This window comes from Chiloscyllium plagiosum, unplaced genomic scaffold (genome assembly GCF_037043375.1).
Source record: "Chiloscyllium plagiosum isolate Xiang-an unplaced genomic scaffold, Cpla_swu_hap1 HiC_scaffold_29, whole genome shotgun sequence".
In the NCBI taxonomy this organism is placed as follows: Eukaryota; Metazoa; Chordata; class Chondrichthyes; order Orectolobiformes; family Hemiscylliidae; genus Chiloscyllium; species Chiloscyllium plagiosum.
In genome coordinates, this window is record NW_028270167.1 from 16837179 (window position 1) to 16909267 (window position 72089).

At 38.6% G+C, this 72089-nt stretch overlaps 2 protein-coding genes across 6 annotated transcripts in view; both read left to right on the forward strand.

Annotated features, from left to right (window-relative positions):
- Positions 1-15992: 15992 nt before the first annotated feature.
- On the forward strand, positions 15993-58354 carry crtam (cytotoxic and regulatory T cell molecule). 5 transcript variants are annotated; one of them, XM_043676692.2, is made up of 15 exons: positions 15993-16069; positions 24817-24963; positions 27937-28089; positions 28255-28395; positions 29193-29354; positions 29733-29777; positions 35385-35483; positions 39189-39233; positions 42728-42823; positions 48860-48964; positions 49047-49097; positions 51415-51516; positions 53844-53993; positions 54416-54505; positions 57956-58354. In XM_043676692.2, exons 1-15 carry the CDS (start codon positions 16021-16023, stop codon positions 58072-58074), a joined length of 1554 nt encoding a protein of 517 aa, XP_043532627.2. In that variant the 5' UTR covers positions 15993-16020; the 3' UTR covers positions 58075-58354. The 5 variants fall into 5 exon arrangements, with proteins under 5 accessions (XP_043532627.2, XP_043532629.2, XP_087832519.1 ...); XM_043676694.2 differs by having other exon boundaries at positions 48863-48964; XM_087976393.1 differs by lacking the exon at positions 57956-58354 and adding an exon at positions 54702-55828.
- An 8779-nt stretch (positions 58355-67133) lies between these two features.
- The window catches only part of LOC122540664 (heat shock cognate 71 kDa protein), a 12543-nt gene continuing 7587 nt past the window's right edge, over positions 67134-72089 (forward strand). The window contains exons 1-4 of the mRNA XM_043676697.2: positions 67134-67257; positions 68814-69023; positions 70131-70336; positions 71604-71756. Of these exons, the coding sequence (XP_043532632.1) occupies positions 68819-69023; positions 70131-70336; positions 71604-71756 (564 nt within the window). The 5' untranslated portion in view covers positions 67134-67257; positions 68814-68818. The remainder of the gene's footprint in view (positions 67258-68813; positions 69024-70130; positions 70337-71603; positions 71757-72089) is intronic.

The window sequence follows — 72089 nt, forward strand, 5'->3', positions numbered from 1 at the left end:
TGAAGTGTTTTGACACCACAATGTACATTACACTTCAAGCATTGCAAGGATTGTCATGGATATGCTGTTAACTCCCAGTTCAGGTAATTATAATAAGGTACTGATAGGTTCTACCTGTTTGAAAGCAGAATCTACATCTAATCTGAAAATCAGTCACTACTTACTTGTGCTCAACAATAAACATGCAAAATGAACATTGTATAATTGTACAAATCACAGTAGAACTTTAGCAAATGATAAAGCAAATTTACACTGAGGTTAATTTGATCATTCAGGCAAGGAGAAACGTTCACCCTACCTGCACAATGAAAACCAATTAAAATCAGACTGCCAACACAAAAACCTGCTGTTTTCTCCTGTCGTACCTGTTATCCTGAAAAATGAATCCAGAAGGATTCTTTATTAAATGTGCAGATCAGTGCAATAATATCATTCAGTTTCTACAGCTGATGTTAACTGCTTATGGTATCATGGTTCTCCCACCAAGTAAAGAGGGCAGGATGAGGATATCTGACTAGAAGACATCAAGCAGGTCAATGGGGTCTCCACTGAGATTCCATGTGCACTCAGATTCCATCTACCTGACTGTATCTGTGGTTTTTCTCCCATCCATCACACTCCCTTCCTCCTGTAAATTCCTTATTGCCTCTAACTGCCACTCTAATCTCCCATATCAGCCAGGAAAAGCATATCATTTCACCTAAAGGCTATCTTTGCACCTTAACAATCCACAGAAAATAGCACAGTCTTACTGCTCTAAAAAACACTGCTCCAGGCTAACTTAGTACCTATGTTCTATATTTTTAAATTTCAATCAAGCGACAGATCTCATTAAAACATATAACCAAAAAGAACCCACTCTACTCATGTTTCAAAAAGTCAGCAAGGTTACACTTATCTCTCCTGTACTGTGAGCTCAGATACAAATACTCTAATGGAGGCAAAGTCCATAACACAGTGACAGTTCACTTAAGGAAAACTTAGGATCATACTGTCTGAAACTCACCTACCTTTATTTGTTCAACATTGACTGCTCCTTTCAGGTCAATGATGTTCCAAATTTGACCAAACCCACTTACCAGCTGCCTGCCCTATCCATTTTGGCCAGGAACCTGCACATAAATGAGGTTTACAACTTTATATCACTGGAGTTCCCTCTGCCAAGCTGAGTAGGTTTGCCTGTTATCTGGTCTCTGCAGTAACCCCCACACCTCATTTTCAGGATTGCCCACATAGTTCCCACACCTGACTAAAACTGGCCCTGAAGACTTCTACCATGGTGAAGCTTTATGATAAATAGTCAGAGTACAGCTGAACTGCTTCAGGCCACCATCAGCACTTACCAGGAGAAAGAAAAACCTGAGATTATAGACCAAACATTTTGGATTGATTTCAACTTGAGATTAGTGGGCGGCACGGTGGCACAGTGGTTAGCACTGCTGCCTCACTGCGCCAAAGATCCAGGTTCAATTCCCACCTCAGGCGACTGACTGTGTGCAGTTTGCATATTCTCCCCGTGTCTGCGTGGGTTTCCTCCGGGTGCTCCGGTTTCCTCCCACAGTCCAAAGATGTGCAGGTCAAGTGAATTGGCCATGCTAAATTCCCCGTAGTGTTAGGTAAGGGGTAAATGTAGGGGTATGGGTGGGTTGCGCTTCGGCGGGTTGGTGTGGACTTGTTGGGCCGAAGGGCCTGTTTCCACACTGTAAGTAAGTAATCTAATTATCCTTATCAAACCATGAACTGTAATGAAAGAAGCACTTACTTTTGTTGAAGAAAGAATTTTAACTTCTTCCATCAGGGGAGTTAAAATACCCCCTTCATTAATTATTACCTGAAATTTAAGCATTTCATTCAGACATGTAGGGTGCTGCAGTGATTGGAATGAGGTCAGCCAGATGGTCCTCATAGAATATACATTCCCTGATTGGGGCTGTTAACCTAATCCAATCAGGGAGTCTTGGCTCACAGATATAAACAGGAATGTCAAGGGTTCTGATCCCTCTAAGAACTGGCTCTGTGCTAACTGGGTCAGTGTCATGTACTATGCACATGTAAATAAAGGGTGAGTTGATGACAGCACACCAGCTTTTATGGAGTTATTTCAGATGCCAGGCAAATGCCATGGTGTTGAGGAAAAGTGGGTTCTTATCAGGAAGTCACATACTCCTCTGAGAAAGATACATCATTATGTGGAATCACAGAGTATTGGAAAAGATAGTACTGGAAAAATCCATTTGGTTCATTGGTCCAATGAAGATGCTTCCTCTTCCATTATCATTGAATCAGAGAATGGGTAGAATACAAAAGGAAGCCATTCAGCCCTTTGTGTCAATGCTGGTTCTCTGCAAGAGTAACCCCACAAATCTAATCACCCACTTCTTCTTAATTCTAAACATATTTTCATACACTTTCCTTATTCATCTTACACCCTTTGCAAATGTATATATTTACTTACATTTTAAACTATGTTATAGTTTATGTCCTAAGAGCTAGTTGGGATGAAGTATTCTATGGTCCAACAACTCAGAAAATATCCAATTACCTCCTTTGTATTTTTGATGATGATACTAGACTGATGCTGCTTGTTATTGATTTGTCCCAGTGGAAGCAATCTTTCATTATTTGTCTTTTCATAACTTTGAAACCTCTATAAAATCTTTATTAAAGTTTGTAAATTTGACAGAAAGTTCCAACAAACTTTAGTTTTTGTTCATGCATAAAGTCTCTAATTGTATGATTACAATTTCTCACAAGTAGAGCCTTCGTGAATTAATGATCTCCAGCTTTCGGAGAGCAGTGTAATTAATTGTCTCTATTTCGACACTCTTCTTAAAAAAATTTCTTCCGCAGCGGTAAACATCAAAATAATTAACACTCAAGTCCAGGATACGTTTCTAACTCGACAGCTATCTACAAGGTAATGAAATCAGCTAAATCATTTTTAATTGCTACACATCTACATATTTCTCTTTAGCTACAAGTTAGTATCTACACTTCCCTTTTCCGTGTTTCTAGTTGAATTTCACATCACAAGGCTCAACATTTCCCCAAAGCATACACCCAAGTCAAAGTTTTCTGAACAGATTTCCCAGAACTGTACTGAGTTCTCCCAAGTTTATAATGGGCTGGAATTTTTTGATTTTCAAGGGCTGAGAGAGACAGAATGAAAACTGAGGGCTGAATTTTCCCATCTTTGATTATAAGATATCGGAGAAGAATTAGGTCATTCGATTCTACAGGTCTCCTTCCTCATTCGATCATGGCTGCAATACTTCTCAACCCCATTCTCCTGCCTTCTCCCTGTAACCTTAGTTCCCCTTCCTAAACAAGAACCTATCTATCTCTGTCCTAAATACACTCAGTGACTTGGCCTCCAGAGCTTTCTGTGGCAATGAATTCCACTTGAGTTTTGTTGAGTGAGATTGATAGAGTCCAGTCCACCAGGCACGGAGCAAGTTTTCTCAAATAATCGCCCATTCTTCCCCATATTAGTGATGCATCCAGGCTGTGTGACAGCCTTCTCATGGAATCACATGGCAGTACTGATGGTAGAGTTTGCCATTTCCAAATCATTCTAGCATTCATGCTGCTTCTTCCATATTGAAGGCGCCAGCTGCACTTCACTTCAGACACAGCAAGCCAGGACCCAGTCTTTGAAGCAGAATGATCAACAATTCCAATTGAGAACATGGCCCAGAAAGGGAAGCTGGCACCCCTCTTCAGCTGGAGGTGCTGTGGATGGGGTGGTGTGGATGGGGTGGTGGAGAGGAGAGCAGTGCTTTATCCTGCTGACCACCAAAGGGGGCTATGCTACCAGACACATCCAGACCGGACCAAGATAACAACCCAGGGTGACACTGTGTTGTGGGTGATTGGAGAAACTACAAGCAAAATATCTTCTGTGCTCTGCAGGAGAAAATGTCTCTTCTCTCTGCTACCTCACACTCACAGTACAACCACTCACCAACTCTGCCAGTGCACACCCTTGTCACTAAGGCTAATGGGTAACAACTCAACTCTTATTCTTCATGCATCATATCGACTGATTAGTTTTCAACAAACTTCCCAAGCCATTGGTGCTCTCTGCCCTCTGTAAGTCCTAGTCATTTACTGGGTACACTTCACCACCTCCCCTGCACCTCTATCAGAACTAACAGCTCTCCCTACGACTTCCATTGAATTCATTCCCTCCCTTCTACACATTACTGGAAAAATCTGACCACGATTGGGCTAAGAGTGAAAGGGAAGAAGGGGGATTAAGGGGGTAGGGGGATTAAACAAAAGGTCCCTCACTCCATATGAAAAGAAAATTCTCGAGTTGGCTGGAGAAGAGCACAACTGCTAATGTGGAGATTGGTGAGTCTCAATGTCCAACCACTCCAGGTAGCTTCATTGTGCTGTGCTACTCTCCCATTCACAAGGTACTATCTCAATCTTAATCTGTGCAAGATTTTATTCAATTTACACAATTAATTCCTCTTCTGGTCAGATGTAGAGATTAGCAGCTACTGAATGAATAAACAAAAATTCCTTCAATTGTGAAATGGATAACTGCATCAAAGGTGTTGCGCTTTAATGTGGACAACATGGAGGCTACACATATTGTGCAGAGCGTAGCCTGCATGTATTTTTCACACTTACACCCACGTGAGTAAGAGTACAGAATCACTGATTCCCCACTTCATCTATAGAGCAGATTTTCAAAGGGATGCAAGGCTGGGAGATTTACAATTCTCCCTCATTGAGCCTGGCTTGCTGAGAAACCCTGCACAAAAAGTTGCCTTTCATACATTCAAAACTGTCCTGGAGCATAAAGAAGAAATTCAGGGCAGTTTAGCAGCTTTTGCATGTTCTGAAACATTGAAGACTAACCAATGATAGAAGAGTCAAAAGGAGATGCCCCTGAATTCCCAATAACCTGTTGCTTATCATGAGAGACTTTACTACAAATCATTTGGATATTATATGCTGTCTAATGTCTTACCAGCTGCCTAACCTCATAATGTGCAGTGTTAATGCACTGTTTCATTGACTGCTGTTTCTTCCCTGACAGTCAGTAGAATTCGTAATGTGTAGATGCTTGAAAGTGGGATCACCCAAAGAAATAATGTGTCCAATCAGATCTGAAAGGAAACATTTTTTTCTGCAGCAGAAAGGTAATGGACTGCAACAATAACCAGGTCCATGTGTGCTTTGCACTAAGAGGGGCTGCTTACCATACTATCAACAGAATGTTAAACAATTATAGGAAGTCAATTATAGGAACTCAGTTCATTCCTTGTGGAAGTGGGCTGTGATGAGCTTTTCTCTGGCAATATCTGTTTCCTTGTTCTCGTCTTCATTCTCAGAAGATTGCTGTTGATCTCCCTTTCTTCTGTGACAAGAACCAACCGCCCCACCCCAAAAATCCCTCAACTTTGTTGGCCCCAGTACTGATGGAGGACGCCTTGTCTGGGCTAAACTGCAAGGCCCCACCGCAGAGGTCCAGGCTTGGCCTGTAACAAAACACATTTACTTTTACTGACAAATTCTCCCACCAGGTAAAAACTGGAATGAGCGCAATTTAAAATGAAATAACCTCTTCATTAATTCTGCAGTTTAAACATTTTATTCAGACTAACAGGGCTGTGGGTAAGAGCAGGATTGTATCATCATTTGACTTACTCCTGCGGTTAATCCTCATGGTTTTATGGCTTTAGTCTGAGAATTCATAGGTCTTCAGCTATGTTTGGAAGAACAGCCCTTGGCTCCCAGTAATTATGAATGGAGCTGAGAACGTTGGAAGGAGGTAGGAATCTGTGAATTCTCCAGTCTGTGCACATCGTACCATTTCCCCGGATATCTAACACAGACCTCCAAAACCTGGCATTGATGGCTACATGCAATTTGAATATGTTTGTAGCAGAAGCCTTTCCGTTGACAAACCCTGAAGGTTTGCTCTCAATAGAACATAGTGGCAGCCTAGAGCACCCTGCACCTAGGGGAAGCCAGTGATAGTGTAGAACCCTACTGCCCAAGCGGTTTGACTCTCTTCGTCACAGGGTAGGACATGAAGAGCTGTGATCTGGCAAAAATGTCTGGCAAAAATGGCATCAGCAGCATCCCAGATGTAATTGTAGGCAAGGTTTGGGAGATACCACACAAGGTTTCCAGTTGTTCATTGAAACAAGCTGCTGGCTTGAAAATTCATTGCAGCTGAGATGTTAACAGCCACCAGGATGAAATAGCCACTCAGTCTGCCTCCAGTAGATGACACAGTTCGGTGATGATGTCCCTAAATCTGTGTCTGCACTGGCATGCTGAGAATTATAGAAAATGATAGTGAAGCCTTTATAATTAGTCATTCACTTTTATAGTCAAAGTTGTAATTGCTATCTTCTTTTATATTTTCTTTAAATTTAAAGCTATTCAGCAAATGTCCACATCAAATATGAGAGTGGATTATCTGCAGGGAATGTCAGAAAGAGAATACCATTTCATCACGGATTCCGAGGTCCCTCACATTTAACGCAAAGAAGCCTCGCATTACGCCCTGACACTGCGGCACCGAAGTTTCCCAGCTGGTCAATATCATTCCTCCATAATGAGCTCTGAGAGATGTAAACTTATTTTTTAAAAAAAGTTGCATTACTGAAGCTTTCATACTACCTTACAGGTGTAGAATTCTGGCAGTAAGCCACTGAGACAGCCTTCCCCAGTACCAACCCCACTGCCAAAGAAAAGGTACCTTTGCACGTCACAGACCATGTCATTGCACACTTTTATAGGGTCACAGAACAGAAACATAGCACAGAAATAGGCCCTTCAGCCCAACCGATCCATACCATGCAAGTTTCCTAAACTGCACTAGTCCCACTGGCTAGCACTTAGCACATGTCTAAACTTTTTCTGTCCATGTACCAATCCAAATGTGTTTTAATTGTACTTGCCTCTATTACTTCCTCTGGCAGCTCATTCCATATATGCACTTCCATCTGTACGAAAAAGTTGCCCGTCAGGTTCTTTTAAATTTTTCCCCTCTCATCTTAAAGCTATGCCCTCTAGTTTTGGACTCCCCTACCCTCGGAAAAGACCTTGATAATTCGCCTTATCTATGCCTCTCATTATTTTATAAACCTCTATAAGTTTAAAAGACCCATCCTTTTCAGCTTCTCCTTATAACTCAAACCTTCCAGTTTCAGTAGCATCCTTTTAATTTTTTTTAATATCCTTTCCAGTTTAGTAATATCTTTTTATAGCAGGGTGACTGGAATTGAACACAGTATCCCAAATGTGGCCTTACCAATATCTTATACAGCTGTAACATGACATCCCAACTCTTGTATTCAGTGCTCCAATTGATGAAGGCAAGCACGCCAAATGCCTTCTTCACCACCTGGACCACTTATAATACCACTTTCAAGGAGCTATGTATCTAAACCCATAGGTTTTAAACTCCATCTGCTATTCCTTGGTCTACTCATTGTATTCTCGGATAACCTTTCTTCATTGCCCACAGTACCACCAATTTTGGTGTCATCAGCAAACCTACTAACCTCCTATATTCTCATCAAAATTGTTAATATAAATGATGAACAACAGTAGACCTAGCACTGACCTTGTGGCACACTGCTGGACATAGGCCTCCAGACTAAACAAAACCATCTACCACCACACTCTGTCTTCATCCATCAAGTCAATTTTGTATCCAATTGGCTAGCTCTCTCTGAGAGGGTCAATCTCAGAGATAAAAGCTTGATGTCCAAGTGCATCAGCTCCAATAATGGGACAGGCCATTTTCCAAGTCTCGAAGATATCCACCAAAATTATGTGTTGGACCTTACAAATGCCATTGAGGACATCAAAATTTGTTTTAGGATCCCATACACAAATTGAACATCTCTGTAAAAGAGACATAAAACATCCTCCCCTCAGATTTTCTGGGAATGAAAACCAAAGACTTGGGATCTGTTATGGACCAGGCCAGACCCCTTAAAACATTTCAAGAAAGTAGCCCAGACCCTAACTTTGCTAGTTGTTTTAAGCAGGTGTAAAGTGGATATTCCAGGAGAGATGCAACTGGTCAATTAGTTTTAAATAAAACAGAATTTATTTAAAAGATTATAGAATGAAGCACAACAAAGGAGAACACAATACACAATAACATAACCTATGCGAAAACCCAACAGATTATCTGAATTTTTTGACGCTGTTTTAAATACTTTCAACAATCCCCATAAACACCCCTTGGCACAGCAGGTAAAATCAAACACAGGGTCTAACAGGAGAGAAGTCAGAGAGAGAGGATCAGCCTGGACCTGTTTCTTTGGGTCCAGCAGCTTCAAAACACTCCTGCTAAAAACCTAACCAAACCAGAGAAAGCTGAGCTGGGTGAACTGGCCACTCCCATTTCATTGTACAAGCATTTTTCTTTCAAAAACTTGAAAGCCTGTTGATTGTGGTAGTATCCATTAGATATAATCAAATTAGCCCTAAAACCCTTCAACTTAGACTTTTCGGGGTCTGTGTCTTTTACAACCTCTCTCAAAAAACAAGGACACCATAACCTTGTTAAAGGAACAGCTTTTGCCAAAAAAGAATGTTTTGTGGGTTTCATATGGAGCCAGAAGTATCTGGAATACTCTTCCAGCTCAACAGCATTCCCAATGCTTGCTTCTGATCAATCTCTCAACCAAATTCCTTTTACATCCCCCCACAACTCCTGGCCAGGTCTATCTTTGGGCTACTACAAGCAAGGTAAATGGTTTAAACTGATCTGTCGAAGTGAAGTGTGGCAGGTGTTGGTGACTCCATCAGACCATATCAATATGGCCCAAGGACTAATTTCAGGCTGACTTCTTATTGGGGCTCATACTTTTCGGTCTGAAAACAGACCGAAAAAGATTTACATATCTGTCTCCCACCTTCTCAACCTTCCGCTCTTCTTGAACTTTTCATACCACATGTGAAGTAATTTTCTTTCTTTTTTATCAACAATTGTCATAATTCAGATAAATGTGAGGTGCTGCATTTTGGGAAAGCAAATCTTAGCAGAACTTATACACTTAATAGTAAGGTCCTAAGGAGTGTTGCTGAACAAAGAGACCTTGGAGTGCAGGTTCATAGCTCCTTGAAAGTGGAGTCGTAGGTAGATAGGGTAGTGAAGAAGGCATTTGGTATGCTTTCCTTTATTGGTCAGAGTATTGAGTACAGGAGGTCATGTTGCAGCTGTACAGGACATTGGTTAGGCCACTGTTGGAATATTGAGTGCAATTCTGGTCTCCTTCCTATCGGAAAGATGTTGTGAAACTTGAAAGGGTTCAGAAAAGATTTACAAGGATGTTGCCAGGGTTGGAGGATTTCAGCTACAGGGAGATGCTGAACAGACTGGGGCTGTTTTCCCTGTAGCGTCGGAGGCTGAGGGGTGACCTTATAGAGGTTTACAAAATTATGAGGGGCATGGATAGGATAAATAGACAAAGTCTTTTCCCTGGGGTCAGGGAGTTCAGAACTAGAGGTTTAGGGTGAGAGGGGAAAGATATAAAAGAGACGTAAGGGGCAACTTTTTCATGCAAAGGGTGGTACATGTATGGAATGAGCTGCCAGATGATGTGGTGGAGGCTGGTACAATTGCAACATGTAAGAGGCATTTGGATGGGTATATGAATAGGAAGGGTTTGGAGGGATATGGGCCAAGTGCTGTCAGGTGGGACTAGATTGGGTTGGGATATCTGGTCGGCATGGACAGGTTGGACCGAAGGGTCTGTTTCCATGCTGTACATCTCTATGACTCTATGACTCTATTTGTTAAAGTGTTTTAGTCAAGCAAATCTACCATCTGGCCTACTCTACAGCCACAAGTTCATTGCCCTCTGACATGACCTCATAAGCCACTCAACTTGAGAGGAAGTTATGGATGGGCAGCAAATGTTGGCCTTGTCAACAATGTCCAGAAAGAAGAAGTAGTATTTCCCATTGATTTCTGCTCCTAAATATCATTCAGAATTCTGTGAAAAAGTGATGACTTTGTCTTGCCCTGCCAGTTCATTTACAACCAAAACTCTGAGGTGTAAAAGTAAAGTGTCAGGTAGATAGGGTAGTGAGGAAGGCATTTGGTGAATGACGAATGCCTTTATTGGTCAATGCTTTGAGTATAGGAATTGGGGTGTCATGTTTTGGCTGTATAAGACACTGGTTAGTCTACTTTTGGAACATTGCTTTCAATTCTGGTCTCCCTGCTATAGGAAGGATATTGTGAGACTTGAAAGGTTCAGAAAAGATTTACAGGGATGTTGCCAGGGTTGGAGGGTTAGAGCTATAGGGGGAGCTGAATAACATGGGACTATTTTCCTCAGAGCATTGGAGGCTGACAGTTGACCTTATAGAAGTTTATAAAATCATGAGGGACATAGTTAGGGTGAATAGCCGAGGTCTTTTCCCCAGGGTAGCAGAGTCCAAAACTAGAGGGCATAAGTTTAAGGTGAAAGGGAAACATTTAAAAGGGACCTGAGTGGCAACTTTTTCATGCAGAAGGTGGTGCATGTATGGAATGAGCAGCCAAAGGAAGTGGTGGAGGGTGGTACAATAACAACATCTAAAAGGCATCTAGATGGGTATATGAGTAGGAAGGGTTTGGAGGGATATGGGCCAAATGCTGGCAAATGGGGAAAGACTAGGTTAGACTAGGTCAGCTGGACGAGTTAGACAGAAGAAACTGTTTCCATACTCAACAGTCCTATGACTCTATGACTCGATGGTGAAAGACAAATGTTCCAATCATGGTCCATAAAAATGAATAAAGACTCAGATAAAAGAAGCCAGTCGAATTTATACTCAAGCATTACCTACCAACTAAATTCAAGCATTCATTAATCAAATTAAGTTTTGTTTGGAAAGTGCTTTTTTTTGAAAACCATAGGTACATTCAATGCATTACAATCAAATGGTAGAAAAGAAAATACTCTGCTATGGAGAGGTTCCCCCCACTTATGAGTAACCCTGTGGCTATTTGACTGCGTCTTTTTTCCCTTGTGGGTTAGCAGATCTTACAGTGAGAATCAGTGGGGGAGTGTGAAGGTTTATTCCATTCTTGATTATGAACTGCAATAGCTCAACTCTGAACCGCTTGCTTGTGGGCACAAATTAAGGTCTTCAATGGACAGTAGTTCTCACCACCAACATGTAGGGTAGTTTCAAAATCATTCTGCATGGGCTGTCACTTTTTCTGTTGTTTCCAGACCACAGGTACACTATAAGTAACAGTGTGGGCAGTTTACCTTGCTCCAGTTTCCATATGTGGGAAATTCAGCAAACAGGAGACAGTGAGGACTGCAGATGCTGGAGATCAGAGCTGAAAATGTGTTGCTGGAAAAGCGCAGCAGGTCAGGCAGCATCCAAGGAGCAGGAGAATTGACATTTTGGGCATGAGCCCTTCTTCAGGAATGATTCCTGAAGAAGGGCTCATGCCCGAAACGTCGATTCTCCTGCTCCTTGGATGCTGCCTGACCTGCTGCGCTTTTCCAGCAACACATTTTCAGCTCCAAATTCAGCAAACAGTCAACACCCATATTGAGTAACCTCTGATTTTACTTCCTCTGAAAAATGATTTTGCTGCCTGCTTTTTTTAAAGTAATGAACGTAATGGCCATACATTTAGTGGAGCCCACTGTTCCACCAGCAAGTCAAGGATGAAGCACTGAAATAATATTCTCAGCAAAGAGTCCACCAAGGAAGCAGTTTACTAATTGTGGTCAAAGCAAAATCCTGCCATTCCTTTCAGCCAAAATTGAAGCAGAACAAACACTCTCTGAGGTGACATAGCAAAATAGAGTCATACAGCATAGAAACAGACCCTTCGGCCCAACTAGTCCATGCCAACCATGTTTCCAAACTAAACTCGCCCCACCTGCCTACATTTGGTCCATATTCCCTCAAATCTTTCCTATTCATGCATTTATCCAAGTATCTTTTAAATATAGCAACTGTACTTGCATCTGCCACTTCCACTGGCAGTTCATTCCACATACAAAACACTGTGAAAAAAATGCCCCTTATGTCTTTATTAAAACTTTCTCCTCTAACCTTAAAAATATGCCCCCTAATTTTGAACTCGCCCATTTCAGGGAAAAGGCCTTTGCTATTCACCCTACCTCCACCTCATAAAATCATCCCTCAACCTCCTACACTCCAATGAAAAACATCCCAGCCTATCCAATCTCTCCTGATAACTCAAACCTTCCGTTCATGGCTACATCCTTGTATATTTTTTCTGAACCCTCTCCAATTTAATAATATGCTTCCTATAACAGGATGACAAGAACTGCACATAATACTCCAGAAGAGGCCGCACCAACAGCCTGTACAACATCAACATGAAGTCCCAATTCCTATACTCCAAGGTGTGTGCAATGAAGGCAAATGTGCTAACCACCTTCTTAATCACCCTGTCTGCCTGCAATGCAAATTTCAAAGAATTATGTACCTGAACCCTTCAGTCTCACTGTTCTACAATACTGCCCAATGCCCTAGCATTAATTGTATAAGTCTTGCATTTAAAATAAAGTGAGAACTGCAGATGTTGGAGATCAGAGTTGAAAAGTGGCGCTCTGGAAAAGCACAGCAGATCAGGCAGCATCTGAGAAGCAGGAGAATCGATTTTTCAGGCATAAGCCCTTCATCCTGCCTTTGTCTGTTTTACCAACGTGAGGTGAGCTGAGTGACCCTGGCGGAATCCAAATTGAAAATCAGTGAGCGGGTTCTGGTTGAGTAAGTGCAACTTCATAGCACTGTTGATGACACCTTCCATCATTTTACTGATGATTGAAAGTTGGCTGATGTGGTTGTAATTGGCCAGGCTTGATTTGTCCTGTTTTTGTATACAGGACTCACCTGGGCAACTTTTCACATTGTCAGGTAGATAACAGTGCTGTCGCTATACAGGAACAGCTTGGTTGGAGCACAGTACGTTTTGCAGCACTTGTCTTCAGTAAAATTGTAAATATGTTGACATGAGAGATGGAGAATCAACTGCTGTCAACCATTTCTTGATATCATGTAGAATGAATCAAATTGGCTAAAAATTGACATTGGTGCTTCTGAGAACCTGGGGGGAAAGACTTGCCTTAAGGTCATTACAGAAAATAGTAAAGAGACAACCATAATATTGTGAGCCTGGAGTCACAGGTAGTCAGACCATGTTTCTTTACCTAAAGGATGTTTGTGAACAAGATGGGTCTTTACAACAATTGACAATTATTGTTATGGTTATCAAATGCTTTTAATTTCAAATTTTTAAAAATAGAATTCAATTTCCATCCTCTGCTGTGGTAGGATTCAAACCATGACCCCAGAATGTGAATGAGGTCTCTGGGTTACTAGACTGGTGACAATGGCGTAGAACCATAGAAATGATAAAGCATAGAAGGGGACAATTCAGTCCATCTTATCCATACTGACCCAAAGACACCCAGATGCCCTTTCTAATCCCATCTTCCTCCATATGGCCCATATCCCTGCAGATTACAGTGCATAAGGTAAAGATCCAGGTTCTTGTTGAAAGTGTTTAGTGCATCTGCCTCCACTATCAATTTCAGCAGCAAATTTCAGACACTCACCACCCTCTGTGTAAAAATAAATTTCTTCCCGTCCCCTCTAATCTGTCTGCCACTTCATTTGAACCAATGACCCCTGGTTTTTGAACCCACCGCTCAGAAAAACAGGTTCCTCCTGTCTACTCTATCTCTACCCCTCATAATATTGTATACAGCAATCGTGCCACCACTCAGCTTTCTCAGTTCCAAGGAAAACAACCACATACTCTCCAATCTCTCTCACGGCTACAATTCTCCAGCCCTGGCAATAGTCTAGTAAATCTTCTGTGCACTCTCTCCAGAGCAATTATATCCTTCCCATAATGTGGTGACCAGAGCTGTACACAATACACCAGTTGCAGCTTCACCAGTGTCCTTTACATTATATCCCTACTTTTATGTTTTCAATTCTGCCAATGAAGGGAAGCATTCCATTTGTTTTCTTTACGACCATATCCACCTGTATTAGGAACCTGTGCACCTGCATGCCAAAATCTCATATTTCAACTACCCCTCTCAATATATTCCTATTTATTGTTTATTCACATTTACTGTTTGACCTCCAAAAATGCCTTACCTCACACATATCAAAGTTGAACTCCATCTGCCATTTTCATGCCCATTCCATCAACCCATCAATTAGATTAGATTACATTACATTACAGTGTGGAAACAGGCCCTTTGGCCCAATAAGTCCACACCGACCCGTTGAAGCGCAAACCACCCATACCCCTACATTTACCCCTTACCTAACACTACGGACAATTTAGCATGGCCAATTCACCTGCACATCTTTTGGACTGTGGGAGGAAACCGGAGCACCCGGAGGAAACCCACGCAGACATAGGGAGAATGTGCAAACTCCACACAGTCAGTCGCCTGAGGCGGGAATTGAACCCGGGTCTCTGGCGCTGTGAGGCAGCAGTGCTAACCACTGTGCCACCGTGCCGCAATGACAGACAACTTTTGTGTCATCTGCAAATTTCCCAATTGTACCCCTCCATGCTCAACTCCAAATCATTAATGTATAAAACAAACAGCAGGGGGTCACAACATTGAGCCCTGTGGAAGACCACTTGAAACAGCTTTCTATTTCAAGGATAGCCATCAACCATTATTCTTTGTTTCCTGTCACGAAGCCAACTTTGGATCACATTCAACACATTCCCATGTGGATTTTTTATTCACATGTGGATTTTGGCATCAGTGGCTAGGTCCAGCATTTATTGCCCATCCTTAGTTGACTCTTTGAGAAGGTGTTGGTGATCTGCCTTCTGAGCTTTTACATTTTGACGCGTCTGTCATGCGGGATCTGGTCAAATGCCTTACTAAAATCCATTTGGACAACATCCACTGCACTACCCTCACCAACAGGCGATCACTTCCCATTCAATCCCTCTTTATGAATGAAAAACAAAGTATCAAGGCAATTGCACGAACTAAGCATGTTTTCTTTTTAAGAGAACATCTGAAAGCTTTTCCAGTTGTTAATGTAATTCATTCTGAAATCAAATTTAGGTTAGATATTAGATTACCTACAGTGTGGAAACAGGCCCTTCAGCCCAACAAGTCCACACCGACCCTCCGAAGAGCAACCTACCCAGACCTATTCCCCCACATTCACCCCTGACTAATGCACCTAACAGTATGGGCAATTTAGCATGACCTAACCTGAACATCTTTGGACTGTGGGAGGAAACCGGATCAGACACGGGGAGAATGTGCAAACTCCACACAGACAGTTACCCGAGGTGGGAATTGAGCCCAGGTCCCTGGCCATGGGAAGCAGCAGTGCTAACCACTGAGCCACCGTGCTGCCCCAAACAGAATTTCACAAACAGAAATATGGCAAGTGTCAGGTTCACTGAGACAAAATTTAAAGTCCTTTAGAAAGATCATCTTAAAACATTAAAAACATGATTTAGACTGCACCTATAATTTTAGCTATACATTTAATTCCTAATCAAAACAAGTACAGGTCAAAGAAAATTCATTCTCTGCTCTATTGCCTTGGGGCATACCTGTGGCAGTAAGAGCAGAGAGAGGTGCATTCAAGGTTTTAGCAAAGATGGAGGAAGCTGAGGTATAGTGTAAGAAGGGATTTAAATTACATACACCCAAATTTCCTGGATGTTTGAATTGGTTTACTTTGCTGAGCTTGCTCCATGAATTTAAGGAATTTTAAGGAATTTTAAAAGCTTTTTCTATCAGATTTGGGTAATGAAAAATGCCACATTCTTTTCAAATAAACAATTGCTTTCAAAACTCAATGTTTATTCAGACAGATCTCTGCACTATACATGCACTTGACCCTGGGTGGAAAGTCCATTACCACATATGGTTTTGTGATGTCACAGGAACCCACGTCGTGTTTTGTACGGGGCGGAGGTATTTTACTAAATACAGTAGCAGAGGACGAGACCAGTCAGTGTACATTTGGTGAAAGAGTACCATGGACGTTCCTGCAGTGTTATATTTACTAGCCTTCTTAGGTCTGCAAGGTAAGTCAAAAGATTTATTTTACTTCTCAAAAGTAAAATGAAAATAATTTTATTTTTAGCTATGCTGGAAAACCACAACATAACACGCATAACGAAGCTGAGGAGTGAATGTAGTTAACCAGCATCCTGTTTGTAGAAAGCTTACGCTTTTTGCAATAAAAACAATATTTCATTTTAGTCATAAAAGAAGGTTAAATTCAGTGCTAGATGGCTAATATTAATAATTTATGTGTTGCATACTTATATCTATGGTAGTTACTGATAATTGAAAATCGTGTTTCACTCTGATTAACAATGGGCTAAGTGTTCACATAATCTTATGTGTCAAAAAAATTCTCCAGAGAAGAAAAAATATAAACTACTTACGTATATTCTCAGAGAGTATGGTAAGCTTGCAATGACTGACCCTTCTGCACAAGCAAGTTCAGTATTTATTCTGTGCTGAGCCGGTTAGTATCAGCTGGAGCAGCATTAATGGTGTTGCAATTGTTGGTGATGCGCAAGTTGGGGCTGAGAAAAATCAGCAAACAATGATTGCTGGTCCCAATTACTAGTCCATGAAATAAAAAAACAAAAGAACTGTGGATTCTGTAAATCCCAGAAACAAAAACAGAAATTACTGGGAAAGCTCAGCATGTCTGAGGAAGGGTCACTCGACCCGAAGATGCTAATTCTGATTTCTCGCCACAGATACTGCCAGACCTGCTGAGCTTTTCCAGAAATTCTTGTTTTTGTTGCTAGTCTATGAAAACCTATTGCACATATGCACATCAGGTGAGCACAGAATCAAACTCAGGTTCAGATATGGCCCTCCCATGAAAAAGATTTCCACCGTCCCTCAGGATCAGGGATCACCTTGCAATATTGGTTTCTTGAGTGAGGTTTCCAAACTAGCCAACTATCCATGGAATAGCATCTCAGGAAGAATGGACATCTTTGGGAAAAAACTAGAAAGAATAGTTGAGTTTAAAATCTTATTACTACTCATCACATAGCATTTAATAGGGCCTTAATTTGTGGGTATTTTTATTAACCACAGAGACATTCTTTCCAACTAGTATTTTCATAAAACAAATCTTTAATGATAGATAGCAATCTGAAATGTACTCTGTGTGTGTATTGTGAAAATATTGTTATTATTGCCAACCAGTTCAGAAAACTGAGAGGGTGAGGGAGAATCATTCAGTTTACTACAACTTTTTCTAAATTGCGGTAATAATTCATGGTCCACCTCAATTATTTTAATTGTTGTACTTTTAAAGATAATGTAAGAGAAATCCACATTAAACACCTAGTATATTTTACAATTCCTGCTCATACCACAGTATCTTTCTCATATTTTCCCCAACATATTCTTCCAACTGAGTTTCGGTGAGAGATCAACAGTACATTGAAAACATTAATGCAGCTATCTCTCATAAGTTTTTCCTGTGTATACTTGGGTCCTACTAGAGAATTTGTCTTTAAAAAAACAATCTGGTTAGAATTATTATGACACACTTCATTGGTAATTGCGACTTGGACTTGAACCCTGATTTTCTGACCTCAAGGTAGGAACATGCAATACAAATGCCTTCTCTTGTCTGTGTTAAATTAGCTTAATTGGTAGATATACTATAATTGTGCTCAATAATTTTGAATCCTGTTGAAAAGAACCAAATAGAATTTTTATGCATAATTAATGTTCTGCAATGGCTAAGGAAATATGGGAATTGTGGGTGAACTGTCAGGCCCCCTCACATTTAACCAGCCTGTTGCACTCATTGTCAAAGCTCATGCAAGAGAAAGAGTCACGGTCCTGATATCTGAATGGAACCAGTGGTTGTGAAGCTGTGACTCAATAAAACTTCTCAAAACATTTTATATCCAATAAAGTACTTGTTGTCACTTTTGTACTGTTAACCAATTTGTACACAGCAAGATTCCAGAAACAGTAGATTAGATTACTTACAGTGTGGAAATAATGAGATAAATAACTGGGTAATCTGTTTTGGTGAATGTAGACTGAAGGATAAATATTTATCAGAACAGCAGAAAGAATTCCACTACTCTTCTTCAAATTGTGGCTTCAGATCTTATATGTACACCTGAGAATATTCAGTACAGCATTGAAGTCACAGATTAGGTACCCATTATCTCTGAAGTTTTTGAATTCAGAATGTTCTGAGAGTGCTACACACCACCTCTGTTGATCCAGAGGGTCAAGAAATACAACAAAGGAATAAAGTCTTCTCTCTCCAAAGCAGAAATGGATTCCACAACTGGGTTTACTAGCAGATTAAAACGCTTATCAGGTGAAATCCAACTTCAGGGGATAGCAAAATGGAAGGTAGCAAATTGAGAAAATAAACAATCAGTCAGACTGTATAACAGATGTTCAAATTGCTTTCTCCTGTTAATGCACAGTTGAAGGTGAACTTCACTGCAAAGACCTCTACATAAGGAACTAATATTAATCTGCTGAACTATTGCTATAAATACAAGAACTTAAGGTGCATAAATAATAAAGAAGTATCAGTGCAGTGTGTTTATATACACAATTGTGGCAATTTTTATAAACAGTACAATTTACATGAATATAATTATAATTACCAAAAATATAAATTGAAGAATCTACTTGAATCAACAATGATTTATTTAATTAAACATGTTCGTCAGGCCAAAGTATATAAATAAATCATGTCTGGTTTCCATGAAGCAACAATGTGTACCACCACTCCCTGGACATTCAACTGACAGTGTCCAAAGTGAAATGCATAGACAGGTCATACTGAACTCCTAACTTTGATTTCCGTCACTGAATTAACTAAAAACATTTGGATGTGAAGCCTCCCAGGTCAGAAAAGCTTTTTAACACTCATTTTCCCTTGCTATTTTACTTTGCAAATGGTAAACTTAAAATTAAATTTGAAGATTTTGTGGAAATGACTGATGGTTATAAATCATTTAAAATGCATTATTCATAATTTATGCACTAGCATATAGCAATCTAAAGAACTCTTTAATATGTCCCACGTATTCTTATAAACATAAGTATTTACAATGCCATTGATACTGTGCTAAATGCTATAGTTTTAATGTAAGAACAGCATAAAATGTGAACATATTTATGACAGTACATCATTTCTCTGCTGATTTACTATAGTTATAGTGGGCATAAAGCTTTTAAAATGATTAAACAGTATAGATGCTGAAATGAATTGCAATAATTTACTAATGTAATTTAAATCTTAGACATTTACTGCAATTTTGAATCAAACTGTGACAAACTAGATATTATCTATTACAGTAAAAATTGTCAATTCAAGTTTTCATATTGTAGAATTTCTCCTATCTAGATTTTGATCCTTATCTTGTCTCAATTCATGTTTTTCTATGTCTATTCACATTAATGCAGCAAAGCACAACAGGAAGAGAGAACACAGCATGCGTTTTTACTTCCCTTCCAGTAACAGAAAGTAATCTCACCACACCTGTTAAATTGCTGCCTCTCACCTATTCAATTATCAATCTTGATAGAGCCTTCCTTACAAAAACAACATATCTCCAAATATTTTGAACAGCCCCTGCCTTAAGGTTAACATATCATACTCAAGCGCATTCTAATGCAACAATCTATTAATGTGTGTAGGAGTAAAATCCTTGCCTCACGGGAAGTTAGTGTTGAATTTGAAAGTGAATCAGTCAGTTTTTGAAAAGAAAATATGATCAGTTTTGTGATGATCACACTTACATCCAGCTCTCTACATTCTCTCATGCATTTCCCAAATATAATTTCTGTTCAGGCAAACAAATTGCACACACGTTCCTACAGCAGAAATAGATGATATTGCTGGTTAATGTGTATTTGATGGTGTTAGTTTTAAATCTAGTTCAAAATATGCAGTTATAATTTGCACAGTATTAAAATCAAATGAGTTTAAGTCTGCCTTCCAGTAGACCAAAATGGAAAAATAACTATACCCTAAACATTCCGTAATCAATTGATAGAAATATTCTACAGCAGCAATTTCATTTGCGTTAATGGACCTCAACTGTAATCCACAAACACCAAATATATACTCCAAACAGTTGTATCATGTAGATTAATAAAACTGAACTGAAAAGTAGGAGGCAACGTTGGTGGCAGTCCTCAGTTCGTTAGCAGAAAAGGCTTCAGATTTCCATCCAAAACCATCTATATTTTCTTCACAATGTCAAGGTTTTGCTGTGAATTTTTAGCACCTGGTCCAAATTCAAGTATGAGCCTCGATTCTATTTCCCTACAGTTGAATTCGTTCAGAAAATTTGGACAAACTCAACAACTCAAATCCCCCAGCATGCATCTGGCTTTGAGGGATTTGAGAAATGGGGTCATGTTGAGAAGTCATAATGTTGGATAACATTTTCAACTAATTAGTGGCAAGCCAATGAACTCAGGATGTGTTTGGGAACATGGGGTTGGGACGTCATAGCTATTACAGAAACTTGGCTGAGGGAGGGACAGGACTGGTAGCTCAATGTTCCGGGTTTCAGATGCTATAGGAAGAATAGAAAGGGAGGCAAAAGAGGAGGGGGAGTGGTGTCTTTGATTAAGGAAAACATTACTGCTGCATCTGGAGAAGATATTTCTGAAAAATCATCCATTGAAAATATATGTGTTGTAATTAGAAATAGGAAAGGAATGATCACCGGGATGGGATTGTACTATATCCCTACAATAGTCAGAGAGAAATGAAGAAACAAATATGTAGCGAGATCACAGATACAGGGAAGAATAATAAGGTATAAGAGTAGGTTTTGAATTTTTCAAACATTGACTGGGACTGTCATAGTACTAAAGGTTTGATGGTGAAGAATTTGTCAAATGTGTTCAAGAAAATTTTCTTTGTCAATGCATAAATGTTCCTACTACAGAAGGAGCAAAATTTGACCTTCTTTAGGGTAATAAGGTCAGGAAGATGACTGAAGTGATAGTAGGGGAACACTTTGGGACTAGTGATCATAATTGTATTTGTTTTAAAATAGTTATGGAAAAGGATAAGCCTTTCATAAAAGTTAAAGTTTTTAATTGGTGTAATGCAAATTTTAATGGTATGAAACTAGAACTTTCAAAAGAAGTTGATTGGAGTAGACTTTTTGCAGGTAAAAGGATGACTTTTAAGAGGGAGGCTTTCAAAAGTATCACAACAAGAGTTCAGAGGCACTATGTTCCTGTTAAAGTGAAGAGTAAGACTGGTAGAACAATGGATGAATAAATGTATTGAGGTTCTAGTCAAGAATAAAAGAGCATCATATGTTACATATAGACAACTGGGTATTGCATTTTCGTAAAATAAACAAGGGCAGGACTTGTACAATTAAAAGTAGGGCCCTGGGTAATATTGTAGAACGGAGACACCTAGGAGTTCAAATACATAATTCTTTGAAGTATGCGTCACATGTAGACATGGTGGTTAAGAAAGCATTTAACACTCTTGCCTTCATTGGCCAGGCCTTGGAGTATAGAATTGGTACATTATGTTGAGGTTGTAGAGAACATGCGTGACACCTCTTCTGGAGTATTGTGTTCAGTTCTGGTCACCCTGTTGTAGGAAGGTTTATTAAGCTGGAGAGTGTTCAGAAAAGATTTACCAAGATGTTGCTAGGAATGGAGGGTTTGACTTCTAAGGAGAGGCTGGACAGGCTGGGACTTTTTTCACTGGAGTGTATGAGATTGAGGGGTGACCTTACAGAGGTTTATAAAATTATAAGAGGTGTAGATATGGTGAATGACAGGTGTCTTTTCCTTGAGGTGGGGGATTTCAACATTAGGGAGTATAGTTTTATGATGGGATAACATGTGGTTAGCTGATATAACCACTAATGCGTTTAGAGTAATAAATATGGCTTCAGTGAAATTGGGAATTTGTAACTTGAGTTTTGCATACCAGTTGTTCACTACATGAAGTTACAGTATGGCTTGTGGTTAAACCTACATAATTGACACAGTTGTGTGTGGAATGAACTTCCAGAGGAAGTGATGGATGCTGGTACAGTTACAATGCTTAAAAGCCATTTGGAAAAGAACATGAATAAGAAATATTTGGAGGGATATGGGCCAAGTGCAGGCAAGTAGGACTATTTAGTTTAGGACTATGGTCAGCATGGACTGGTTAGACCAAAGGGTCTGTTTCCATGCTGTATGACTCTATACTCTGTGACTCTAAGTAATTTCCTCCCATTTCTCAATTCATGAAGTTGTTCTTGGGATCATTTTCATGTGATTACACTCAGGGATATGAGCTGGCCCTCTGTGGGTTCAAAGGTTATGTCTCCTCCTGTGATAATAGCGATCATGGCTAATGTCATGTTCTGTCTCTAAGTGATTGGTAAATGTTTCCAAAGTTCCATAAAGAACAGTAACATGATTCTATAGGGTTTTATTTTTCCATTTCCCAACATTTGAGGAAGTCAACAAGAAGTTTTTATTTGACCATGTATTGGGGATACAGCTCCTGCCAATAAAACCACCATTTGGGATAACATGTGGTTAGCTGATATAACCACTAATACGTTTAGAGTAACAAATATTGCTTCAGTGAAATTGGGAATTTGTAACTTGAGCTTTGCATACCAGTTGTTCACTACATGAAGTTACAGTATGGCTTGTGGTTAAACCTACATAATTGACATAGTTGTCTTTAACTCAGCATGAATCATTGCAAAATGAAAATAGTCTGCCTCCTGATGTGTTTAAAATAGAAAAGTGAATAACCAAAGTGTTGCAGATGACATAGCTTTACAAGCTCAAAGAGTAACATCTAAATAACTTTCCAGAGGGGGCTTTTTAAGTGTTAGCAATGACTCACATCTTGTTGTAGTTGCCTTTACACGAGAAAGGCCACTGTGGTCAGCGGCGCAGGATGGTAAGGTCAGGTTGGGGGAGGGAACATTATACTAACTTTAGTTTAGAAAGTACCAAAGTTTAGATATCGGAATCTTCAAATTATTTAACATTTCTTCTTCTTTCCATGTTTTGTCATATTAATTCAGACTTTACAAGCCAAAGTTCTTCTTAATTGTCATTTTGCAAACTTTCCACACACGTGACCTCTGCTGTACTTGCATGACCATAACAGGCAACCTTTGCTCTCACTTCCTTTCATTATGCTCCACAGTTTGTATTTCAGTTGTGAAATTGTAAGTTCTGTGCTCTTCTGCTTTCACAGAATTTTAATGCTTCACAGAAACCCGGGAAAGCACAATTTGAGATCTTCAAAATATCCAATAAGAGTCTTTGACTTAATTGTTTCTCACATGGAAACAGATTGCATGGGTTTACCAAAAATATTGATTTTTCAAGCAAAATGTGCAACTCCTTTCTTTCCTGATAACAATGCAACTAATCGCAGATATAATAGTTGTGTTATTTTCCCAATGGTTTAGTTGTATTGGTAAGGAAGATTCTGAAGTTCAATTCCCTGTTTAGCTGTTTAGATAGGAAAGGGTTCTAGATTCAATTACCTGTTTCCAGGGGATTAATTCATTTTTCCTTCATTCTTTCATGGGACAAAGGCATCTTTTCTTTTTGTCGTTGGACTCAGTGGGTTGTTCAATCACATCAGAGGGCAGTGGGTCTGGAGTTACACATAGGGAGAATCAGGTAAAGTCAGTAGATAGGGTTTTTATAACAATTATGGCAACTATCAGGGTTAGCATTACTGAAAGTAACTTCTGATCCCACATTTTATTAAAATAAATTGGAGTTGATGCCCCCATTATGTCAGTCTAGATTTCTTGATTATAAGCCCAGTGACATTACCATTATACGACCATCTCCCTATGGTGAGCTTTATCTGTAAAATTAATCAATGTCACTCATGTAGAATGGCCACTTGGGAAACATGTGGCACTGTGAGTTCAAGAGAGGACAGAAAAACATTGATTAAAAGTTGAAAAACCATAGTCATGTAAATGTAGCATGTATCTGCATGTTACCCTGCAACTCCACATAGTATAAAGTTATTGAATAGGCTGCCTTGAAATTTTTGCCCGGTCCCAACCATCATTACCCTGATGGCAATGGTGTTTCCATGTTTCATTTCCAGTTAAAGAATAGTAAAGTATGTCTATCATAATCTCCTTGGAACATGGAAAGTGACCAAACATGATTTTCACAAATGTTTGGAACTTCCTCAAGTACTTCAGGGAAAAAAAAATTGAGCATATTTTGCAATCCTTCATAATGTGAGGATTCGCTGACTATTGATGGAAGTTTCATGGTTAGAATGCACAGGGGAAAATAGAGCTATTATGTTCAGTACATATGGTAAAATCAAAAACCACTTGGGACTATTGTTAAAGGGATATTACCGACTGTGATTTATGGTTGTAACCAGAAGTTCTTGAAATCACGATTAATTCGAAATAGTTTAGTGAGTCAACGACTTATACAGAGATGGAATTTCATGTTTTGGCAGAATTTATTATACAGGAATGTTATCTTTTCGCAATGTACATTAAACTATTTAAAATGCACAATACTGTATTAAATCAACTGTTCATTAAAAAACCTCACTTGATTTGCATTTTTATTGAACTCAATATTTTTGAAGAATCTTCAAAGAACATGTCTATTCACAATTACAATATTTTGATTAGTTCTCTGGCTCACAAGTCAGATAAAGGATGTTGGAATAGTAAGTTGGGATTTTAAGACATTACATTTCTAGTGAAATGCATGGATCTCAAGTACTTGTTTGAAATATAATTTATTACTCTTTCAGCAGGCTCAGCCACCCTGAAAAGAGAGAACATCACAGTACTGGAGGGGGAATCTGTAGTTCTCAATTGTACAATGGATAGAATTAAAAATTCATCTATTGAGTGGACAAATCCAAAGCGGCACGTTCTATACTTCAATAATATCCGAGGTAAATTAAAATGTAATTATTCAGAAAGACATGAGAAGACTCTTCAGTCCCTTGAGCTATTCCACTATTTATCAGCATCTATACCTATCCTTTGAATTCCTTGCCTTTCAAAAATCCATCGGCTTTTGTCTTGAAAATTTCAATAGACCAAACAATTGCAGCCTTTTGGGGATAATTTTCACAAGGCTCTATACTGTAGAGCAATCTGTTGTGAAACATCTTATCAAAGGCTTTCTCAAAGTCCAGGTTGACAATGACTGTACTGGATTATCATTATCTGTTCACTCTCAACATTCTATCAAACTTATGCGATAAAATCTTTATTTTCCAAGAAGCATGTTGGTTGTCCAGCTGATTACTTCTCTGACTAGTTTATCATGAATAGCATGTCTAGTGATCTGTCTGAGCATTTTACTCTTTATTACAGTCAAATTAGTAGTTCTGTGTTTCCCTGAGAGATTTACAAAGACTCTCCATGAAAGAAGAGAAATTGGAAAACTAGAAGCTCCTTTCAACAGAGCAGAGGTAGAAGTGTTCAAGATTGTAAAGGATTTTGATTAAGCAAATGGGGAAAAATTCCTTCGCTTGTAAATAAAAGTCAAAGGCAAAACAATGAAGGAAGTTATTTGGAGTTTGATTTTAACACAGAAGATTATTAGAACATGAAACTACTGAACAGAAACAGTCTTGGGAATGAAATATATAGAAAGTAAGAAATTTCTGGGTTCAGTCCTTGTTCTGTGTTGAATTTATTAATCAAATTACCCAACAGTAAATATCAGCATTTAAATTGCATCTTCAGCACAACCAAGCGTCACAAGACAGAAGCATTAACAGATACAAGTCAACACCAAACCATATTTGAGATGTATTAGGACTGGTGGCCATTTATTTGACAAAAGATGTAGGGTTTAAGGTCAAGATCACTTGGAAATGTTTCTCAAGTTACATTAGATTTTTTTTGGTGCAACCAAGATTTTACTTTGCATAGATACAGTGAATGCAATGGTTTGGTTAAGCTTTTTCTGTCCGACAGTCTGTGAAACAAATGCCTGAACTGTACAGACACGGTTGCGGTCTGACACAATCTAGTTTTTCTCAACATAGTTAAATGAGCATCTACTTAACCCTTTACACTCAAATCACTCATGTCTTCTCCTTTATATTACATACTAATGGCAAGGAAATTTTAGCTAGAAAGTTTGTGTTTAACAAGAGGCATGAATATAAACCTGATATTGAGTTCTTTTTATTTTTAAAACTTACAAACATTTAAATTGATAATTTTATGAATCAACACTGATGTGAACCTAGATCGTTGAGACCAACATAGGCTTCACCTGATTTCTGAATTATTCTTCTCTCAATGTTTATTTATTTATCTCAGTTTTGATCCAGTAAAATAAAGTGGCAGCTTGAATTCACATTGCTACAATAAAAAAACTGACCAAGTCAGACGATTTAGAAGTCACTTACTTACTAATATTACATAGTGCACAGTCAGTAATAAAGGTTTTTTTGTCTTTAAAGCATCATTATAGAAATGTATATCATAATTAATTACATTACATCGATTTGATTTTTTTATGAAATATAATTCATAATGTTCAAAATATTGACAAGATGTCAATATTTTGTCTAGATGTCTAGAAGATATCTAGAATAAAGATGTCTAGAATAATGTCTAGATGTCTAGATGTCTAGATGTCTATTAAGATGTCTAGAATAAATATACTATGGAAAAAACAGAAAATGCTAGAAATAACTGAACAGGTCATCCAATACTTTTCAAGGAAATGGACAAGGTTAATTTCAGCTGTTGACCCTTCATTGTTCAGAAAAAGGCTGTTGATCTGAAATGTCACAGCTTGACTTTTCCCTCTACTGATGCTGACTAAGCTGCTGAGTGTTTTCAGCATTTATGATTTTCTTCAGAATTCCAGATTTGTTTTATCATTTCAACAACAATTGTTCTTCAAGTTATACAGGAATCATGTTGCAAAAATAATAGTTGCTGGTTTTCACAAATCAAAAATACATGATTTAAATCTTTCTGTTGTTGTGTCTCATAATGTTACAGACAAACCTAAATCTAGCACCATTTCTAAGTTATCAGGCAGCTAGCTGGTAGTCATAGAATGATGAAGAAGGTGGCAGAGTGACGAGATCACCATTCAAGAGGCCCAGATGAATTCTCTGGACATAAGTTCAAATCCTGACAATGCATTTGGTAGATTTTAAACTTCAATTAAGAATTCTGGTGACTATGACAACAATCAACATTTATGGTAAAATAAAACGTCCAGTGCATTTATTCTTTCTGAGAAAAGAATTTTGCTGACCTTACCTGGTTTGGCCGACATGTGACCTCAATGTAATTGAATCTTAACTGACCTCTGAAGTGGTTGAGCAGTAACCCGCTTTGAGGAGCATTTAGGATTGCCTTGCTGGTAATGCCTAATGAAAATATCAATAATAAAACTTATACGAATTGATGTTGAAGTAAGAGCAGACTACAACTAAGATTGTATATCAATATGGTACAAAGTTACACTTTTAGAAAACTAGATTACCACCATTTATTTAAATGTGGATTTTATTTATTTATTTATGGGATGTGGGCATCAATGGCTGGGTCTGGATTTATTGTCCAGCCCTTATTGTCCTTGAACCAAGTGGCTTACTACAGCATGTTATTACTGGGACAGTTAAGAGTCAACTAATTGCTGAGAGTCTAGATTCAGGTATAGGCCAGATCACATGGCAAGATAGTGAGTTCCTGTGGATAAGGAGAAAGATGAATAGATTTCACACAAAAGCAATAAAATGTTTAACAGAAATACATTTCTTCCTCTTTACAATCTTCAAGTTTCAACTTTCAATGAGGGCAGGTTGTTCTCATTTTTGGATATATGCATGATTGTTTGAATGTTAATAACAATAATTATGATGAAGAAATTATTTTTCCAACAGGCATAAGGGACAGAAGATATAATTTAGTGCATTACTCAAAAGCAAAATTGTTTATCACACTGGTGAATACAACAGTGGAAGATGATGGAGTGTATACCTGTTTATATTATAGCCATCCGGTGATATCCAAAGAAGTGTATCTGACTGTTTTAGGTATGTACATTTTAGCAATAAGACCTTTGATAGTATTGTTTAATTATTTGATTGAAAAAAATAAAAGCCAGTGTTGAGGAAGCTAATTAGTTTTTCACTTTGCATGACGTCTAGTTTATATGGAAACATTTCACAACTAATTGTGCATGTTATTTCCCTCCCCAGCACCCCCATCTCCTCCTGTACTGAACATTACTACTCGTTTACTGAAGGGAAGAGAGGAGAAGGTGGTTAGCTGCATTACCACTGGAAGCAAGCCAAAACCTCAAATAACCTGGCTCTTAAACAACAGACTGGAGTTGCGTGGTAAGGAAGTTTTTAGTTTCCTTTCAGTGTATATTTGCTTTTATTTCCCTGATTTCCCTTTTCTTCAATCCCAACATTCTTACAGAAAGACCATCCTGTCATCAGCAGTTGTAGTGATGTGGCAGCCTCCATCACAGCTATACATTCTCTGTCTTAATCTTAACGACACGGTTTAAGTAGCAATTCAACTTATTTGAATTGAGTCAATTTTGTTTCAGAACTGCATGTACAGGAAATCTGAACTAAAAATAGAAAATAAAGAGTTAAAATATGGTCAGCATATGTAAGAAGATACATCCACAGGTTCCAGCAGACTTTTCACATCCACACCGCCCCCCACCAAATTTCACAATTTGAAAGACTCTGACTCAATTTCTTCTTATTCTTTTATTATCCACATAAGAGGGCCCTGGAGTGCTCCATATTCCCTGACAGCTCCTTCTGACTCAGAGAATTGAACGTCGTCACTGATCCCAGTGATCTCAAACCCAGTTATTAGAGTAATTCAAAAAGCATGTTTTCAAATAATTTCAGAGATATCATTTTTGTTTGGTCATGTTTTGACTGCTCACAAATGTGGTATGCACTTTAAAAGCAGCTGCTATTTTATATCCCTGCATGAAAATTTCTTTTTCCAACTGATGCAAACCACAAATTCTTGTTCATAACAGAAACAAATATATAAAAAAATACAACACCAGGTGGTGCTACAGGTCCGGCATAAATGCTACAAAAGAATCTAAAATGCAGTATTGAAATTTCTCAGAATTCACTAAACCTTTTTTTTAAATACGCAGGACACACAGAATATAATCCAGAAAATAAAGGGACAAAGTTTACAACAATAAGTATGTTGAATATAAAAGCACATGATCAAGAATCCAGAGTTGACTGTTTGGTTCGGCATGAAAGCCTAATGAACAAGATTCTTCGGGTGACCTACAGATTTGACAATCACTGTGAGCAGAATCTTCACAATCATTATATTAACAGTGCTTAGATTTATATTTATTAACACATAAAAGTAGATGATCTTACCAACTGATGCAAGTAAATGCAGCAACTAGTGAGGGAGTAGATTCACTCCTTGTACTGTTGTAGGCCATGTTTAAACCTTATCTCTGACAGCAACATATACCAATATCCTGAACTGGGAGCAATTTGCAGAAGTATTGTGAGACTCAAGAAACTGTTTTCAATAGTTAAAGAGATCAACACCAAAGAAAACATCAGCTCCATGTCGTGACTTAAATATTCACCAAATACATAATTCAAAAGATCATCGAGCCTTTGAATCTCCATAACCTATATATAATCAATATTTTGTTTTATAACAGATAATTCTCTTGGACTAACTGAAATATACAGTCAAACTACAAATGGTGAGTTTTTGCTTCAAGTTCTATAGCACAAAGACTTTCTCCACCACCATCCCCCACTCATGTCAATGTGAGCAATTTACACATCTCCTCCTCCACCACCTGTGGTAATGTGGGTGCAGATTGAAGATACATGTCTGCACACCGTCTGACTGCATCCAGCCAACTCTGAGCTCATTTGCTTAGAGGCACAGACTGCAAGGATGACGCAGGGGAAATGTTGATTGAGACAATTGCAATCCTTCCAAAACCCACATCAACTTCGAAACAAGTTCAAACACTCGCTGAAGGCTGAAGATGTTTTATTTTCAAATACTAGGTAATCCCTTGATAAAGACCAAGTGCATTTCAGGACAAACCAAAGTTATCTGGACCCAGACATGATGGGAGGGGTAAATGGAAGAGATTTGGAGAAAGTTTGAGGGGCAGGAGAATGGAGATGTGGACAGGACAGGAGACAGAGAAAAACATAAGAAGAAAAGAAAGAAGGGGAAATAATCAGAGAAGGAAGGAGATCTGCAATAAGAGCAAAAAATATGTCAGAATGGTGGATGTGGAGACAAAGAGAAAAGGGTTTTCGAAAGTTCAATGAGGAAAACTATTTTTGCTGGTCTGTGAATGAATAAGTGAAAAGTGTAAATTTAAGATTATGACCGTAAAAAGAAAAATTTGAGAATTTCTACAGCTGTGTTGTTAAATATAAAATGGCCCATTAGTCCTCAAACCAGAATCCATAACACATTTTTAAAAATAATTTGAATAACCGTTTTTGAAAAAGCCAAGATTGAAATCAGAATAAGGAAAGAATTTCAATGAAATAAGCTTCATCAGAGTCATAGAGATGTCACGTCATAGAGTCATTTGGCATGGAAGCAGACTCTTCAATCCAATTTGTCCATACTGACCAAATTTCCCAAACCAAAACTACTGCCATGTACTACCTACATTTGGCCCATATACCTCCAAACCTTTCTTATTCATGTACCTATCCAAATGTCTTTTAAATGCTGTAACTGTAACCTGCATCTAACACTTCTTCTGGCAGATCATTTCCATAAACTCACCACCCTCTTGTGAAAAGTTGCCCCTCATGTCTTTCTCCTCTCACATTAAACCTATGCCCCATAGTTTCGAACTCCCTCACCCTCAGGAAAAGACCCTTGATATTCACTTTATCTATGATCCGTTCATGATTTTATAAATGTTTATAAGGTCACCCCTCAATCTCCTACCAGTGAAAAAAACGCCCTAGCCTATCCAAACTCTCCTTATAACTCAAACCCTCTATTCCTGGCGATATCCCAATAAATCTTTTCCGAACCCTCTCCAATTTAATAATATCCTCCCCATAGCAGGGCAACTCGAACGACACACAATGCACCAAAAGTCATGTCACCAACGTCCTGTACAACCTCAACATGACATCCCAACTCCTATACCCAATGGTCTGAGTAATGAAGGCAAGCGTGCTAAATGCCTTCTTAACCACTCTGTCTACCTGTGATATGACTTCAAAGATCTATGTTCCTGAACCCCTATGTCTCTCTGTTCAACAACACTACTCATGGCCCCATTGTTAACTGTATAAGCCCTGCCCTTGTTTACCAAAATGCAATGATCCAAATTAAACTTCATCTGCTACTTCTCAGCCCATTGGCCCAATTGATCAAGATTCCTTGATAATCTTAGATAACCTTCCTCACTGGCAATCATACCAACAATTTTGGTGTCATCTGCACATTTATGAACCATTTCTCCAAAATTCTCATTCAAATAATTTATATCAATGACAAACAACAGTGGACCCCGCACTGATTCTTGCAGAATACTTCTGGTCACAGGCCTTCAGCTTGAAGAAAACCCTCCATCATTATCCTCTGACTCCTAACATCAAATCAATTTTGATTCCAGTTGAGAAACTCTCTCTGAATCCCATGGAATCTAACTTAAGTAATCAGTCTGCCATGCAGAACATTGTCAAAGGCTGAACTAAAGTCTACATAGACAATGTCTACTCCTCTCCCCACATCAATCATTTTGGTTACATCCTCAGAAAACGCAATCAAATTTGTCAGACATGATGACCCATATACATAACCATGCTGACTATCCCTAATCCTTGCTTCTACAAATGCATGTAAATCCTATCTCTCAGAATACACTCCAACAATTTACACACCACTTATGTCAGACACACTGATGGGTAGTTCCAGGTTTCTCCTTGCAGCCTTTCCTAAATAAAGGCACAACATTAGCCATGCTCCAATCCTCTGGCACCTGACCCATGGCTATAGATGATACAAATATCTCTGGTAGGGAATGTACAATTTCACCCCTAACTTCCCACAACGTCCTGGGATGCACTTGATCAGGTCCTGGAGATTTATCCACCTTTATGTTTTTTAAGACTGACAGCACATCATCTTTTGTAATGTTTGCCTTATTTCCTGAGAGAATGTCAAATTTTGCTCCTCTCTAGTAGGTATATATGCATATTGATAAAGAAAATTTTCTTGAACACATTTAAGAAATTCCTCATCATCTAAGCCCTTAATACTATGGCAGGCCCAGTCTATGTTTGGAAAGTTAAAATCTCCTATTATTAACAACCCTATTATTCTTACATGTATCTGAGATTTCTCTATATATTATCTCCTCAGTTTCCTGCTGATTATTGGGGGGGGGGAGGGGGGCCTACATGACAATCCTGTCAAGGTGATCATCCCCTTCTTATCTCTGAGTTTCACCCATATAGCTTCACTGGACAATCCCTCAACAATACCCTTTCTAAGTACAGCAATAAGGTTTTCGTAATCAAAAATGCCACTGTCCGTCCTCTTTTGCCTCCCTTTCTATTGTTCCTTTAGCATCTGAACCCCACAATATTGAGCTGCCAGACCTGTCCCTCCCTCAGCCAAATTTCTGTAATAGCTATGATGTCCCAGCCCCATGTTTTCATACATGCACTGAGTTCATTCACCTTTCCTGTAAGACCCCTTGCAATGAAATAAATGCAGTTTAATTCTTCAGTTACTTCGTTCTCTGACTTGCTCCTGCCTGCCTTTTCTAATTAAGTTGCTCTCTTTAACTTTGGGACCATTCTCATCTGTCGCTCTATTCCCACTATTTGTGGGCGGCACGGTGGCACAGTGGTTAGCACTGCTGCCTCACAGCGCCAGAGACCCGGGTTCAATTCCCGCCTGAGGCGACACTCTGTGTGGAGTTTGCACATTCTCCCTGTGTCTGCGTGGGTTTCCTCCGGGTGCTCCGGTTTCCTCCCACAATCCAAAAATGTGCAGGTTAGGTGAATTGGCCATGCTAAATTGCCCGTAGTGTTAGGTGAAGGGGTAAATGTAGGAGAATGGGGCTGGATGGGTTACGCTTCGGTGGGTTGGTGTGGACTTGTTGGGCCGAAGGGTCTGTTTCCACAATGTAAGTAATCTAATCTTAAAAAAAAGATACATCTGTTTGAGAGAGGAATAGGTGATTTTTTGTATTGTTTCTGTATTGTTAAATTTTGATTGTGCTAGCATGAAGCATATGAATATAATTCTTGGAACAGAAAATCTGACAGCAGGGAAAACTGGGACACAATTTGCAATATAACCTGAATTCTCCAGATCTTCTGGATTTAATTTGCACTGAAGAACATCTAAGCACTTAAGAAGTAAGAACAATGACTGCAGTTGCTGGAAACCAGATTCTGGATTAGTGGTGCTGGAAGAGCACAGCAGTTCAGGCAGCATCCAAGGAGCAGCGAAATCAACGTTTCGGGCAAAAGCCCTTCATCAGGAATAAAGGCAGTAAGCCTGAAGCGTGGAGAGATAAGCCACCCTCCTCTAGCTTATCTCTCCACACTTCAGGCTTACTGCCTTTATTCCTGATGAAGGGCTTTTGCCCGAAACGTTGATTTTGCTGCTCCTTGGATGCTGCCTGAACTGCTATGCTCTTCCAGCACCACGAATCTAAGCACTTAAGCCTACTTAATGACATTGCATGTGCTTCAGTTTCTGTTGTGTTCCAAGTATCTTAGTTACTTCACTCAGCTTGTCCTACCGGCACCAGTTTTCCCCCAATTTGTTCCTTGGTTATGGGCAGCACTGGCCTATTGCCAATCCCTAGTCACCCTTAGGGGTGGAAGCATGTGAAATTCGTAGCATTCCACTTCAGGAGGTTATGACTTCAAAACTATTCCCAAAAGGGAAATCAATGAAAATGAAATGCTTGATCTTTGAAAACTGTGCTGATATTCAGCAGTATAAAGGCATAGAATGGGACTGGCATGGTGATGATTCACCTCACCCCACATCCCATATAGCGAGGTTTCTTGGTTGATAAGAGTCAAGCTAATGTGTTTAAAGCAACAGAAGAAATGTGTTATCCCATGGATGAAAGAGATGAAAGAGATGAAAGATAATACAATGTAGTACAGGACTAAAGTCAAACTTGTTAGTCAAAAGTGTGGCGCTGGAAAAGCACAACTGGTCAGGCAGCATCCGAGGTGCAGGAGAGTCAACGTTTCAGGCATAAGCCCTTCATCAGGAATGTGGGGGTGGGTGCCCAAGAGGGCTGACAGATAAATGGGAGCGGGGTGGGGCTGGGACAAAGCTAGGAATGTGACAGGTAGATGAAGTTGGGGGGTGATGTTGATAGGTTGGAGTGTAGGTGGAGCAGATAGGTAGGGAGGAAGACGGACAGGTAGACAGTTCAAGAGGGTGGTATCGAGTTGGAGGGTTGGATCTGGGATAAGGTGGGGGGAGGGGAGAGAAGGTAAATGGTGAAATCAACATTGATTCCGTGTGGAGGGTCTCAAGGTGGAAGATAAGGTGCTCTTCCTCCAGTTGTTGGGTGGCTAGGATTTGGCGGTGGAGGCGGCCACCCACTTTATCCCAGATCCAACCCAGCAACAAGCATGGAGAGAGAAATAGAGTTAGCTTTTCAAGTCCAATGTGATGATTCCAAACGTCTGTTCTATTTCTGTCTGCACAGATGTTGCAGGGCCTGCTGGGTTTCTCCAACATTTTCTGTTTTTATTTCACATTTTCAGCATCTACTCTACTTTCCTTCTATCAAAGTGCAAATATGCTGCCTTTCTGTTGTGTACTTCAAAGGCCAGTGGCATATGTAGATCCATGTCCTTTTAAACTGTAGTATTTTGGACCCATCACTGGTGGTGGTAGAGGAAGGAGAAATTTAGGATAACTACTTAAGACTAACACTTAAGAGGTATCTAAGTGATTTAATGATAATGAGTATGAAATCGTAACAATGTGCTATATTTTATTCAGCTCAAAACAAACTATGCCAGACCTGACAGGAATCAAGAAATACTAAATCTAAGCACAATATATCTTCAGCATAAATTTAAAAAGTATGGTCATGTAGTTTACACTTATTTTGTTTATTCTTTTGCAATAAAGATGGCAAAATGTTTCATAAAATATATAATTCCAACAGTTTAGCTATTATGTTCATCAGTTAAGTTAAAGGAATAGAATATTATGTTGGTGTATTTTGTTCCTCCAGGTTTTACTTTCTGGTTACACTTAACTTTCGTGATGGAAATCTTTACATTAATTTCTTCTCTTTCCATTTTGCTTTTGTGATCAGAAATTAACCCAACCTCCACAACAGAATCAGCAACCACCAGTGAATTGTTTGAATCAGTCACTCTGGAAAACAGCACAGAAAATATTTCTACAGTTAACTGTGAGTTCCCAGTTTTGTAAAAGCAAATTTAGAGTGGATAGTTTGACTTGAGTTCCCAATGGATATGGCACCAGGAGAAACGTCTTCAGTCAGAGAGTGGTGAATCTATGGAATTCAGTGCCACAGAAGGTTGTACAGGCCAGGTCATTGAGTATATCTAAGACAGAGGTGGATAGTTCTTGATTGTAAAGGCGATCAAGGTTTACGGGGAGAAAGTGGGAGAATGGGGTTAAGAAACTTATCAGCCATGATAGAATGGCAGAGCAGACTCAATGGGTTGAATGGCCTAATTTCTGGTCCTGTGTCTTATGGTCTTATACCTTACTTGGCATCAATGGCAACCTCACTCAGAGACGTTTACTTCCATCTGACCTTTCTGCATATGGTGTACAAGTTTATGAGGGCCATGGGCAGGATGGATAGGAATAGCTATTCCCCTTAGTTGAAGGAACAACAAAGCAGGGACATAATTTTAAGCTGAATGGCAGGAGGTTTAGAGAGGTTTTAAGGGGAAAAAAATCACCCAGAGATGATGGAATAAATTGGCATGCAGTGCCTGGAAGGTTAGTAGAGGTGGGAAACCTTATAACCGTTTTAAAAGGGTGTAGATGAAGTATCATAAAATTCAAGACTATGGCCAAGAGCAGGAAAGCTTGATTTGTGTAGATAGGTCAGCCCTTCTATGCTGTATGACTCTATGACATGCTTAAAACTGATGCATGATAACAAAGTGGAAATTGTCCCAGGTTACTGGTGTCACTTTGAATATAAAATTCACAAAAAGTAGTAAAAGGGACAGACATTCTTCTTTTTAAAAATGTTGATGCAAGTATTACTGTCTTGCTTTTGATTTTACAATTGCCATATTATTTCATTGTCTCATTTGAAACTTGTTAATGAACATGGACTGACAGCTTTTCTGCATACTGTATTAAAATAGAAAGAGAACTAATCTGTAAATCCAGCTATCTAGCAATACAATTTAGTCCATTGCTACCAAAGCCAGTATCAGAAATAGTGCAGAAAACAATACTGTATCTCATCTTTGCAAAAATATTCTATCATGGCAGCAACCTAGTGATTATCATCCTTTCTGCTCAGAAAATGAGAGAATGGCAAAGCTTGCTCCGAGTCTCAGCATAAATAAACACACAGTTGCTTAGCTACCGTTGCCACATTTTGAGTTGAGACATTTGCCTCACATATTCCACCTCACGGCTGAGGCTTGAAAAATTTGGTACCATCTGATGCTTGCTAAAAGCAATGGGAGATCAGATTCAATCTGTTTCGATGTGCAATTTGATATCATCACCTTTTCCTTCAGACATTTGTATTTCTTTATAAACGAGCAGGTGGTTGAAATCGTCACTGGTTTAGTTGTGAATATAGTTACATGATTATCATTAAACAAAATTATGACACTTCCGCTGCGAAGTATTTCCTTGGACTGACTGAATGACTAATATCACTTTTTTTAAAAAAAAGCACATATTTTCCATTGTGTCAATGTGGCTGCATTGCAAGTCGCCCTGGCCATTCCTTGGGTACAGAGTTAATGGGTCCTGTATTCTCATTTCTATAGCACACATCCCACTCTGGACTTCTTACTGTTTGCAAGAGTGACGTAGGTAAAACAAGATGTCCTACACCCACAGGAAATGAAGTTTCGTTCTCACCCACCAAAACTACATTTACCTGAACTGAAGTCAATGCTGCTCCTAAGGTGCTCCATCTAGTGGTCAAACTGATTTAAGCACCATCATGACAGTTATGACAAGAAAGAACCATCAACTTCCTGCCCATTCATTGCCAAGCCATTGTCTAAGAATCAGCGGACTGTGTTTATCAGGCAACTGGGTGCTGCAGCGTGTTGAACGATCAGTCAATGGAGAACTGCAGACCAGCGCCTACAGGAAAGCAACAACACACAGACGAGATACTCAACTACAGGAGCAATCATCCCAACACCCAAAAACGGCGCTACATCAAAACATTATTTAAACAGGCCACAACACACTACAGCAACCAGGAACTATGAGCAGCAGAAGATAAATACATATACAGTGTATTCAAGAACAACAGGTACCTGATAAACACAGTCCACTGATTCTTAAATAACAAACCCAAACAAGAGATGCAACAAGCCCAGAGACTCCAGCCACACTACCATACATCAAAGACATCTCAGAGATGACTACCAGACTACTCTGATCCCTTGGCATCGTGGTAGCCCATAAACCTACCAACACACTGAAACAGCTACTGATGAACATAAAGGACCCTGAACCAACAACCAGCAAAATGAATGTAATTTACAAAATACCATGCAAGGACTGTAACAAACACTATATCAGACAGACAGGCAGAAAACTAGCCGCCAGGACTACATAAGCACCAAGTAGTCACCAAAAACATGACTAGCTATCCCTAGTATCCTTACATTTAGACGAAGAAGGATATCACTTTGACTGGGACAACACATCCATCCTAGGACAGGCTAAACAGAGACATGCACAGGAATTTCCAAAGGCCTGGCATTCAAACCAGAACTCCATCAATAAACACATTGATTTGGACCCCAATTACCAACCTCTGAGAAAAAGAACCAGAAATTATATCACCTATCTTAACAGACCAAGACACATAAATGGACAGCAGGACTGAACACCAGCGCTTCAATGGAGACTCACCTAGCACAGTGACAAAACATCTCAGAACAAACTACCAGCTCAGCAAGCAAAGTTACAACCTAAAGATGCTTTCTATGGTGCGTCAATAAAAATTGCTAAAAGTCTTTGTTGTCATGCCACGTAGAGGCTTTGGTATGCTTTCTTGATCATAGCATCGACATGGATGAACAATGTGTGACCACATGAAAATGCTTTTAACAGGTGTGAGATTGGTACATGAAGCAGAAGTATGATTTGCTGATGAGTTGAGAAAGAATGAAATGATGGAAGGTTGTGAGGAGCATTTTCATGGACCCAATGGACAAATGACAGTTCCAGACAATTTGATGTAATTTTATGTATTGAGCACATTAAATTATTTGGACCAATTGAAAACATACTTACTTATATTTAATAATTTGAAAAGCTCTGTTAATTTCAGGTTTAATAAGCCTCTGACCAGTATTAGCTATTTGCACCTCTTTATATTATGACTATCTTGGACATGAGATTGTAACTACTAACAACTTGGAAAGGCAGTCACTAAATGGAAATCACTTAGCAACTGGTTTACCTGTATATAGAAAAAAATGGACAAATCTGCTAACACCCGTTTTTAAGCAGTGTGCCACTGTATGTATGTATAAATAATTTTATGAATATGTTGTTTGAGTGTCGGCAAGTTCAAGAATTCTGTTCTTGAGGCTTGAACATAATTCACAAAAGCAGATTTGATTCACTGTAAATTTTTCCTTTTGTCACACAAGTGCATTTAACATTTATGTACTTTGACAAGTCAAATTATTTGAAATCAGTTCATTGATAACGGGATCATGGTCAGGGCAAGAGTAACAACAATTATACAATCCGAAAAGGAATACACACATGAATAAATGTGAAATATATAAATTTCACGACTTGCTTGTAAAAGGAAGCATAAAGTGCATGTCTAATATGTAATACAAAATTTAAGCAGAAATAGACATTTGTTGAAGAACTATGTGAGCTTATTAATTTATTTTCTTTAATTTAACAGATGATTTCCTCACATCAACAGAAGATTCAATGCTGTTTACAAATGGTAATTTTTTTAAGTTTAAGCAGTTAGTAGTCATTGTGTATGGAAAATTTTTAAAAATATTTCCAGTTAAGAATATTTCTTTCTTTCATAGAATATAAGCATCACCAGCAAGGTTTAGCTCACCCCTTACTGCCCTTCAGGAGGTGCTGATGAACTGTCTTCTTGAACCATTGCAGCTCTTGTACTGTATGTACACCACTATTAAGTTAGGAGTTTTGAGATTTTGACCCAGCAATAATTAAGTAACAGCAATACATTTCTGCGTGGGATAGTTTTGTTTGTGACTTGGATGGAAACATACGGTGTCATTCCCTTGTGTCCTCGGGCTTCTTCAAGGTGATAGAGGCCAAGGGTTTGGAGACTTTTGTCAAAGAAGCCTGGGAAAGTTACTTCAGTGCCTGTATTTATCTTGATTATTTATTCTTTCCACACTAAAGAGGGATTAGCTTGTATGGCCTCAGATCCAAACCAGCAATGTAAAATGTTGCCTGGTGGAGTGAGGTCACAGATCATCCTTGATCTCATTGAATGGTAGCCCACAACATGGCAGCTAATTGTTCATGGTGTCAGAAACTATTTTTATTCAACAAGTCTTCTAAAATCATTAGAAACATGATTCAATTTTTAGTGGGCTTATTTTTGTCTGAACTTATTCTAAATTATACAATCCTAAATTTGACTTAGAAGTGAATGTTAAGTCCAAAAGATGCTTTATAACTAACATAATTAAATAAAAACCATTTCTATCAAAACATTCATTTAATTATTTCTTATTCACCTGTGGGATGTGGGTTCGCTGGCTGTCCAGCATTTATTACTCATCCTTAGCTGTCATTGAGAAGGCAGTGGTGAGCTGCCTCCTTGAACAGGTGCAGTCTACATGCTGTAGGTTGACCCACAATGCACTTGGGGATAGAATTCCAGCATTTTGACCCAGCGACAGTGAGGGTTGGCAATATGTTTCCAAATCAGGATGGTGAGTGGCCTGAAGGGGAACCTGCAGGTAGTGGTGTCTCTAGATATCGGCTGTCCTTGTCCTTTTAAGTTGAAGTAGTCATGCGTTTGGAAGGTTTGTCTAATGAGCTTTGGAGAATTTCTACATCTCATAGATAGTACATACTACTGCTACTGAGCATCGGTGGTGGAGGGAGTAGGTACTGTGGATTGATGCCACTCAAGGGGGCTGGTTTGGCCTGGATAGTCATACTATTTGAGTGTTATTGGAGCTGCGCCCATCAGGCAAATGGGGAGTATTCAATCACACTCCTGACTTGTACCTTGTAGATTGTGGACATGCTCTGGGGAGCCAGGAGGTGAGTTACTTGCTGCAGTATTCTTAGAACTGACCTGCTCTTGTAGCAGTTGTGTTAATGTGCCAATTCTAGTTAATGGTAATCCCAAAGGTGTTGATAGTGGGGGATAGTGATGGTAACACCACTGAATGTTAAGGGGCAGTAGTTAGGTTGACTGTTTTTGGAGTTGGTCATTACCTGGCATTTGTGTGGCACAAATGTTACTCATCACTTGTCAGCCAAAGTCTGGATATTGTCCAGATCTTGTTGCATTTGAACATGGACAGTTTCAGAATTTTCACGACATTTATATCATTCTAAATATTCTGTGAAAATAACCTCTCTGTTTTAATATTATAATATGGTATTTTCTCTCTAATATCTTCAAGGGATGTGAGCATCACTGAAATTGTCCATTATTCAACCCTAATTGCCTTTGAGAAAGTGCTGGTGTGCCATCTTCCTAAAATGCTGAAATTCAGTATAAATTATATTAATTTGCTTTTGGTCTGAACTTAATATTCAGTCTAAAGTATGGTGTACATTTAAGTTAAATGCAAAAAAAATTGCAAAAAAAATCACTTATAAAAAATTGTTTCATCCTATGAGTTCTGCAAATATAATTTTACAAACCTATTTCATAAAATGGAATTATTGTAAAATGGAATTTAAATTGATCTTAATATTTCTTTGTTTATATAAACCTTATTTGATCAAAGGGATTTTTTGAAAATTAGTTTATCTTGCAAATTATTAACTATTTTCTTTTCTGTTTGATTATGGACAGTTGGCCAGATTTTCCAGTGGCCAAGTGGTTATTATTCCAGCATAGACAGGAGTTGCACTGGGGTGATTGCAGAATCCCCATTGTTGCAGGCTTGGAGGGAGTTGCACAGCAAATTAAAGATTCCATTGGACAATTCCTCCATATCATTGGAATGCTCCAAAAGTATTCATTTAAATTGGAGAATGCAGAGGAAATTTTTTTAATTAATTAATTAATTGTTCAGGAAGAGTTATACTATTAAATGCAAGTCCTCACTCCTGAGTAACTATTCAACTGACACAATCTTCAATTCACACACACTCCCAACTCCAACTCATTCAGACCACCACACGGTCCCCATAACCTGACCCAGCCAAGGGACCTGATACCCTTTTCTCGTATCACTGGACTCTGCATTTGCACTACTCAGACCCAACACCAGCTTTCCTCAACCCGCACCTAAACTCCTCCAGAACCTGATTTCAACCTTGATCTACCACAAACACTTCATCACTTACAAAGTCCATTTGTCACTTTGCACTGTACCCACTGTAGGCATCCTATCCCTACTCAACTGGCACTCCACTCACCTGATGCCCTAATTATTGGGCACCCTATCTATCTGGTACACTACCCTCCTGGAACCCCAAAATCACACTTATCATGTGTACATACCATGTGACAGCAGTTGTTTAAAGGTCCTTTGCAACCTTTACATTTCAAAATAAGGCAGCTGTGGGAAAGGAATAATGTTTGCCTTCCCGTAACAGTTCTGCATTCTGAAGAAACTGTCAGAATGCAGGTGCAATTCAGTATTTCTGAAGGTGACCTGATTCAGAAATGTGGAGCGCTCTCTCCTTTCATAACTAAGAATGACCAGGGGGTCAATCTGCATGGAAATGTCACTCCTCAGAAGGTCTGGCCCAACAACTGTATTTATATCCAATCTTATTATGTCAAATGACTCAACATACTGCATAAATTGATAAAATAACTCAGCTCTTGCAAAATTACACAAACTGGCAGAGATGAATATCCTTTCATCCTGTTTCCTAACAGTTTAGATGAAGTAACAGTTTAGACTGATTGAAATCTTTAATTAAAGGAACAAAGGTTTGCTGCTTGAAAACGCTGCTGCTTTTCAAACCATGCCAATCAGTATTTAGCATTTATCTGAACTAAAAGGCAGGACCTCACTTTCATAGTTCATTTGAAAATTAATTCCTCTGACAATGAAGGACTGACTGATTCCAGCAAAGGACTGTTAGACTAGAAACCAAGCATCAAACTGCAACTTTCAGATCAAGAGTTATGAGAGCTAGCAATTAAGCCAAGCGACTAGATAAGATGTTTGTACAAAATAAGGTTATTATTTGTTAAAAGAATGTAAGTTTCTTTTAATTGACTTCTAACACCGAATTTTTTTCCATCAACAGGAACAGAGTCCAGTCTAAATTCAACATCCAGCACAGAAATACTAATAACAACGACAGGACAAAGCACTTTCCAGATTAAAGAAGAGTCATCTACTTGTAAGTAAAAAATATTTTGTTTGGGAAGAAATACAATTGGTTCAATACTCTGATGTCACCTTATTCTGATTTTTAAAAACATCTTTGATAAAATCAATTCCCACAATTGGATTGAAAGTACCATAGAGAATGAGATGTTATGTCATTCCTTGGATCTTCATGTTAACAAAACATGCTCTCCTGTTCTTTTTAACAAGGCAAAGCATTTTTGTTTTGGAAAGGCTGCTGAATCTAACACAATCTAAGTAACATGTTCTTAGGTTTTAGCATCTTGGTAACAGAAAATTTAACATCTACTTAGTCAGTCATCTCCACTTAAATGTGTACCTGTTAAATATATTATTTATAGAAATAACCATTATGCTCACCCATTTCTATTGAGCTGTTGCTTTAGCATTTGTATTCATCTAAGACTGTTACATCTTTTTGCTTTTATTTAGCATGAGTTATTCTATCTGGAAAAAATATGGCCTCTTTGTGTTTCTCTTGTCCTCTTATTTTTAATACACAGATTTGGGTCATAATGGATTCCTCTGCAATGTAAGAGCTTACCCATTATATCAATGACAATTCAAAGAATTAGCAAGCTCACTGTAATGACACATCTCTAAACTCCCAATACTGATTGTAGGGTGCCTTTGTATGATTAAATGAAACTTGCATATCTTAAAGCACATGAACTCATTATATAAAAATCTCCTAACCGTACTATCAAGGAAAACAGAACTCCAGTTCTCCTTTGGAAAACATTAGCCCACATGTTGTCATTGCAATGATGGTGAAACTATACCTTGTCTACATTCACTATCATTAAAATTATGAAACTGACAGCAATTTCCCAAATCTGCACCTCAGTTAAATGCAGAAATCCATCAGTTGTTGTCAGTTGTTCTCTGCTTCTCTGCAAGGTGCATTTTAGAAGTCATGCAAATGGAAGCCTTCTGAAATCACATGGCTTGATGTGAACTTCATTCACTGAAAATCCTTAAAGAAGCTATGCCTTGTTGAATAAGGTGTCACTCTGATCAGTCACAGCTGTCATCTCTACTTAAAATTGATGCTGTCCATGCCAATGTAAGAGTGGCAGAGTTAATGGAAAACCAGTAGATTTAGTGCAGGTTATTTATAGTTCAAACCATTGTCTTCAATAGATGCTTTATATAACCTGCACACATTGTGTATATGTGCTTCACAATAATAACAAACACAGACTATTATTGAACATTAACAGCATATTAATAACTTTATTACTGCTGTAAATCTACCCAGGTCCTGAAAAACTAAGTTTGTATTCTATAATGTAAAAGAATGCCCTTGGTTTTCAATTTTACTTTAAAGTTTGTTTATCTGTTACCTTCTTCTTTAATTCCATGTGTTTGTTGTAATCTTTTCTTCATTGTCTGTCAAATAATTTAAAAATTGAGAGCCAATCAGCATATTTTAATGTCTTGGCTTGCTGATTGTGAGAATTCTTGACTAATATTGCCTGTTTAACATGCTTGATAGCATCACAGTTGCCAGATACAAGAAATCCCCTATATCAGAACAAAATAAACCTTGGGAAAGATTAAACACGTAGATTGCTAGATTTTTATGGGCAGTTTTCCTTGAGCTCAGAGGTGAGTGCATTGCTTCCCTGACATCTGAAAAATCTTAGTAAAACAGAAGTATCACATAAAATAGATTTTATACATGGAAAGTCATATCTTTATCCACTCTGTTCTTAGTTGGTGTTATTCAATAGTAGCTGAAAATGTGTTGCTGGAAAAGCGCAGCAGGTCAGGCAGCATCCAGGGAACAGGAGAATCGACGTTTCGGGCACAAGCCCTTCTTCAGGAATGAGGAAAGTTTGTCCAGCAGGCTAAGATAAAAGGTAGGGAGGAGGGACTTGGGGGAGGGGTGTTGGAAATGTGATAGGCGGAAAGAGGTCAAGGTGAGGGTGATAGGTCAGACTGGGGTGGGGGCGGAGAGGTCAGGAAGAAGATTGCAGGTTAGGAAGGTGGTGCTGAATTCGATGGATTTGACTGAGACAAGGTGGGGGGAGGGGAAATGAGGAAACTGGTGAAATCCGAGTTCATCCCTTGTGGTTGGAGGGTTCCTAGGCGGCAGACTACTATTCAATAGATTCTGTTATTAATGTATTTGTTATTACTGTGGAACACATATACACACTGTGTGCAGGTTATAAAAAGCAACTATAAAAGACAGTGACTTGAACTGTAAATAACCTGCACTACATCTCCCACTGGTTTTCCATTAACTCTGCTACTCCTACATTGGCATGAACTAAACCAACTGTAAGTGAACCAGTAGAGGTGACACCAGCAACTCTGTGACACTGATCAGAAATCAATAATGCAAATATCTCTGAAATGCAACACGATAAAAGAAAACACTAACTGATGTATTCAGTGGGGAGCCTACTCTTGTCCAGATAAAGACCAATACTTGAATAGACTCAAAGAAAATGGATCAATCCAAACTCAGTTGACATTGTCCAGAAATAGATACATTTGCCTGAAACTATGTAATCAAGATCTGTAGAAATATTCCAAAAACATATTTACTAAAGTTTTATTATTAGAATGTATATTCAATAAATTTATTATTCTCTTGAGTATTTGTGAGAAACATGAATCACAGATTTAAAATTGAGTAGAGGAAATGCTCACAATTGATGTTCCATTAGAGTTTAATGATTTTCTGAAACAATGCAGCAGATAGTGGCTATTCAGCTCACCTGCCTGTGCCAGTTCTTTCACGATGCAGCCCTGTAAACTTCTCATTTTCAAGCATATGTCAAATTCTTTTTGTAAGTTATAACTGAATCTGTTTCCACTACCCTTTCAGGCAGCACATTCCAGATTGTAAAATAAACTCAATGTCTTTGCACACAAAATTTAACCAGTTATTTTACAACAGTTTCTCCTTGTCTACTTTGTCAAGGCATATCAGACTTTAGAGCATCTCTTTTAAATCATCCCCCTATTTTCTGGACTCAAATAACAATCCCAAACTCCATGCTCTCCAAAACCGTTAATCTCTCATACCTAACTATTTTTCTCTCCACAAATTCCTTGTTTTTTGTACTTTGTACTGCACTGTACCTCTATTTAAAGAGCCTTTTAAAATTGCACCATCTAATTGATATTGTCTCTCCTATATTTTCACTTCCAAAGTGTATCATTTCTTGTGTTAAAGTTGTTTGTCACATGTCTGCCCATTTGACAATTTTCTATATGTCTGAGGAAGTCTACTACAATTCTCCTCATTATTTACTAAATTTCCAGGTTTGAGTTATCCACAAACTTTGAAGTTTTTTTGCTTGATAGTGTAGATCATAAATAGCAGTGGCCATAAATAGTGCCGCTAAGGGCATCTGGTCTGATAAGTACTGATAAGAAAGCTCTCTGCTTTCTCTTAGCTAATTTTGTATCATTGCTGCCAGTGTCCCTTTATTTTCTGACCCATTCCATTGGCAGAAAGAGTCAACCCGTTACAAAAGTTCTACTCAACAACTTACCACTAGGTGGTGCATGAGTAGTGACTACCCTTCCATTATTGCTATTTGCAAAGGCTACTGAATTTTTCATACTGCCTCTTCCTGACAGCAAGTGAATTACTATGTGAAAAAAGATAAGGGTATACACCATGCCTCATTGCAATGTGGCATTGTACCATCTTCTGATCATTTTAAAACAGTTCTGATAATCCGAAATTGATTCCTAAACTCTCATTAATGATAAAGTGTATGTGTGGATTGAATTATACTTAGAGTGGAAAATTCACTTAAAGTGATACAGCTATCAAATGATTCTGACTGAATCAAGAAAGCTGTGACATCAGTCATACATAAATCAAACCAATATCAATATCAGATGTGTCAGTATCAATACCAGATGTGTCATTTTATCTCGTATGTAAAACAACTAAAAGAAGAACAAGATTTATTTCTGTAGAATAATTCTCATTCAGGTTCCAGAATGAAAGTGTTTTTACATTGATTTTCGTTAAATTACCATTTAATTAGTAACAAGTTATAAAATACAGAATGAATTAAACGTTTTATTCAGTCTTGTGTGTGTCACTTAATTTCTTTCAAGAAGGTGATGGTGAGCTACCATCATGATTCATTGCAAGAAGCTTTCTTTAGCAATAGTTTGTTACGACTCAGTGACTTGCTAGACTTTTTCAAAAGGCAATTAAGAATCAGCCACATTTCTGATGGTAAGGTAGCAGGTTTCCAACTTACAAAGACAATAGCTATTCAGTACTTTCAATTTATTATTAACTATTAATGGTTTTTATTCCAGATTTAATTAACTGGATTTAAACTGCCCAGCTTGAGTGGTTTAAATTTATGTCTCTAGTTAGTTAGTCCAATCTTCCAGTTTACTAGCACTGTAACATAATCACTATGCTACAATACTCCTAGACATATTGAAATACATATGACATTCGAAGTGCAGAGACTGTAATTTATTTGTTCCTGTTTGATTACAGTCTTCATGTCTAAGCTGGAGTTCATGTCAGCCAGCATATGGTACAATTTGTATCATTTGCAAACTCTAGGAATGTCCAAGTTATAATGACCTACACAGAAAGCTTAAATCTTAAATGCAGAATAACATATTTCTTCATGTTATCTCCATGAAAGAAACACAACGACCATTTCATTCCCTGTTGTAAAAAAAACTGCTTTTTCTTTCAATTATTCCAGGAATTTACTAGTTGTGAAGTAGGAGATTTGTTTGAGGTTAGAAGGAGATGTCTAGCTGTTTATTTCTTCGGTGATAATCATCTTAGTTTGTATTTGCTTGTAGCTGTTCAGTGTTGTATTTATCCATTCAATGCACTTCTTCTGTCAAAGTAATGAATTAGTGATGTAGTGTTCCAGTTAGCAGTATCATGGAATGCCTCTTTTCATTGTATTGGATTGTCGCTGAAACAAAAACAATTTTATATTGTTACACAATAATAATGTTTACATTTCTACTTAAACACCTCAAGTCATTTTGCACATTCAAACCCTTTTGGAATATGACAACTCTTATTATGTAGGCCATTTTGCACAAGGATGGTTCATGAATATTAATGAGAAAAACTCAAATATATCTGTTTTTTTTGGTGCTGTTGGTTGAAGGATGAATGCTGTAAAAATAGTATGCATAGTTTTGAAGAGAAAATGAGATCTTAACAGCCCCCACCCAGAATTTCCAGAATAATGGTTATCTGGTCCAAAGGACAGTAGTTCCAACATTGCAATATTTCCTCAGCAATGCATTGAAGAATCAACAAAAATATGGGCAAGAAATGTTCGCATTTATATAGTATCGCATATTATGGGCGGCACGGTGGCACAGTGGTTAGCACTGCTGCCTCACAGCGCCGGAGACCCGGGTTCAATTCCCGCCTCAGGCGACTGACTGTGTGGAGTTTGCACATTCTCCCCGTGCCTGTGTGGGTTTCCTCCGGGTGCTCCGGTTTCCTCCCACAGTCCAAAAATGTGTAGGTCAGGTGAATTGGCCATGCTAAATTGCCCGTAGTGTTAGGTAAAGGGATAAATGTAGGGGAATGGGTGGGTTGTGCTTCAGCGGGTCAGTGTGGATTTGTTGGGCCGAAGGGCCTGTTTCCACACTGTAATGTAATCTAATCTTTAAGAGACCCAGAATAGTCCAATGGACAATTAATGACATTTGAAATGTAGATGCTGTTGTTTAGTCAAAATCCAGTTAACACATAATAAATTAAATGAATGGCAAACAATCTGTTCTTAGCGTTGACTTAGGGCTTAGTATTAGATGGCCTACAAGAAGGAGTCATACTCTTTTTTGGAAAAGTGCAATAGGACCTCTTAAGTCAATCTTATCAGACAAATATTAGGTTTAACACCCCAGAGGATGTTACATGAGTTATATGAGCTAAAACCTGATATCAGGTGTGAATCTACAACACTTATTCTCTGAATGATTTATTAAAAATGATATGTCCTACTTCTTTTTGAAATGAACCTTGTTTTTTCATTTCCCCCACCAGCAGTAAGTGAGATAGAATCAAGCCTGACCACAACACCCAGCATAGAATTATCTGTCACGGAGAGTGAACAGAACATCTCCCAAGATAAAGTAGACTTATTCAATTGTACGTTATCTGTTTATATTGAAAAATTGTTAGATGTATAATTCTTATGATCATAGCTTAATTGAATTTTCACATTTTTCAGCAAGTTACAGCAACCCCTACAATTCAAGTGAAAACAACACAGAGGCAAATGGTATGTTGTTAAAATATATTTTGTCTATGTTCATAGCTGTGAATAAGTACCTCAATCTAATTTTGAATGTTACATGACTCTAAACTTAATTGCCTTTTAAACATCTAACATGTGACCATGTGAATGAAGAGCCTCAGTCAGCCATTCAGCCTCTCAAAAGGTCTCCTCTGCTGTTCAATAGGATCATGGTGGATTTGGTTGTAACCTCAATTCCACATTCCCACCTAGGCATGATAACATTTCAAGCTGTTGCTTCAAACTGTGCCCTCTCTATGCTGACTTTTCAATCATCAGAATCAATGCATCCTTATCTATAGTATATAAACCCTTCATGCTTATATGCAAATCTATGAAAACTCCTTTTAGCCTTACTTCTCTGCTTGAAGGAAAGCTGTCAAACTCATTTCCAACTTTCATTTGTCTTTCAACCTTTATCCCTGGAACCACTGTAATAAATTTCTTCTGTATCCTCTCCAAAACCTTCAAATTGTTCCTAAAGTGCAATGTCAGGACTGTGCACCATAATCGAGCTTGGCTGCAGCAGATTGAGGTACTAGATGAGAACTTTGTATTCAAGGAAGAGGAGTTTGACAAATGAGGAGATTGGGGTAATAATAATATTAGATGAAAAAAAGCATTAAAACAGCTTCCAGTTCATGAGTTGGTTAAGTCACCCCAGCTGGATAGCATCTGCACTAGGTTACTGAAAGATGTGGTAGAAATTGCAGAAGCGCAGACCACAATCTTCAATCCTCCTTAGATACAAGGGTCATATCAGAGACTGAGGAGCTGCAAATTTTACATACAATGTTTTAAAAAACTGAAGAAATCTAAACTGGCAAACATAGGCCAACCCAGTTTAATGTTAATGGTCGGGAAGATTTTTAAAACAATAATCAAGGTGAAAATTAACAGCCATATGGATTAACAAAGGAAACTAAAATGTGTATATTGGTTTTGAAATTCTACAGAATTCTTCTAGTCTTATTTCAGAATTTTCACAGAAAATCAGCATCCAATCTGCTTCCTCCAGATCTTCTGGGAAAAGCCCAGATGCTCTTGTGCCCAGTGCAACACCCCCTCAGCTAGATGGATCTTTCTGTTGAAGGCAGAAGCAAATTCAATTATTTTACAGTTTTCCTTGTCAAATTTTCATTTTCCACTCTGCTGCTTTTGTTGATCTCACACAACAATCCATACATTCACCATCCCTGTCAGTGAATGACCAACATGGTTATCCATTCACTCCTTCCTCACCCTATTACAATCTAAAGCTTTATTCTATCATGTCTTGCCTCTCTTATAAATCTGCTTGTTCTCTGACTGAACCCTTGTGTACTGAATTACTCACTCTTTCAGCTCCATCACTGACAAATGTTCAATCAATTAAGTCCTATGTTCTATAATTCCCTTCCTTCAAAGGAACCAAAGAGGTAAAGGTTAAATACCTTTCAAAAACTCACTTCTTTGGCCAGCTTCTCCCAATCTTTGTTTCTGCAAACATTTTTCTCTGATTACACCATTATGAATTGCTTCGGGATCAAGATGTAATGTGCAAGTCGTCCTTGTATTCCAACTTCTGGTCCGAGATTGGTACCTTTTCTGCAAAGATTTTACTGTCTTTCTTTGAGTAGCTGATATTATCTTGCACAGATTAATAGTGTGTCAAATTTTCACGGAATCTTACACACACAAAACTTTGAAAACTATTACATAAGGTTTTATTGTATCTGGCTTTGAACAGACTGATTCCTTAAATAATCAGCGATAAAATTTTAAGAGTTTCAGTTTGTTTCAGAAAAATTCTTAACTTTATCTACTGAAATTTACTGATAATTAACTGCTAACCATCAGGAAATCGAGAGTAAGAAGTCACATTTGCAAGAATCATATATTGGCTGTTGCATGTTATATAAATATTGCCTGATAATTTCATGTAACACATTTAATTTTACTCGTAAAACTTGAATTTCTTTAATTAAAAAATCTTTTACCCAAACCAAAATTTTGCAAATGTGCCTCCTGTGCTGGTTTATAAATTCAAAATCATTCAAACTTATGGATAACTGACAAAACCAAAGAACACTAAATTAACTAATAGAGACTGTAGCGTAAAAGAAATTTTTAAAAGTTGTATTTATGGAAACCTTTCTGGAGTGATAGTTTAATCTTGCATACCAGATCATGATTGCATATAACATGAATACTTCTGACTCAGCAGAGTCCCTCCATAACTATTCTAATTACCTTTCATTCAATAGTTCTCTTATTTTGTTGTCTTTATTAATGAAAAGTATATGCTACATTTATTTTTCAGAATGGGCCATCAACTCTACGACTGTGTGGAATTTAACAACAAATTCATCATTAGAACAAGAAAATCCAAATGCCACAGTAAAATGTGAAAATAATCAAATCAGTAAGTCAATCTGCAAACTATTTTTAAAAATAATTATAAAATGTCCAATCCTGAGTGTGTAATTGGCAAAGCCGTACTGCAAGTAAGAAATAATCAATAAAGAACTATTAATTACAATGAATAATACTTGGAACAGTACATTGTCTCTACAAACAGATAGGAATTCTATTTTCTAAGGAGTTTAAAGTTACAGTAGTATCCTCAAGTAATACTGAGTGTTGCATTGGATTTAGTTGATAGCACAAAATGCACAACATATTGTCAGCCATCTGTTTTACAGCCGGTGCAATTTTCTTTTCCATTGACTTTAACAAAATTGAGATATAAACATACTGTTTACTTGCTACCATCCATGACTAACTTTGTCCTCATTCAGTCTTGACTTTCAGCACAGCTCACAAAGTCTCCAAGGCAAAGCCTGGATTCACTAGTTCACTGGATGGATTTGGGAAGTAAAGCTTTTCAGCACATCTTAACTTTTCCATCCGAAAAAATCTTCTCACAACAGATATTACGACTCTGGAGAAGACCACAAAATCTATGTTCCAGTCTAGTAGTGCCCATAACCTTTTTGAATAGACAACATTTGAGATCCCATGTACTTACTGACAGAAAAGACACAAGCTGCCACAATATTCAACAAACAAATTAAACTTTATTATACAAAGATTAAAAGTGAAACAATCTACTACATAAAATTTATATTCTAACATTCAGGGTTAGCATAAGTACGAGCTACATTTAAACTATGGTTAGCACCCCAGGGACTGCATTTTAAGTGGTCAGTGTGGTCAAGACATATCTCATCCAAACATTAGTGACACTGGTAGTCACCATATCTCATTTAAATTCTGAAGAAAAATAAAGATCTAGCCATCTTAGCCTGTCAACATAAACTGTCTCAACAACTGGTGATGGCTTGGTAATTCAGCCTCTTCTCCCAAGACTGAGTGCTCCCAAGGACTAGAAATAGTGCAATTTCAGTTTTTAGCAAAAACCAACTTTCATTAAGATGCCATTTAATTTCTCTAAGCTCTATTCTTTCTCAGCTTCATCAAGCAAATACTGCTTATGGGCTTCCTTCACCCCATTGTCAGCTACACTGAACTATCAATAGCATCCAGTATCTTCTGCCCTAATTGTCTGGTGGCTGCGAAAAGCAGTATTCTGCCAGCTTCAAGCTGCAATCAACTTGTCCAAACAAACTCACGGATCCACTGAAACAAAGAACCTGATGAAGATTCAGCTCTCTGAATGACATTGTCACCTCTGAGCTATTGAATTTAACTGCATTTCAGAGTTCACTAAATGCTTTTAAGCTAATTTAGATCTAACCCCCAAACAAGAAAAATCTCTTCTGATCATGTTAAATAATTATGAGTAACCTTTTTACTCAACATGAATCCAAATTTTTAAGTAGGATTTTTTTTCAGTTACATTTATCACATTTTCCAGTTAATTATTAATTCCAAAAATGAACAATTGTTTAATACAAACACATAAAATATTCACAACACACTGTTCAACTGTAGCTGAAGTTCCTTTTCCATTAATTTTAAGGAAGTGCCAAGTCTGTCAATCCCAATATGACTGTCTGACTCAGCTAGTTGTTAGCAGCAACATATCTACCACGATGAATGCAATATATAAAACAGTATATTTTTGGTCTGGCCTACTTTGTTTAGAATTCCCTTTCTCACGTTGATTACATTCTGTGTGAAAAAAAAGTCTTGCAGTCTTTCATGGAGAACATCCTTGATCAATCAGAGAAAGAACATTTGTGGGAGTCTTGTCCACCACAATTAAATTTCATTTTTTGTCAACAATGCTGAAAAATACAGGTTCATGAGCACTAATAAAACTTAGGTAAATGCTTCCGGGAAAATCCTCACCAAACTGAAAGTTAAAAGAAATTCGTGGCAAAGTTTGAAAAGAAAATGGTTAATGTTGCTAGATCAGCTGGATACCTTGCTTTTTCTCAATTATTATGTGTTTTGATCTGTACAAGAACATGCTTGTAACTATTTGCCAAATGAATCAAGTATAGTTCTAAATGAAATCCAACTGTGCAAACAAAACAGAATTTTTAACCTAATTTTTTTTGGTAATATACAGTGTCTGAATTGTTTTAAAAATAATTTCATACAGCTGCCTGAATACAAATCTATTGCCTTTATGCTCACAAAAGGATAAAATAGCCCTATGTTGGATTATTGAATCCTTTACTGTAATGTTCATAGCCAAAACATCAGGCAAAATAGATGTCTGTACATCTTCTACTTGCAACTAGACATTGTTAACTTATATCTTGTTTGTATCCATTACAGTAGAAAATAATGAAAAGCCAGAGAAGCTACGAATGAAACAGAGTAGTGCCCTATTACTGATACTCATAGCTTTCCTGATCTGTGGTTTACTCATTGTGTTCCAACTATTTGTGCTAAAAATAAGAAAGGAGCACTTAAAGTGGAGGAAACGTAAGTATGCTTTTTATAAATGTTTAATCTTTTAAGTTTATTGTTGGTCCCCACTCTCAAAAGTACTGACTTACTTACTGAAAAACAAATCAACATTCAGTTGCCTCTAATTCCTCAGGCAGGCTCTGATTATGCAGGTGTGAACTTTGACAATGAGGATGGCAAACTCTCCAACTGCTGAGTTCACTGTCAAAGCTAAATATAATTTATATGAACAGATTTACAGATCCTGCACTGATAGTAGGGAATCATATTCAAAGGGCCTAAAATTCTGCACTTCTGCAGCTTTTACTCCCTCTTCTTTTTCAAATGTGATCCCCAATCAGAGTACAATGAATATACTCTTTCAGGACTAATGCATGGTGATACAAAAATAACACTAAAGACTGTCACTGATTACAACTTTTTTCACTTTTTTTCAGAAAAAGATGACTCTGATTTGACAGTGGAAAGTAACAAATCAAATAGATCAAGTAATGAAGAAAATGTTCGAACTGAAAATAATAATCGAGGTAAGTTAGTAAAATTATCGCCTGAGAATTTTGATAGCATTTCAAATGTAATACAATTTGGAATTTATTACATAAATACTATGAATGAACTCTCTTGTTCTGAATCATGATGCTTTGAAATTCTTCAGAAATTAGTAATAAAAAAAGCTTAGATTTGTTTAATTCACATTTAATTATTTTTAAATTGATGGAATAGGAAGAAAATCAAAGCCTATAGTATGAAACATCACCAAGATTTGAAAGGTATTAAAAAGCAAAGACAAGGAACAGTGACTTGATGATGAAGAGATGAAAGCCAAGGCCTGAATTTCAGCAAATATAACATTGGTTAGTAGACAATAAGGAGAGATAGCAAGGGAAAGGAAATAAGAGCGAGACTTATCATCTTTGAGGGTTTCTAGTCACCTGATACAGTCAATATATTTCAGTATGTAAATACTGGAACATAACATGCACACACAATTAAGAAAATTTCCATAAATTTCAAATCCTGAACTAAGTCAGAATCAGCTTTATTTGTATTGAGGAAAACTGAAGTCAATTTGTAGTGACCCTACCTCTGAGCCAGAAGATCAAGGTTCCCAACTGTTCCAGAGCTGTGGAATAACATCTCTTAACCAGTTTGATTAAAAACAAATCTTCAAAATTGATAGACAATGAAAGTTGTAAATGGTATTAGTTATTTGTTACTTTGAGTACTTCCATCTAAAAAGTAATTTCAGAAGTGGTGCTTCCCATCTTTATGAATTACTTTTGCAAGACTAATCACAACTGTATTTGTGGTGTAAATGAACAGATTACAATTGTCATTCCTCTAGACAATTATTTTCCAGCTTGTAATAAATTTCTCATCCACATCCAGATTCCTTCTCAACTTATAGAAATTGCACTTGCTGTTTCTCCAAATACAATTTTGTATTTGTAATTATCTTTACTAATGGCGTTGGGACACAAGTGAAATTTCAAAGCCTTATTCCCTACAACCTTTAAATGAAAGGACTTCTATTCCTGTGCTGTGCTGTTCTATGTTCTATTTGTTCAAGTCACCAACTTTCACAGGAAAGCATTTCAGTTTGAATTTTTTCAACTATTACTATTTCTCTGTTTTGTGCTGAACAGTTTGTCAACAAAACTGATTGGTGGATTTGTCAAACATTGCAGTTTTAAACACCGTGGTGGGCGGCATGGTGGCACAGTGGTTAGCACTGCTGCCTCACAGCGCCTGAGACCCGGGTTCAATTCCCGCCTCAGGCGACTGACTGTGTGGAGTTTGCACGTTCTCCCCGTGTCTGCGTGGGTTTCCTCCGGGTGCTCCGGTTTCCTCCCACATCACAAAAGATGTGCAGGGTCAGGTGAATTGGCCATGCTAAATTGCCTGTAGTGTTAGGTAAGGGGTAAATGTAGGGGTATGGGTGGGTTTCGCTTCGGCGGGTCGGTGTGGACTTGTTGGGCCGAAGGGCCTGTTTCCACACTGTAATGTAATCTAATCTAATCTAATCTAATCTAATTGTGTGTTTCCAAAGACAGCTTCTTGAGTTTGCAATATTGCAGTAATTTGAGAACTGGCACAATGATAGTAATGGAGCCAAGCTGAAATGTTGAATTAAAATTATCATATTAAAGCTTGAAGGCCTAAATGAGGGTCTGAATCTTAGCAGAATCTATCACGTTGTAAATTTTGGCAAACATCATGGAGGGTTTCTCTTCTGATAACTTTCTTTGCACTATGTTCCCAGACTTGTTTCATTATCTAGGCACCGTGCACCTATTAGCCAAAGGCAGCAATACTTGTCACTGCAAAACATTCCTGTAACCAGTGCAATGTTTAAAACCTAAATATGCACCTGGTCAAGTGCTGGTAGTTTAAAATTGCCCTGGCTGGTTCCTGTCAATTTCCCCCAGACATAGCAGAGAGGGGGATATTGGTATCTCACTTTCCCAACAGAGACCTGTGGATCCTGGTGAACAGATGATGTGTATGGATGCTGTCCATGGGTGTGCCCTGAGGTGAAGGTGACTGACAGGAGGTCCAGAATAGCAATTTAAATAAAAGTGCAACTGGACTTGTCAGGTTACTGCTCTTTCATGTTGGGAATTGTCACCGAGTTTCTTTCTAGTGGTTGGGAGAATTGGAAACTACACACTAGTAAGGTGTGATGATGCAGTAATGAGGATTCTACTGTTATGGACCAGGCCAGATCTCCTCAAAACATTTCAAGAAAGTAGCCCAGACCCTAGCTTTGCTAGTTGTTTTAAACTGGTGTAAAGCGAATATTCCAGGAAGGATGCAGCTGGTCAAACCACTTAGTTTTAAATACAACTGAATTTATTTACAAGATTACTGAATGAAATACAAACAAAAGAGAACAGAACACAGAATAGCCTATCTGAAACCCAACAGATTAAACCAACTTATTTATGCTGTTCCAAATACTTGCAATAATCCCCCCAAATACCCCTTGGCACAAAAGGTAAAATCAAACAGGGTGTAACTAGAAAGAAATCAGAGAGAGGATCGGCATGGATCTGCTTCTTTGAATCCAGCAACTTCATAACTGCTGCCTCACAGCACCAGGGTCCCAGGGTTGATTCCAGCCTTGGTTGACTGTCTGTGTGGAGTTTGCACATTCTCCCCATGTCTGCATGGGTTTCCTTCGGCTGCTCTGGTTTCATCCCACAATCCAAAGATGTGCAGGTCAGGTGAATTGGCCATGCTAAATTGCCTTTAGTGTTAGGTGCATTAGTCAGAGGGTCGGTGTGGACTATTGGGCCGAAGGGCCTGTTTCCTCACTGTAGGGAATCTAATCTAATCTAACTGCCTGACTGCTTTCAGTGAATAGCCAAAACTAAATCAAACCAGAGAAAAGCTGAGATGGAAGAACTGGCCACTTCCCTTTCATTGTACAAGTGTTTTTTTTTTAACTGAAAAGCCTTTTGTTTCAGGCAGTATCTGTTAGCTATAATCAAGTTGTCCCTAAAACCCATTGAAACCCAGACTTTTCAGAACCTGTGTTTTTATGACCTCCTGAAAAGAAGACTATGGACAACATAATCTTGTTAAAGGTGCAGCACCATCACACGACAGTATTCATGCAAATAGCCCTTTCACTGCACACTTGCAAGAATCTCATTCACTATTCAACACTTGTTTGGAAATAGGACATTTTGCTCTTTACATCAGGAAGCTCTTTGTTAGTCATCTCAAATAAATTTCTCAACTTTCTCATCAATATTATTGATGGACTGGAACGATTCTAAGAGGTTTTTGTTTATATGTATCAATATTCTCAATATGTTTGGTAAAAGCACCGCACTAAATTTGGGAACTTGCAAATGTCTACATAGAAATGCTTGATAAGAGTGATGAGTGTTGACATTTTCATAATTGTTAAATGTGAGTTAAGTTTTGCAATTTCGAAATTAAAACTATTTGTTTTTGTCCCTATACAGAGCCAAATTTTGCAAATCATTACACAATTCAAATACATTCAGAGGAACAAATGAAGCAATATATGAACAGCATCACTGAAGATCAAATAAATACATTGGACAAGGAGAGCACAGTATAAGTTGTAACAACAACAGCATATATTTGCATTAGATTTTAATGCAAACTTGTCTGATTTTTAAATTTTTTTGAAAGACATTTCATAAAACAGTTGCCTTTGTGGCACTTATTTCAAAATATAATGTTCGTAGAAAATTTTACAACTGTTTACCTAATGTGAATAATCTCTTTTTTACGTTTTGTTTCCAAATTGAAAAATGTGAAGTTTTTAAAATGTTTTTGTAATATACTTAACAGTTGCACTTATATTTATTGCTATTTGCACATTAAATACAATTTTTAAAATACTTTTTAAAATATATTTACTTTGTATTTTTCTCACTTGAGTGTTAGATGTCAGTGAGGAGAAAGTGAGGTCTGCAGATGCTGGAGATCAGAGCTGGAAATGTGTTGCTGGAAAAGCGCAGCAGGTCAGGCAGCATCCAGGGAACAGGAGAATCGACGTTTCGGGCATAAGCCCTTCTTCAGGAATGAGGAAAGTTTGTCCAGCAGGCTAAGATTAGATGTCAGTGCTGGGGAAAAACTTCTTGATTCTTTATGGGTAATTTATTAAATACCACAGTCATCTTGTTGATAGAAATACACATTGGAGAGCTGGGTTTCCCAAATGCCAGCAACAGTCCTTTCTTGTTAATGCTGGCAGGCTCTCTATCCACTGCATTTCAGTAAATACTTCTTCCTCTCACATCTTAGAGGATCAGTCTAAGCTCTTCCAGTATTCTAACAACGCTGTCATATTTTGGATTCCTCCTTTTCCTCCTCATTGATATAGTCAAGTGCACGTTTTCAGAATTCATTTCTTCTACCGTTGGACAATTTTTACCTCACTGCTTGCACTAATGGGCGGCACGGTGGCACAGTGGTTAGCACTGCTGCTTCACAGCGCCAGAGACCCGGGTTCAGTTCCCGCCTCAGGCGACTGACTGTGTGGAGTTTGCACGTTCTCCCCGTGTCTGCGTGGGTTTCCTCCGGGTGCTCCGGTTTCCTCCCACAGTCCAAAGATGTGCAGGGTCAGGTGAATTGGCCATACTAAATTGCCCATAGTGTTAGGTAAGGGGTAAATGTAGGGGTATGGGGTGGGTTTCGCTTCGGCGGGTCGGTGTGGACTTGTTGGGCCGAAGGGCCTGTTTCCACACTGTAATCTAATCTAATCTAATCTAATGGATAGGAGCAGTAAGCTTTCCCTCAGTGTTTTTGCTCGTGGAAGACGCATTGCATCTTTGACGATCGCTCCTCATCTTGCAAGAATTCACGCATGCAACTGACAAAAATTAGAAAATCTTTTATTAGCAACAGGTATGGCAAGTGTAGAAGCAAAGCTGATCAAAGCATACTGAGTCAATCTATTAACAGCACAAAGTAAAAAAAAATCACACAACACCAGGTTATAGTCCAACAGGTTTATTTGGAAGCACTAGCTTTCGAAGCACTGATTCTTCATCAGGTGGTTGCGGAGCAGAATCATAAGACACAGAATTTATAGCAACAGGATTGCAGTGTCATGGAACTTAATAATAAACAAATATAGCTTAAGTCTTTCATCATTTAGAATGACCATGTTAGTTTCAGTTCCTTCATATGTAAATCTCAAAACGTTTTTAAAGTTACATTCTCAAGACAGCTTTAACAATAGATGCCATCTCTGCTCAGCTAATGCATTAAAGTGTGAGGTTAAAGTCTATCTGTGTCCCAATGTTAGGTCAGACTGATTCTATTTCTAAAGTGGGGTTTACAGGGAGTGTTGCTGAACAAAGAGACCTTGGAGTGTAGGTTCATAGCTCCTTAAAAGTGGGGTCACAGGTAGATAAGTTAGTGAAGAAGGCATTTGGTATGCTTTCCTTTATTAGTCAGAATATTGAGTACAGGAGTTGGGAGGTCATGTTGCGGCTGAACAGGACATTGGTTAGGCCACTGTTGGAATATTGCATGCAATTCTTGTCTTCTTCCTATCGGAAAGATGTTGTGAAACTTGAAAGGGTTCAGAAAAGATTTACAAGGATGTTGCCAGGGTTGGAGGATTTGAGCTATAGGGAGAGGCTGAACAGACTAGGGCTATTTTCCCTGTAGCGTCGGAGGCTGAGGGGTGACCTTATAGAGGTTTACAAAATTATGAGGGGAATGGATAGGATAAATAGACAAAGTCTTTTCCCTGGGGTGGGGGAGGCCAGAACTAGAGGGCATAGGTTTATGGTGAGAGGGGAAAGATATAAAAGAGACCTAAGAGGCAACGTTTTCACGCAGAGGGTGATGCATGTATGGAATGAGCTGCCAGCGAAAGTGGTGGAGGCTAGTACAATTGCAACATTTAAAAGGCATCTGGATGGGTATATGAATAGGAAAGGTTTGGAGGGATATGGGCCAGTTGCTGGCAGGTGGGACTGGATTGGGTTAGGATATCTGGTCAGCATGGACAGGTTGGACCGAAGGGTCTGTTTCCGTGCTGTACATCTCTATGACTCTACAGAATCTTGCATGTATTTATGCAGTTTTTGAGTAAATTAAACTTTCATTCTGCAAGGACAAATTCATCCCACAAGCTCATATGTGTGTGTGTGTCTGCAGGGGAGACCGAGTGAGTGTGCATGTCAGTGTGTCTGAGAGTGTGTATGTGTAATAGGTTATAAGTCTATGAGAGTGTGCATGTGTGGGTGTGAGGGGTATATGTGTGAACATATGAGAGAGAGTTTGTGTGTGAGAAAAGGTCTGCTTGAGTGTGAGTGCATGTGTCTGCTTGTGTGAGAGCGTACAGTGCAGTGGGGTCACCTGTAGTGTGACATGAACCCAAAGGCCCAATTCAGGCCATCCCCATGGGTACCAAACTTGACTATCAGCCTCTGCTCGGCCACTTTGCATTGTTGCCTGTCCTGAAGGAGGATGGTCACCCAAAGGTCTGAGGCCAAATGTCCCAGACCACTGACTTCGGTGGACTTTGGGACAGACAACAACGCAACGTGGCTGAGCAGAGGCTGATCGCCAAGTTCAGTATCCATGGAAATAGCCTCAACTGGGACTTTGGGTTCATGTCACACTACAGGTGACTCCACTGCACTCTCACACACAAGCATAGAAATGCACATACCTCACACACATATATGCACTCCTATAGACCCACACACTCATGTAGACCCTCTCTCAAGCTCTTTCATATGCTCACACATATACCCCCCATACTCACACCCACACACGCATCCTCTCACAGACTTATACCCCATTACACTCACACTTTCTCACAGACACACACACTCCCACAAGCGCACACTCACTCAGTCTCCCCTGCACACAAACACATGTAGGTTTGTGGTGTGAATTTGTTCTTGCAGAATTACACTTTATTTTGCTCAAAAACTGCATAAATCCACGTAAGATTCTGTAAATCGCAGAAGAGGCCTGAAGAAAAACCTGAAGAGGCACTGCTTCAAAAGCTAGTACTTCCAAATAAGCTGATGGACTAACACCTGTTGTTGTATGATTTTTAACTTTGCCCACCCCAACACCAGCACCTCTCAATCGTACTAACAACACAACACTCAGGTATGGTGCTAATGAGAGAATGTCCCACCACATTCAGGGCTGTTTTTGTTATGGAAGTAAAAATAGGTATGCATAGCCAGTTTCTGGGTATGCATGGGCATGGGTATAATACTTGCATTTAGAACCTTGCTGAATATTGCAAGCATTTTTTGTTTCTATTCAAATTTCTAGCATTTGGTAGTATTCTTCATTTCAATAATGTTAACATAACTGAATTGAATTTTGGAACAAGTTCAAGTGGATGACATCTTAAGCTTCCTGTAGATAGTAAATATCTTATTTTCACATACTTGACAGTTGTAAAGTGAGGCCTACACATCTTAGAAAGCTTTTGATTCCTTGATTGCCATGAACAAAGGGATTTTAAAAATCAGAGATTGAAGTCAAACAGGTTTCTAAAAGAGATAGTTACAAGATTTTTTGATGAACCCAAAAGGATGATTTTGTTGGAAGTTAGCATCATCTTGCATGGCATGTTCTTTATTTTGCATTATTACACAATACGAAGATGTACTGATCAAGTTATCTGAGTCGGATCAAACCTGGTGTTCCATATGTTCAGTTTTCCATGAATTAAAACAGTAAAGCTATTTTCGTCCGGCCTTCTCTCACCAAGTGATGTATATACCTTTGAACTACCTTCGAAGATGAAAGAACTATATAATCGAAAAACATCAGTGTTCTGTTCAAGTAACAAAATGGATGTCATTTTTATACAAAAACAAAAACAGAAATTCCTACAAAATCTCTGCAGGTCTGGCAGCATTGGTGGAGAAAAATCAGAGTTAATGTTTCAGGTCCAGTGACCTTTCATTTTTATACATTTGGATTATACTATTTTCAAGCAAATAAAAGAAAGTAAAAGTAAGATATTTGGGGTACTTGAGAGAGCAATTGTTGCCACTGAACTGAAATTTTGACTATGAGAAAGGCAAGAAAAAAATCATTGGTTTATCAGTTTTACGATGTGAAATAAATCTTATAAAAGTACATAAACTGATTTTAACAAATAATTATTGGAATCTCTTTTGGGGCAAAAGGGACAAGAAGGACGGTGTGCACCTAGATTGGAAGGGGCCTATATATATTGGCAGGGAGATGTGCTAGAGCTGCTCGGGAGGATTTAAACTAGTAAGGTGGGGGAGGGGTGGCGGTGGGACCCAGAGAGATAGTGAGGAAAGAGATCAATCTGAGACTGATTCGGAGATGCCGGTGTTGGACTGGGGTGTACAAAGTTAAAAATCACACAACACCAGGTTATAGTCCAACAGGTTAAATTGGAAGCACACGAGCTTTCGGAGCGACGCTCCTTCATCAGGTGATTGTCCTGAAGTGAGTCAAACAGTCAGGGCAGGCAGATACAAGGTAGGACTAATAAATTAAACTGCATTTATTTCAATGCAAGGGGCCTAACAGGGAAGGCATGGTTAGGAACATGGGACTGGGATATCATAGCAATTACAGAAACATGGCTCAGGGATGGGCAAGACTGGCAGCTTGATGTTCCGGATACAAATGCTTCAAGAAGGATAGAAAGGAAGGCAAGAGTCAGAGAGTCATAGAGATGTACAGCATCGAGGAGGGGGAGTGGTGTTTCTTATAAGGGATAGAATTACAGCTGTGCTGAGGGAGGATATTCCTGGAAATACATCCAAGGAAGTTATTTGGGTGGAACTGAGAAATAAGAAAGGGATGATCACCTTATTGGGATTGTATTATAGGCCCCCCAACAGTCAGAGGGAAATTGAGAAACAAACTTGTCAGGAGATCTTAGCTATCTGTAAGAATAATAGGGTGATTATGGTCGGGGATTTTAACTTTCCAAACATAGACTGGGACTGCCATACTGTTCAGGGTTTAGATGGAGAGGAATTTGTTCTGATTTGGTGTGTGGTTGTACCTACTAAAGAAGGTGCAAAACTTGACCTAATCTTGGGAAATAAGACAGGACAGGTGACTGAGGTGTCAGTTGGGGAGCACTTTGGGGCCAGCGACCATAATTCTATTAGATTTAAAATAGTGATGGAAAAGGATAGACCAGATCTGAAAGTTGAAGTTCTAAATTGGAGAAAGGCCAATTTTGATGGTATTAGGCAAGAACTTTCAAAAGCTGACTGGGGGCAGATGTTCGCAGGTAAAGGGACAGCTGGAAAATGGGAAGCCTTCAGAAATGAGATAACGAGAATCCAAAGAAAGTATATTCCTGTCAGGGTGAAAGGAAAGGCTGGTCGGTATAGGGAATGCTGGATGACCAAACAAATTGAGGGTTTGGGTAAGAAAAAGGAAGCCTATGTAAGATATAGACAGGATAGATCGAGTGAATCCTTCGAAGGGTATAAAGGAAGTAGAAGTATACTTAAGAGGGAAATCAGGAGGGCAAAAAGGGGACATGAGGTAGATTTGGCAAATAGTATTAAGGAGAATCCAAAGAGTTTTTACAAATACATTAAGGACAAAAGTGTAACTAGGGAAAGAATAGGGCCCCTCAAAGATCAGCAAGGCAGCCTTTGTGTGGAGCCGCAGAAAATGGGGGAGATACTAAACGAGTATTTTGCATCAGTATTTACTGTGGAAAAGGATATGGAAGATATAGACTAAACGCAAGGTGCTGCATTTTGGGAAAGCAAATCTTAGCAGGACTTATACACTTAACGGTAAGGTCCAAGAGAGTGTTGCTGAACAAAGAGACCTTGGAGTGCAGGTTCATACCTCCTTGAAAGCGGAGTCGCAGGTAGATAGGATAGTGAAGAAGGCGCTTGGTATGCTTTCTTTCATTGGTCAGAGTATTGAGTACCGGATTTGGGAGGTCATGTTGCGGCTGTACAGGACATTGGTTGGGCCACTGTTGGAATATTGCATGCAATTCTGGTCTTCCTATCGCAAAGATGTTGTGAAACCTGAAAGGGTTCAGAAAAGATTTACAAGGAAGTTGCCAGGGTTGGAGGATTTGAGCTATAGGGAGAGGCTGAACAGGCTGGGGATGTTTTCCCTGTAGCGTCAGAGGCTGAGGGGTCACCTTATAGAGGTTTACAGAATTATGAGGGGCATGGATAGGATAAATAGACAAAATCTTTTCCCTTGCGTCAGGGAGTCCAGAACTGGAGGGCATAGGTTTATGGTGAGAGAGGAAAGATATAAAAGGTACCTAAGGGGCAACATTTTCACACAGAGGGTGGTACGTGTATGGAATGAGCTGCCAGGACAAGTGGTGGAGGCTGGTACAATTGCAACATTTAAAAGGCATTTGGATGGGTATATGAATAGGAAGGGTTTGGAGGGATATGGGCCGGTTGCTGGCAGGTGGGACTAGATTGGGTTGGGATATCTGATCGGCATGGATGGGTTAGACTGAAGGGTCTGTTTCCATATTGTACATCTATATGACTCTATATGCAGATATTGAGTGAGAGCTGCACTGGCTGAACAGTAATTTGCTCAATCTTTGAATGTCTGGTTCCACTTGAAGTAAATATTCAGTGCCAAAATATTGGTATTGTGGTGAGATGCTGTAGATGGAATTGAATGCCAGACTTTAATTGGCCCATTTTTGGAATTATAAGAACTGGATAGAAGGAAAAAAACAAATAAATTAAGAACAACATTGTTTTAGAGCCTTAAGTTGGAACATTGAATCTGCTATTTGGCATTGGCAAGGCAGGTGATTTGTCATTTCAGCAGGAGAGAAGCAGCAGCTACCCTTCTCAGAATCCAAGACAAGTAAAATAGTTTTATTCCACATGGTCTGATGAATGAAGCCTACTAGCTGCTGTAGGTAAATCCATTTTCTGGTGTCAGTTTCAGTTCAATCTCGATGGTGGTGCTGGCAATCATTGCATTTCTATTAAGACAAGTGTGAGAAACAAAGCTCACACACTTCAATAATTGCAGTCCGAGACAAAATCTGAATCAGTAGTGTCCTTTATTTTACTCTTGCAAGAGGGTGTGATGTCCAGTGTCTACAAGGCAAGGGACACACACACCAAATTTAATTAATACACGATATTTATATAATTTGGTTTCTTTTTTTTTCATTGCTCCTCCCCTGTTTACATCTTCCACTTCCCTAAGACCATTACTCCTGTTTATCTCTTGCCTTATCCGGCCTTGTCTGTGACAAAATGTTTATTTCTGGCCTCACAAGGCCGTTTGACCTCATCCCACTGTGGGTCATTGTTAGGCATATTCTTTCTTCACCATTATCTACTCCCTCCATCTGTACCTTCGCCTACCATACTGATCCTTATGACCCTTTTAACTGGGGTTTGTTCCTGTGTTTCTGTAAAAGTGGGAAACAGATGTTTATACCTACTGTTTGTACAGGCGTATCTAGCTTAACTTCCTCCCCTCATATCATCTTATCTGTTCGCCTGTAATATCTACATTGTTTTGCAGTCACGTTTCATTCTTGCATACAATTTTAGCCAATACAAAAACAATTATGTATTTTCTCCACATAGTTTCCATTCTTGTTGACTCAGCTCTTGGCTAAAACAATTACACACTGGTGTGAGTTCATTTACTTTGTATAAGTAATTAGAATTGCAAAAGTAACACTACTTTTCCTATACCCACACAAGGCATCCCATTTTTGTATTATATTCTCCATGTGAAAGATCCGTCTGCGTTTGCACTTTGAAGAGAGTGCACCCGTGAGTGGATCTTGGGCTTCACTTGTTAATCGCATATCACAGGCTCTGAAACTGCAAACATAATCTCACATTCAATCCTATTAACGACGCCCTGGTCTAATGTCATCACCTTGAACTGTAGTCCACCTCGATTTTCATTCTGCCTTGGAAACGGCAGAGTTGTGAGACACTTTTAAAGTGAGTGTCATGCAGCTACAAAATCTAAGCCTGAGGACAAAACCAGAATGACTTCAACGCTAACCATCAAAATGTGAAACTGCTCAAGATGGAGCTGGTAAAGTTTCGAAATATAACACATATGGAATTAAAGTCGTCAATAATTGCACCATTTAATGTCTGGCACTGGTCAGAGCTGGTGGGGCATACCTTAAAATGGTACAATTATCATATTAAATTTCCTTGATTTCGGATGCAACTAAACATCTAATCCGACAAACATGTGTTTTGCTTGCCAACAAAAAAATCAGAAATTGATGGAAAATGTTTTTGCTCTTGTTTCAGATTCCAACATCAGCATTACTTCATTCTATTTAGATGTTTTGCTTATCTCATTCCTTCGAATGAGGAGGGAGATGGATGAGAAACCTTTCCAATAGAATTTCTTTTTTGTTGCTGAAGAAATATTTCGGTTTGTTCAAGCTCGTTTTCTTTGCTCCCACTCAGCTAATTGAGGCGAAGGTTCTGGATCTTTCCAGATGGACCGATGGGGATAGCCCGCGGAGCCCGCTCAGCACCAAGAACAGGGGAGAGGGCGGGCGCTCCTTCCTATTGGCCATTGGGTACCAATTAGGGGCGGGGTCTTGTGACGCCATGGCCGGAGAACGCGCTCCTGATTGGTTGGAAGGTTCCGGTTCTTTCCAGAAGCTTCTGTGGTGATTGGCAAAAGAAAAAACGCTGTGAGCTGCAGTGTGACCGGCAGAGCAGTGGTAGCATTTATTGTTTGTTCACTTGAAGAGGCAGAGTTGTAGTTTGTTGCTTTTTTAAAAATTGTTTTTCCAACGAAAGTAAGTATTGTTTCTTGCTCGCTCACCTCCAAATGTGGTGCGTCAATAATAGGGCTGTTGAATTTTTTTTTCCTGGATAACGGTCCTTTGAATGCTGCATACTTATCCTGTGCGTATGTATGTTATTCTTATAAATAATCAATTGACAAAGAACTGGTTTCTTTCGCCCGTGATGGTTTAAATTGTTTAGTTATAGCTGTTGCGGATTTGTGAAGGTGAGGAGGTGACTTTGCTGTGAAGAAACAATCCTGATCTCAGCAGCATCTTACATCCTGCAGCATCTTTCATTGAGCCAGATTTTTATTCTTAGCCACACTGATGTGAATTTGAGTGATACTTTTTTAAAGTGTTTAATTAAGTTTTAAGGATCCTCGCAGTTTGATAGGTTGGTTACGGGTTTTTTAAGCACTTTCTGTTTGATCTTTCAGTGATCAACCTTTTTTTTTAATCCACAGTTTAGATCTAATACGCGGTATGCTTCTTGTTTCTAATAAAACAATTCGTTCGCGAAGCTTGTGATAACGAATCACCACTTTTCATTCAAATATTGTCGACCTCCGAACGCTTTCACTTATTCATCTATTAAGTAAATGGGTTTTGTTGCAGCTAACTTGTTTGTTCACAAAACACTTAAGCGTGTCTCTTTAATGCCACCAAAAATGATTCTTAACAGTTTCAACCCAGCCTTGTGTGAAATATTCTAAGTATATCATCATAGAATTGGAATCGCTTTTTAAAATTCATAATGGGTCTGAAAGATTATAATCCGAAGGGGGGGAGCTGTAATTAATGCCTGTCTCACTTTGGAACGTTTTAAGCAGCACATTCTGTCTTTGACTTGCCCTCCAAATCAATATAATCCAATTTTAAAAACTGCAAACGAGTGGCATGTTAATGTGCATTATCTGCATAGATGTTCAGATATGTTACGTGTACATTTAAATGATTCTGAACAAGAACCACAGGAGTTAAGCCCCATTCAGCAATTAATTGTCGCTTGTTCAATGACTTAAGACTATTCAAAATGTATTCCTCTGCTTAGAAAACTTAATTTTTCCAGAACTAGATTTCCAATTGGTGGTGACAAACTATTTCATGTATAATAATACCATACTAAAAGGAGATCAAGGTCTTGTTCACTGATTTCATCTTGGTAAATCATTCAGTGGTGCAATGGTTGGATGAGGCTAATATGGATAGGTCTTAAGACTTGTTTTTTCTTTCACACTCTTCCCTGCTTTAAGTAATATGTAGTCTCAAGAATGTCATTAATTAAGATTAGTGATATTTAATTCCTGTTAGCTATTAACTTTTTTAATGAACTTGAACTCAAATCAAAATTACTGCAGCACAGAGACCCTTTTAGTTTGAATTTGTGCCAGCTCTAAGTAGCAAATCATGGGGTGTTCTCCTGTCTTTCTCTTTTCAGTGTCTGATCAATCTTGCATTCTAAATCACCCTTGTTCTGCTCTGTCCAGATCCCTCATGATCTTGAATACTTTTATCAAATCAAAACTGAAGAAATGGCCTCAATTGTTCAAACTTTCTTTTTACAGACAAAATGTCTAAGGGACCAGCTGTTGGTATTGATCTTGGGACAACCTACTCCTGTGTAGGTGTTTTCCAGCATGGCAAAGTTGAAATTATTGCCAATGACCAAGGCAATAGAACCACTCCAAGCTATGTTGCCTTCACTGATTCTGAAAGACTCATTGGTGATGCAGCTAAGAACCAGGTGGCAATGAACCCAACCAATACGATCTTTGGTGAGTTCTATTAAAGAAGTGACATTGATACCAGGAAGAGGTCTTTCCTATTTTGTGCTGATTCTGCAATACAAGATGCATCTTGTTTCTGATATAAAATTTATAGTTTGGTCTGTCTCTCACCTTTTAAAGTATTGGATTTAACTTGGTTAACCTAGTTAACAATCAAGCTACTGGGTAGACATCACTCTTTTAAAACAATGCAGTCTGGGTAACACCATCCATTCTTTGATTCAACGCTTGCTTCTTTTAACTCCATCTATTAGGGCATTAGCACAAGTGTTGGTGTCCTTTATTACATGTGGGTGGGATTAAAGATTGGTTTATTATTAGACCCCACGTTGTGCCACCTATGTCAGCCATTATTCAATGTTTAGTACTGCTGCCTCTCAAGTCCAGGGATCCAGGCTTGATTCCAGCCTTGGCTGACTGTGCCTGTATTGAGTTTGCACATATTCCATGTCTGCATGGATTTCTTGCAGGTGCTGTGGTTTCCTGCCATGGTCAAAAAAATGAGCACATTAGATGGATTGGCTGTGCTAAAAATTGCCCAATAGTTTACAGGGATGTGCAAGTTCAGTGAGTTTGCCATGGTTTTAGGTTGCCATGCAGGATTACAGGTATGGGGCGGGATACTCTGAAAGGGCCAGCGCATGTTGAATGGTCTCTTTCTGCACTGCAGGGATTCTATGATCAATGGATTACTGCCCAAGCTATTATCAGCAATCCTGATATGACTTATTGCTGTGTGGGCGGAATGATTATTATTTTGTTATATGGGTGGCACAGTGGTTAGCACTGCTGCCTCACAGCACCAGAGACCTGGGTTCAATTCCCACCTCGGGCAACTGTCTGTGTGGAGTTTGCACATTCTCACCGTGTCTGCGTCGGTTTCTTCCCACAGTCCAAAAATGTGCAGGTTAGGTGAATTGGCAATGCTAAGTTGCCCCATAGTGTAGGTGAAGGGGTAAATGTAGGGGGATGGGTTTGGGTGGGTTGCTTTTCGGAGGGTCCGTGTGGACTAATTGGGTCAAAGGGCCTGTTTCCACACTAAGTGATCTATTTTAATTTCGTTTTAATCTGGCTAACGTGATTTGAATTTAATAGATGCCAAGCGCCTGATTGGACGCAGATTTGAAGACACTGTAGTTCAGGCTGATTTGAAGCACTGGCCTTTTGATGTAGTAAATGATGGCGGTCGTCCCAAGGTTAAAGTGGAATACAAGGGAGAAAACAAATCTTTTTACCCTGAAGAAATATCTTCAATGGTGCTCACAAAAATGAAAGAAATTGCAGAAGCTTACCTTGGAAAGGTGTGTAACAACTTGTGATAAACCCCACCTTGGTATTGCTTTTCCTGGCCACTTCTTCTAAACCTAATTTTTTTAAAAAAATATTTGCTTTGTTTCATATGGTTGAATTGAGGACTAATGATTGGAAGCAGGTGGGCAGTTAAAGTGGACTTGCAATTTATAATGAATGTCTTTTAAAAATGGGATTGAGTTACATCTATACACTGATCAGTAAATCCAAGAGTTTCTATTTTGGTTACCTGTAGACACTTGCCAAAACATGCAATGTTAGTTTTGATGATTCAGGCAAATTTTTATTTAGACTTCTTGTAATTGCCTTTTCTTAATGTTATATCAAAAGCATTTTGTTATGGTCAAAGTGGAAGTAAAAGGGAATGCTTTGAAATCTGGCCATTCAGTTGGCAAAGAGCATATTAATGGTATTTGGGAATTGAGGTAAAGGTTCATAAGCATTGCTACGAGCTCTCGGAGCCAGAGGGTATAGGTTTGAGTCCCATAATATACCTGAGGTGTTATAACATATCTCCTGTGTCTAGATTCTAGACTGGGAACAGTAGGGCAAGCAGTCAGTTGAGGGTCGGTTTGTCAGAAGAAAGATATCTAGTGTGGGAAGTGATATGAAAGAAGCTGAAGTTTTCTGTTTAGGGTAACTGAGGAGATTTAGAATATGAAGGATGAATAGCTTTTTAAAGCAAAGATGGCTCATTCTTAATCAGTGTCTATTACAGCTGTTAATATGTAAATAGAACACTTAACTTGAATCTCCCACCTTTGAGTACAGTTTTTAAACATTGGATTTGTTAAGAGTTATACTTCATCAAGTAATCAATAAATGAGTACTTTAGGGAAATTAAGAACAGCTAAGTAGGTTGGGTGTAACTTGAGGTAGAAAATGAACATCAATAAATAGGCTGTGTAGAAAGCAGTTGGTAATGGAATAGGGATGCAAGGTTCCACAATGTTTGTGCTCATGAAAGTGCTTTCATCACACAAATGAACCAACCTTAAGTTATGAATGGCAATATTTTAAAGAATTAGTTTGTCATGTACAGAAGTACATGTGTACAATGTTGCCATTACTGGATCCATCTTGGGAACAAAGATACTTAGGTTTAAAAAAAAATCTTGGGTACAATGTAGGAAAATAAAGTAACATTAACTTCCTACTTTTAGGATAGTACAGGCTAAAGATTCACTCAAGCACTTAAACAGAAGCAAACTTCCCAAATGAGAGAATGTCATTGGTAAAATATTCTCACCCTTGCAGACTGTCACCAATGCTGTTATTACCGTACCTGCTTACTTCAATGATTCTCAACGCCAAGCAACTAAGGATGCTGGAACAATTTCTGGTCTTAATGTTCTCCGTATTATTAATGAACCAACAGCTGCTGCCATTGCTTATGGCTTGGATAAAAAGGTATGTTCTGTTACATTACATAATGTACAGGTTTTGGGCTTCTTTTTACCATGTAGCATGTTGTAACAGCTTTAGAATCATCTGTCAACAGGAGCTTATTTGACATGAAATACTTGGTAATGCTGAGCTTGAATCAGTGTTCTTATGCCCACATCTGTGGGATCAGAATCAGGCTTGCCTTTTAAGCTCTCCAAATCAGTGCTGAGGGAGTGATGCACTGGTAGATGCTGTCTTTCAAGTGAAATAATATTAGGAACAGTCTTACTTTTCACATGGAACTGAAAAATCCCATTGTACATTTTGAGAAGCAGATTAATCTTTATCACACTAATC

Coding starts and splice junctions, on each gene's coding strand:
- crtam (XM_043676692.2), top strand. CDS start 16,021: ATGGACGTTCCTGCAGTGTTATATTTACTAGCCTTCTTAGGTCTGCAA. Junction 24,964..27,936: donor ATACTTCAATAATATCCGAG/GTAAATTAAAAT, acceptor TTTTTCCAACAG/GCATAAGGGACAGAAGATAT. Junction 29,778..35,384: donor ATACAGTCAAACTACAAATG/GTGAGTTTTTGC, acceptor TTTTGTGATCAG/AAATTAACCCAACCTCCACA.